Here is a 71,164-nt window from a genome sequence, read left to right as displayed (position 1 = left end):
GTATTTCCTATATTATGTGTTCTTCATAAATGTGATTTTTATCAACTACATAGTATTCTGTCACATGGAGAGGACATAACTTATATCATTACTCTTCTGTTGTTAAATCTTGAAGTCGTTTCTACTTTTTTACCATGACAGATATTCTTGTGCATAACTTTTGACTGTAACTGTTTAGTTCTAAAGAATAAAGGTCACATGTCAAAGCTACTTTTAAACCTAATACGTATTCTAGAGACTTCAGAATGTTTAAGAAATCTAACCAGCTGACCCACAAGCAGTGTGTTTGAGGGACCATTTCCTCACCTTCTTGCCAGCGTTGCCAGTGTAGGAGGAGAAAAATGGCCTCTCCTTGTGGTTTCCATTTACATACCTTTGATTACTAATGAGATGGACATTTTCTTCTACATTTATTACCACTCACACTTCTTCTTTTTTGTGCTGCATGCCCTTCTTCATTTCCCCAGTGGCGGGCTTGTGTTTTTCTTATCTGTGTGAGTTCTTCATAGCCATTACCTTTGACTCTCTTATTTGTGAGAAATACTCTCCCATGTTTGTTCTTTGCCTTGTGTCTACTTTTTAGGTGCTAACTAACTTACAAATATGGAGATATGAATTAAAAATGATCCAATGTAGAGGCCAGTGTTTCTGAAAATAAGCAAGCTTATCATGCAGAGATCTAACTGAAAACATTTTTAGGATTCATTTCACTACCAGGTGTTTCCGCATCTTAATCACTGGCCTTGGAGAGAGGGCTAAAGTAGCTTCGCACTTTTCTGCTTTTCAGGCTGGTCAAAACAGAGGGAAATCCTTCCAGAACAGCCTCAGTGTAAGTTGCTTTCAACTTTTTTTGACATGGGTATTAAAATGCCACCCCAAATACCATTGGTAATAAAGAATCCGACTTAAAAGGGGGAGTAGGTGTAAATGTAACACATGAGTTTTTTTTTTTTTACTCTTGCTAGCCAGTTGCTGAAGAATCAGTGTTGAAGCCGCAAAGCTGTTTTCCCTCCCTAGTCTGTGGGGAAAGAACCAGGCTGTTTGGGGCTAAGTGTTGACACGAGATTTTTTTTTGAACCAAGAGGACCCGCTCATATTCTCTTGCAATAAGAATCATCCCGACATCCTGCTCCGCCGCTCTCAAGGGAGAATTAACTCCCACTTCCTCTGTTTATTACCCTGGTTCCAGCTCTGATGTTCCCCTGCCCCACACAGTGTGTTCCCCTCTCTACTACCTCCCTGTCGTCGGCAGACCGACGTGATGACTGGACCCCCTGCCCCACCTCCCCGAGCATGTTTAGTCACATTTTCCAAAGAGAAGGAGGCTTATATTCTGACCAGGAACTGTAGGGGCCCCACCGGGGCACGGCTTCCTGTAAGTGGATTATTCTCAGGGAGAGCCACACTGTCTCGGCTCCATCTGCATTCATTCGGCAAAGAAGATTTTTGCCCACAACGCAGGGCTTGGTTGTGGAGTGGGTTGGATCTTGAGCTCAGGTGGTCAGCATTCCTGAGGACAGAGGAAGTCACACGGATGTTTAGGACAGACAAGGAAGGATGCTCTTCTGATGTTGCTTAGTGAAGGGGACGGAGATCAACACAATTTCAGGGCAGGGGTCCTCCTGGGGGGAATGGCTGCAGAAGTCCACAAGGGTTTTCTCCTCCTGTGCTAAATGGTTTCTACAGTTCAGCATATTTATCTTCTGTCTCTCGGCTCTCCTAGGAAGTAAGCCACATCTTTTCTTTTCTTTTTTTTTTTTCCTGTTATTTTGTCCTGGTGAAATACTTAGCCTATGAAAATCATCTCTTTGCACATTACATGATGCTTTACTATTGATTTTTAAGAGGATTGAAACCAAAATATGACTCTTTGGCTTTATAAAGAACCTCAGACTCAAACCAGGAGAGTGCCAAAAGTTTCATTATCTCCTTGGCTCTTCAGGAGAGTAACGACAGTGAGGTGAAAGTAACACACACACCAGCTTTGCTAAAACTCTCACAGCTCATAACACAGGGGCTCTCTTGTCAGGAACCAAGTAGGAAATTGCTACTTTTATTTCTCCTTACTAGTTCAAGGACACAGGAAGATATTTCATTGCAATTAGGTATTCTTTTCACACCACACACACACACACACACACACTCCCTTTGCCCCACAAGAATTATCTATTTGTTGGTTACTTGTTAGTTGGGTGCCGAGATTGTGCGATGGAGTGAAAGGGTGCAGGTTTTTAAATTAGTCCTAACTGTGTTCAAACGCTGGCTCTGTCCCTTGCCTGTCAGGGGCTGGTCAGGCCAGGGGCTGCTTTGGCCATTGAGGCTGCGTGGCTGTGGCTGTGGTGTGAATAGGGAGTGTGGAGTATATGAAGATCAGGGGTTGTGAGACCCTGATGGCCAAAGACAGCTATGAAACCAGGGAACATGGAGTGTCTGCATGATAAGCTCAGAGTTGGAGGCCGTGAAGACAGGAAGTGGGTGCATTACTGCAGCTGACTCTGGGTGCATCATCCACAAAGGTGTTGGGTGAGCTTGTGGTCTTGAAAAGAGAAGTTGTGTTCATTGAACCGGAGCACCTGAGTTTCACATCCCCTTCTTGTAAGATGGAGATGTTGCCTACCTTCCCAAATTGAACGGAGGGCTGCCCGACACCATATATATGGGGCTGTTGTTTTCAGCACCCAGCACTGAGTAAGTGCTATAAGTACTCAGAAAAAGGAAAGTGTTCTTGTTGATACTAGTGCATGAAAGTTATCAGTGAAAGAATAAGATAGTCTTTCTAAAGCTTTCAGTTATAGGAAAATATGCTTACCTATCAACCTTACCTGCTGTTTAATAGAGACGATTGTGTGGCCTAAAGCCAGGGAAAGCTCTAGAAACTGCTAGGGAAGACAGATGCCTTCTGTTCAGGAGCTGTGAACCCAAAGTTGTAAAACAACCTTAGGGCATGAACAAGGGCCCCTTTGAAAGCCCTCCCTCCCTCCCGCCTTCCTCGGGACATAGAATCATTCACTGGAGCCTGGCCCCTCCACTTTTTAATCATGACTTTGAGCAACTTTTTCTCCTTCCCTTGCTACTCCATTCTTTCCTTATATGAAATGGGAGCAAAGATGATACTTTCTTTGAAGGATTTTTATCAGGTTTCAATGGGATAAATCATCCAAAGCAGTCAGCACCAAGTAAGTTTGTGGTTATTGCTGCCCTCATTGGCGGGATAACTGTGGGTGTGGCCAGGACAGGGGGTAGCTCTGCAGATCTTACATACCGCAGTCTCTTCAGACTATGGGAATCAGGCCCACCCACTAGTGGGGGCAGAGAAGTGTTATGTGGGTGCTAGTTCATCTCATTGTCTCATTCAGGGATGAGGACAGCAAATCTAAACCTACTGCACCCTTTGAGCCCCTGCAGTGCCAGTACTCTGGGCGGATCTCAGGTGCTCTGTGGGCACTGGTTACATGATTGAATGGTACAAATCAATCAGTTTTCCCATTCTTGCTGAGTTCCAGTTAAAGCTTGAGTTCAGGCTTCCAGAGCACCTGAGGGAGCATCCTGCTGATGCCTCCCACTATCCTCAGGTATTTCAGCCAGTGGTTAAAACCCAGGTATGAATCCTGGGCTATCCATCACTAGACATCAGCTCTGGAGTCTTGGGCAAATTTCCTTTTTAGTACAACAGTATTGGTGATGATAACAGCTCCTACTTCATAGGGTTGTTTCGCGGACTAATGTGAGTTCATCTGCGTTAAGCACCTGGAATAACATCTGGAGCAGCCTTGACCTCCAGGCCTCTAGGCCTGCTCCACTCAATGGTCCTCCATCAGCAGTGGGGCAATCCACGGCCCCCATGCTCTGCTATCCTCCACCTCCATTTCCACAGAATGAGTACCGAACGCCTCCGGGAGACAAGCAGGATAAATGCAGTCTGCTTCTGGTTTCTTTCTTACTAGACAGACGCGGACAGCAGGCAGTTTCCTTGTTCTGAGAATAGGTTTCGGGGCCCAGCGATGCTGGATGACAGAGGCAGAGCTCAGTGTGCCGTCCCGATCCGGGTGACAGCAAGAACAAAGCCGCCATTTATTAAGGGCCTACAGTGTACCAAGGATTTGGGAGATGTTGTCTCCTGTAGAAAATAAACCTTCTGGAAATGGAAGTTTAAGAAATTAGCATTTTAGAAAGAAGCTATAGAAAAAAAAAAGAGTTTTGGTGTCTGCGAGCAGAAGAATATTCTACGGAAAACTGAAGTTTAGAATGAGGACTGGAAGCCCACTATGACGGTGGCTGCCACAACCACGTTGGGGCTGCTGAGGGCCCGCTTCTTTGTGAGGCACATTTAGGTCACCTCCCCTACCACAACCAACTGAAATAGGAAGCAATGTTGTTGTTTTTAAAGGCGGACTTTTGGGTGTTACATGGGATCTTAGCTTGACCAGGGAAATCTTAACTGGATCTTTTAACCTCTTAGAGCCTTAGTACTTTCATCTGTAAAAATTGTTTTTAAAATAAAGATTCATTATAATCTACATGAATTTCCTGGAATAACATCAGCAGAGTCTAGGCTTCCCAATAAGAGCTGAAAGAAAAGGAAGAGGAGGGGACAGGAGATGAAATCACTTATTATATCTATTATGTTTTATTGATGTTATTATTCTGCCAGATAGGGTTAAGGGTTCTTTAGTTAACGGCAAAATTAAGAGCATTCATCATCACAGATTGCCTGTGTGATCTCCTTCTTCCCTGAGCCTACCTAATTAAAAAATACCACCGATGTCTTAATTAGACCATTGGCATTTCTTCTCAGTAATTGCCAGGGGACCTTAACTAACCATGTTAGAGGACACACCGATATTACTCTGAAATGTAACCCACTGTGCTTCTGATAAGAATACTAATTTGTAGAATTAGTTACATGGAGAAAAAGTAATGTTCATGGGACAAATGGGGACTCTGAGACAACCTTTTACAAAACACAGAGTCTCTCTCAGAGCAGTAGGAAGTGAAGCAAACCAGCAGGGCCATCCAACTTAACACATCCAGCTGCATTTGGAGCTATGGTGGGGAAAACTGGCCGGCTCCCTAGTTAACTTCACACTTCCGCTATACATTTCAAAAACAAGGTGTGACTCTGCAGCTGGATTTAAAAAAAAATCCTTCAGAAGGCTGAATGGCAGGTATGCTACAAACTCCCTGCCTTAAAGGAACTTTCTCTTTCTTGGTGTCTGCTTGCCGCAACAAATTCCAAACTGCTCAGTTAAAGTTAAGGGCTCTAAGCTTCTGGAAGGACGTTTCCTGCTTGCTAAGACTCTGGATTTACTGGAACTGCTGGCCTTTGTTGTTAGGACAGTAGGCTCGTCCGCAATCTACGAGACCTAGGGAAATTTACTAAAGAGGAAGGAAAGGAGGAAGCTGGTATCCACTATGTGTCCCCTGTGTACCCATTTCCCCAAAGCCCTGTGAAATAAAGGCTTATTGTCTGTGTTTGACATAGGAAGGAATGTGAGCTCAGGGAGGGTGACCTCTTCCCCAGGCCACGTTGTTTCTCCAACAGCACACCCCATCTGCTCTGAAAGTCTAGGTGGTCTTGGTGGAGGGGATGGGCCCTCTGGGGCATTGCTACTCTCCACCAGGCCCCTGGCCACCATCTCCTGGCTGCAGATCACCCCGGGTTTGTTTTCTTTGGCTCCCTCTTTAATGAGTTCCACAGGACAATGCTAAGTCTAGTTATGCAGCCTTAATTGGTTTAGTTACAACAAGATAATTCCTTTTTTCTTCTCTTGGAGGCCTTTCTGTTTAAAGCCATTTTAGCTGGAAGATGCTAATTATCAACGAGGAGAAAGTGACACCTGAAGAGTTCATCTTCCATCTTGGTCCTTGCTTTCTCCTTTGAACTCCCTCTGCCCTGCCCTCTTTCCCACTTCATCACTTGTCCCCACCATCATAAAAGAGAGCTCTGCCTGGGCCGGGCCACACAGCCTTCTCACTTCTAGGGAGTCTTTTTCTCTGCAGCTGTCTCGCAGGCATGGCCAACCTGCGCGACACCTTCCTCAGCCTGGAAGACGGCTTGGACTCCTCCGACAGCCCTGGGCTGCTGTCCTCCTGGGACTGGAAAAGCAGAGCAGGGCCCTTTGAGCTGCACCAGGCCTCCCCTACGCAGAGCCTCTCCCCGGCCCCATCGCTGGAGTCTTACACTTCTTCTCCCCATCAGGCTGCTGCTGGGCTGCCCTGTGGGCATGGAGGTGCCAGCCACAGGGGCAGCGAAGGCTGCAGCGGCCATGGCACCGGTGGCCTGGTAGAGGTGGACTATAATATGTTATCTTTCCAGCCTGCTTACCTGCAGGGCTCTGGTGGCCCCAAGGCCCAGAAGGGCACCAAAGTCAGGATGTCTGTCCAGCGGAGACGGAAGGCCAGTGAGAGGGAGAAGCTCCGGATGAGGACCTTGGCAGATGCCCTGCACACTCTTCGGAATTACCTGCCACCTGTCTACAGCCAGAGGGGCCAGCCACTCACCAAGATCCAGACGCTGAAGTACACCATCAAGTACATCGGAGAACTCACAGACCTCCTCAACAGCGGGAGGGAGCCGCGGCCACAGAGTGCCTGAGGCTCAGGAACCCCACCAGCCGGCTCCCGGGACCGCCAGCACAGGGTCATGTTCATATAGTAAGCGTGGTGACCTTGCTGTCAGGAAAGTTCTAAGGAATTCCCATTGGACTTGGTGGAACTGCCAGACCAGCAAGGTACTTTGCTTCCAGTTTTCCCACAATTTCTCAGGAGTCTCACCCTTTGCAGAGAGACAGATTTGTGTGCCTTTCTCTATCTGTTTGAGTTACTTTAAAGGGTCAATGATTTTAAATGCAGTTTTTCAATAATGTGAAATTGTTACAATTCACCTTCTCTTACCATGCCGGTGTTGGGAGCTCTCTTTCTCTTGCTGACTAAGTCTGTATTTTGTACAGGATCCAGTGTGACACCTGGATTCTTGTGTAGAAAGTTCTGTGGCAAGGACTTCAGCACTCCTGTTTATTACGTGTGTGTGTGATCGAAATCATGCCTTTACTTGCACAGGGACCCAAAATCCCTTAAATGCAGCAGGAAAGAGGGTCATAGTAAAGTCATAGGCAGACAGGCTATAGTAAGACACAGTGACGAGCCTAAAGGCCAGCACCTCCTCTCTAAAGGAAGGAGAAGAAGGCTGGGAAGCTGGTGCAGGGGATCCGGGGTGGGATGGAGGAGGAGGTGGAGGAGGAGGTGGGGGCTCAGCACCACTGGAGGGGCCTGAAGCAGGGCTGCGAGGGCAGGAGCCCCCTGTGCCAGGCCTGGTATGAGTATGACCTCACTGGACCCTATCCCATACTCCTTTCTTGAGTGAAGAGATTGGTTTAAAAAGGAATCCAGACTGTTTTAATTCTATAGAAAAGTACAAGGGTCAGGATTAGGGCCCAAGTCTACCTCTAACCCCTCCAAAAACATTTATTTCTTCACCCATGGCATCTTCCCTTCCTTCTGACCCCCCCAATCACCCCAAGTGCATCCATATGCAAACATACACCCCCTTCTCTGTGCCTCATCTTAGGGGGTGACTGTAGCACCCTCAGCTTAGCTAATCTGATGGCACATGGCATCAAAAGGGGGCTTTGAATGGAGGAGGTTCTCAAAAACCAGTAGGCTTTAGGGCTAAGTATTCCCCACTCTGATTATTGAGCATTTGTATTTGTTTTTCAATGTTTATGGGTCTTGCATTTTTTTCTATTGGTGATTATTATTCTTTTCAGTGACAAAATGCAGAGGCAGTAGGGATAGTCACAGTGTCGAGATTCTCTACTTATTTCTTTGCATAAAGCATACAAATAAATTACATTTTTGAAGAATACCTTTAATTCTGTAATTGCTTTTTTAAAAACTTGACAATATATAGTAAAAGACCTTCCAAGTTAACACAAGTATAGCTGTCATGTAAGTACCTTCATTTCCTTCATCTTACAGGTGAGGAGACTGAAGCACATTCCCACCCTGCATCGCACCCGTGAATGTGTAAGGGATGCACAGGTCCAAACGATGTTCCCTAGCCCAGGTGTTGCACAGTTGTGTTTAATGAATTCCCTTTTGATTAATATTTAGGTTGTCTTTAGTTTTCTTTTATTACAAAACAACGCTTTAACAAGCATCACACACAACTAGGTTTAAACACTGATATTTTAATTAGCCTGAAAAATTTCCAGAAATGGAATTCTTGGATCAGAGTGTATGCACATTTCAAAGTGAAATAGATTCTGTTAGATGACTTTTTATAAAAGTTTGTAGTTATTTACTCTCACCCTAACATTATGTGGCAGAACCAGCCCCTCGTTCCCACTGGATATTATCTTCTGAACACTTTTAATGGGTAACAAATGGTTATGTTAGTGCATTAATTTTGATTTCCCCATGTACTATTTGAGATGGTGCATCTTTTTAAGTTTTTTGTTACTGTTGTTCATTTTGGTTCCTTTTTTATGTCTTGCCAGTTTATATTTGTTGTCATTTTTCTATTGGTTATTTACCTTCTTGTTAATAATTTGGGAGAGTCCTTAGTCCTTTATCTGTGTTAAAAAATATTTCCTTCCTATCTATCATTTTGTTATAATCTTTGTTTATGGTGTCTTATGTTTATGATTTTGATTATATCTTTTCCTCTTTGAAGCTTTTCATTTTTTCTATGATCAAATCTCTTTTATGACTTATGTATTTCTTCCCTTTGCTTAATCTCTCCCAGCTCCAAGGCTATCTAAATGGTCAGATTTTTGCAAATATTTTTGTAATTATTTATCTATGGCTCTTTAACACACCTGCCTTTATTTGTCTATTTTTGTGCATAGAAGGAACCTAATTTTATTTCTGATTAGTGTTGTTATAACTGAAGCATATCTTGTCATCGGCGGGCAGTGCATTGTGGGCACAGTCGCTAAAATGTCATCTTGTGTATACAAACCTTCATCAACTTCTCATATTTGCTGGTGGTGTTTTAGAGAAGAAACTACAAAATGTCGGTCAATATCAAGATTTTCTCGAAGGGACTCTGCCCTGTGCATGTATATATAGATGTTTGTGTGAGAGTGTAGTGTATGTGTGTACATGTTCGTGTTTGTACCTGCATGTGTGCATGTGGGTGTGATGTTTCACGTGTTGGGGGAGGAGGATAAGAAAGGAGAGTAACGTGGGGAAGGGAGTGTTTAGCATTTGATCAGCTTTTAGATCAATTGTTATTTTCCTTGCCATTTTTCAAAGAGTGAAGAAACCCAAATGTTCTCGACTCTTGATTTTTTTCAAGTTCAAGCATTAAGAATAGTTTAAAAATAGCTTAGGTAATTTTGGTTTCCCTGGGGGATAAATACTGTGAATGGATTAGGAGGTCATGTCCTTACTCTCAAAAGACCCAGGGAAGCCTCAGACTCACCAACTAGCTGGGCTTGCCCTCAGGAGGGGAGGTTCCTAGTGGAGGGGAAGCATCTGGAAAACCAGGAGGTGGAGACAGAGTCCTGGGAGGAGGCCTCTGGCCCAGGGCCTTGCCTGGTAAACTCCGTTGCACTCGGCCCAGCTGCACTCGGCACAGCTGTAGGCCTCCCAAATTGCGGGGTCAGCCCCTGGCTTGTCCAGGTGATGAAGCTGTCCACAGCCTCTGACTGTAGTGATGCCCGGTGAAGTCGCCTCCCTGTGGGCAGGATAGTTGGAACAGGTCCTTGATGCCTCTAGGGCACACATAAAACCAGCTAGCCCGGGCGAAGCTCAAGGATGGGAATAAGTCACTTCCGGTGCTTACATAGGGAATCACAATTGGTGTGTGATCAGTGTGCTGTGCATGGAATTTTTATATTTTTAATTTTACACAATTCTCCTAACAATGGGCCTTATCAGTCCCATTTTGAGGATGAGGAAACCAAGGTTTAGGACAGAGAAACCATGAAAAGCCACATGATCAGCTAGTGGCATGTGCTTGACTAGTTGGCTAGTGAGTTTGGCTCTAACTCCAAAGCTCGGGTCCTTGCACAGAATCCTGCCACCATCTGTCTCTTCCAGCTGGCTCTGAGGACATGGCTTGTGACACTGGTGCCCTGTTCTGGGCAGTAAGAGAGCATTCTGGGCGACTCCTCCTCCCAGGGCTTCTCTACCTTTTCTCTGCATCTCCATCTCTGGGACCCTCACTTCTTTCTCCACCTGAGCCATTTCAGAAGGGGGCATTCATCTTGTCCTTTAAATTAATTTCCCTTTGAACTTCTGCGTCTGCCCTAAAGATTTCCAGGAATTCCTTTCACGTCCTTGCTGGTGCCTAGAGTCTTTCTTCATCCACAGAGAAAACCTGACTTCTGTTCACCTGTGTTCAATAAAGTATTCCACAATTCACACCGGGCAGAGGTTGCTTTGTTCTTACAGTTTTGGCCACATTAGCTGATTGGGAGACATGCCAGAGTAGGGGCAGGGAGATGGTCTGCAGACTCACCTCTCAACGGAATTACACTTACGTTTGCTAAGATAGATTTTTTAAAACAGCAGCGAAATAAGATGCCCATGTCAGTGAGGTCCTGTTACCGTGGTTCAGTAGGTTCTGTGCCTGCACCCAGGGGACGCTTGACTCCTGACAGTTTCCGCAGGCTCCCCCGGCTGCAGAAGGGAGCCTAGGGCCTGGCCCTGACCCCTGTGGTCTGCAACCAGCCTGGCCCACTCCTCCTGTCCTGCTATGTTGCAGATGGAATGTTGAAGCTAAAGCAGTGCCTCTCAGAGCATCTGGAAGGACTTGATCTTGATATTTTGGTTCCAGAAAGGCCCTTGAACTCTGAGGAGGGAGAAAGCAAAAAATGTTGGAGGAGGCTTGGGAAAAGGACAATTATTTGTTCTGTCTCTTGGGTTTGAAAACTATTAGCCCTCCCTCCCTTATCTCCCCCATCAAGTCCTTCATTTGAATGAACTGTGTTGACTTCTGTTTCCCTGATTAAGCTGGGAGATGGGGAAGGTCAGGGACCTGTGGGAGAGAGGAGAGTTTGGAAAGCAGCGCCCCAGGCCATCCCAGCCCCATCAACAACTGTTGTGGATGGATTCATCATGTGAAGTGTCAGGCTCAGGGCCAAGGGCTTTCTATACTTTTTCTCCTTTCATCTTGACTGCTAGCAATAGGAGGCGGCTATTATTAGCCCACTTTGCAAATAAAGAAACAGGCTCAGAGAGGCCAGTCACCTCGCCCAAGGTCACTTAATTGGTTCAGGGCCAGGATTCTAGCCAGGTCTGCCTGACTCATTCCCCTGACAATGCTAAGGTTCTCTTTGCCAGGAAGCAGCAGTGAGCAGCAGAGCAACAGAGAAGTCTCTGCATTCAGGCCTTTGCCGCTAGTCTGTGCTCTCGCTCCATATTTGCACTGAACAAACAACTCATTAGCATTTATGGAGATCAGGGCAGATTTTAAGTTGTGATTGCCTTTCAACTCTTCTCCCACGAGGTATGGAGCATGATTTCTCTCTCTCTCTCTCTCTCTCTCTCTCTCACCCCCCCCCTCTCAAACACACAAAATAGAGGTTTTTTTTAAAATGTGGAAGTTTTATAACAATTTGGGGGCATTTGTATACCTCCAAAAGTATATAAAACCTGGTTTTAGAAGTACTTGTTCTCAGGGACTACAGCTTACATACCTTTTTCTTCAGTTTCTTTCAGGCCCAAAGTGACAAAATTAATATAGCAATAATTATAATAATAGCAACTAATATTTATTTGTGTGCTTACTCTGGGTGAGGTACTGTTCTAAGTAATTTGCATGAAATGACTATTTTAACCTGCAGGAAGTAAGAAATAACTACTTGAACAACCATCTGGAAGACTGAAGTTGTCCCCATTTTATAGGTGTGGAAACTGAGGCACGGAGGGGCTAACACTTGGTTCAAACCCCAGCCTGGTGTGGCGCACTAATACACCAGGTGTGTCTTTATATTGCTTTAGTGATTACAAGGCATTTTACATACATTATCCCGTTTAATTCTTACCTGTACCTCACCATAATGAAGACTTATATCTATTTTACAGATGAGCACATTGACGCTTATGGTGACAGAATATTACTACTATTAATAAATGACAGAGCTGGCACCAGATCCAGAATTTTAAGCTCCTAATCTGGCTCTTTCTGGGTCAGCTGTGTGGTCTCCTAGGAACTCTAGCCATGCCCTAAATCCTGCCCCCAACAGCATCTTCATAAAGACAGAACAACGAAATGTGTTCTAGGGCACATTTCTGCAAGGTGGGTTTTGCACGGAACCTGTCTGAATTTTAAATCTAATCTGTGTGCACACACAAAACAATATCCGCATGCGCTGAAGGGCGGTGAAACCCTGCCTCTTCAAACAGAATTTTATTCCCCTTCATAATTCAGGAATTGGCACCCCTAAGAGACCTCTGTCACTACTTTTACTACCTAATTACTTTTCAGCAGAGTGCGCTGATGACATTTAAGTAATGTAAGTTCCAGGATGTTTGCAAACATCACAAAGCCTGATGAATTCTGAGCATCCAGCTGTGGGCTGAGGACCGGCCACTGGGACAGCGAGCAGACGGTGTGATGCTGGTGGGAACCCAGACCTCCACTGATGGGCAGTGTGGAGAGGGAGTTGATGTCAGCTGGCCCTTCCAATGTGCTGAATGAAGGGGATGCAGGGACGCCACAATACCCACAGCCTAGCCAGGGAGAAAGGCGGGTAAAGAGGTGAAAGGAACCGCTGCTCCTTGCAGGACTCGGGGAAGGGGTCACAGAGGAGGGGCCCTTGAACCTGTCCTCCAGGCACTGGAGGGAGATGAGAGCATCCCATACAAAGGAATCGCCCCTGCAAGAGCCTGGGGGTCTGAGAAAGCTCGGGGGCTCAGGGATCAGAGGTGGCCAGTTTAGCTGAAGCATAGGCTGAGTTTGGAGGAGCAGGGAAAGGACAAGGAACAGGCAAGCGGGGGCAGGCAACTGCAGGCCTGAATGTCCTTCAAGCTCTGGGGACGCTGACTCAACCTGACCTGACGCAGGTGGTCGTTTACCTGGGCTTCAGTCCAAGCCCCAGGACAGAAGGAGACGCATGGATGAAGAGCAGCTGACACTGTGGTCCAGGTGGCTCCAGCACCAGATACCCAAGTCCGTCTTGTTTACTGTTGTGATACTTCTTTATACCCCCATGAGGGGAAATCCAGTCTTTAGCAAATTTAAACATGAGCAACTCTGTGTTCTTTTTAAACCTAGGTTATCTTGTTTAATCCTCACAATAACCTTCTGAGGGCAAAATGCAGCCTCTGTGCTCCAGGAGTTTAAGTGGAGTTGGGGGAGAGAGGCCTTTACCTAAATAAACATAATAAAGGCAAAACGTAAAGGGATAAAACATTTTGAAATGTGTCCAAAAGCAGTGGGGGAAAGCAGGCCACCTGGCTTCATAGGTGAGTTGGCAATGCACTTGAACCCAGGTGGATACGTGGGATCTTGGTAGGACTGAGGGCACAGGACATGGGCGTGCGGCTGAGACCAAGTGTGGGAGGGCTCCACCCACAGAGAACCCCTGTCTGCCACGGATGAGAGTAAGTCTACCAAGCCATGATCTGCTTGGGGAGGAAAGGTGGCCGATCTCTCAAAGGAGAAGGGCCAGGAGCCTGTTTCTCAATGGGCTTTCATTGGGTTCAATTTATACAGGAATATAGGTAAAGCTCATCAATCATTGTCAGGCAGTAAGGATCAAACAATAGATGACATACAAAGAACTAGGAGGGCTTATTTGGAGTCAGGGTCACTTAGCTAAAGGGCTATAAAATTTAGGGAAACAAACTCATTTCATGCTTGGACCCTTATCAGAAAACTGAGGGCATTCTTAGCAAAGCAGGTTTCACAGGATTTTATGCATTCTTTCTTAGGCCTGACTGCCCCAGGGAACCACCCATTTCTGCCCAGAGCTGCACCACCCTCCGTCATTGTTTCAGGCTTAAGTCAGGCAGGGGAAGTAAGGCAGCCAAGAGATTAGGAGACTTCTTGCAGACAGAATGAGGACTCAGACTATGTCAAAGCTGAGGGGTGAGGGTCTATCACCCCCTTTTTCTATAGCTCCCCAAGTCCTTCCCTGAGGGCTGCTTCACGACCATGCCTGTCTTAAGTCGTCCCTCCCTTGAGGGATCTTACCCATCATTGGCTAACCAGTCATCTGCCCATGGCCAAGCAGGGTGAAGTAAAAGGGGGCAGAGGCGGTGCCCCTGCCAGGGAGATAAGCTTTGTGTCCTTAGTGGCTTAGAGTCCCAAGGTCTCTTACTCAGCCTTAGCCATGGAGGGTTACAGTTTCTGAAACCAGGCAGGGCAGTTCCCAACAACCAAGGGTACAGGAGTGAGTTTGGATATGTCTTAATTGTGAAGGGCTCAAATGCTGGCTGGAGTTGGCAAAAGTGGATTTTCAGTTGTAATATAAATAAATAATACAATAACTAATAAATAATAATACAAGAAAAAACTCTGTGTTTCCTGTCCTCACAACTGTAAACCTCCTTTTCCCTAACCCTGTACAGATGAATAGACACACACAGACATACAAAAACACACAGAGACACAGAGAGACACAGAAAAAGACCCCTCCCCCACCAACCCTGAGGGGCTGTGGCCTCGTTTAGACCTGTGATAAGAGCCAGGGAGCATCCCTCACCTCACAGTGAGATGCAGGGCCCAGCCCGCCCTCTCAGCCTTTTACCTCTGTGCACTAGCCCTGCTTTCTGCTTAGCCTGTCCTTGTGGACCTGTGCTCTGAGAGGCTTGCACTTAACAGCAGAATCCCTAGCAGCTGCCCTTCCTCTGGGTCAGGCAGTGCGGCAGGATCCAGGACAGTTGCCCTGTGTCCCCCATCCCGCCCCCATCCGCGGCTTCCTTCCTAAAGCTTCCCTTTGCAGCTCACTCGGACCATTCCACAAACACTCCAAGACAGGCCCAAGTAGGGCAGCCCGTGAAATACAGGACCCCTGTTAAACTTGAATTTCAGATCCTACTTGCAACATTGCAATATTGGACATATTTGCAATATTTGTGACATTGTTTATCTGAAATTCAAGTTTTACAAGGCATCCTGAATTTTTAATTGCTAAATTTGGAACCCCCTCCTTCAAGGGTTTTTGGCTTTTGCTGAGCAGAAAAGAAATAGTTTAGATGAGCAAGAATATATATTTTTCCAAATACAAATATTTTCTGCCACTTTTGGCCAGATGTGCAAATAAAAAGGGTAGCTGGGAAAGGCCTGTGAGTGTGAGCCCAAGACGAAGTGAAATCAGCCAGGGACGATAAACCTGAGCATGTTGGTTTACATTGAAATTATCTCTCTGCTTATTGGACTGGGAACATCTCCATGGCCAGCAGATGCTATGGACTAAAACCCTTTTAATGAGGGACTATTATGAAGCAGGGATCGCGCTAGAGACCGGGGGTGTTGGATATATAAAACAGTTTATTTCTTGCTCACATGGTGAATGTCTCGCTCCCCTGGAACTGGCCCCAAGGCTGTTGGTTTGCACCCTCTGGAGAAATCTCAAACTGGTCCCCATACACTGGGGGTGAGGGGAGACGGGAGAAAGAGGCAGGCCACTCCATATTTGTAGGTGGCAGGTTTAATGAAGAAGAGGACTTATATATGAGGCTTGTCTTGGGTCCTTCAACACAAGTAGTCCCCAGACCCACCTGCCAGAACCTTAAAAGTTTACATAGGGGCCTTCCCTGGGTTCAGTCACATATTCAGTCCACATGGCGTTGACAACACCTTAGTCTCCTGAGGCTATATCCTTGAAACAGCTCCTTGTGTGGGACTATGGTGGGAGGAACCTACATTCCAAGGTCAGGGAGGGGTGAGGAGCCTCCCATTGCCAAGGTCACATCCTCTTGAACACTTTCTCCAACACAGGCCTGCCCCACCAGTGGGACACACTCAGGGAACATGTGCTGATTGGCACTTTGTTACCTTAATCATGCTCAGCTGCTAACTCGGGTTGGGCGCCCAGGGCTCACCCAAGGCTCCGTCTTCGAGCAGTTCCTGGCTGATGCAGGTGATGGGGAGCAGCCTGCCCCGTGATCGATGTGTTCTGGGCTCTGGTTTCCAGTTTGCTGCCAGTGACAGGCCAAACACGGCAAGTGTTGCCCCTTCTGTTTCACCTTGAAGAGACCATCTTAGGATCCAGAATTAGCTACAATGCCTTCTCGTGCCCTAACCTGCTGAACGAGTCTCCTCTCCTCTCTGGGCTTCCATGTTCTTACAAGTAAAATGACAAAGTTGGGCAAGGTGATCTCTAAGGGCTGTGACAGCAGGGGTACTCCCTGATATTTTGTTAAGGGAATCTTACTCCTATGAGGGCTGTGGTCACTGAACTACAGCTTTGGACAGAGGCCTGGGAGGGTCCAGCTACGCCTAGAACAGGGCTCAGTGATGGCTGTGAGCCTGGGAGTCTTTCTTCACTTAGTGTAGGGCGTCCTGCTGGTCACACCTGCTGGAACAGGTGCCCAAGTGTGACGGTGGGGAGAATGCCCAGGGTTCGGAACGCCCCTAGTCAACCGTGGAGCGTATACTGGGGACAGGAGAAAGCAGACCCAGGAATGACTCCCGGAGGGCAATGTGAGTGTCATCTTGGTGGGGACTTGGAGAGCCAGAGCCATTCTGGTTCAATGTGTAAAATTAATAAAAGAACATCAGAAGCTGTCCCAATTGATGTCATTGGATGGCGCCATTTCCAGGGGTAGGAGTAGGAGGAAGCTCTGGTTTGGTGGGTCTAGTTTCTCAGCAGTAACAGGGCTTTGGGGTCACAGAGGTGTACTTGATGCCTGGTCTGGGACTCACCAGCTGTGTGACCTGAGGAAAGCTACTGAGCTCTCTGACCCGGGGTTCTTTATCTGTGAAGCAGGGACTCTCTGTGTCACGGGATTCTCATCTGAAAAGCCCCTGGTAAGTTATGGACACGCACTCAGGAAGCATGTAAGAAAGGCCCTCCTTTCCTTCCACGTGGACCCCAACTCCTGCCTGGAAGATGGAAGAATAAAGAATCCCTAAGTGTGTGTGTGTGTGAGAGAGAGAGGCGGGGGTGGGGTGGGGAGAGAGACCTACTCAGTGTAACAGAAGTTATTCTCAGAATTTCAGCAATTCACTGTTTTGTGCAATATTTTTTAATATTTAAAAACACCCAAGAATACCCAAATTAAATTGTCCAGGGCTGTTAAGTGAAGAAAGAAGGATGTAGATCTGCTTACTTTCTGTGCTCATGGAAAACCTGCTGGAAGTAAATATACCTGGAGGTTTTATTTAACATTTCGGTTGCTGCCATCTTGTGACCATGCAATGGCAGGAAGTAGCCACAGGAGGGAGCCTGTGCCCGTCCAATGGATTCGGGAAGCGCTGCGGGTGAACCACCTGAGCGCTGAGTGCAGGTGAGCCTTGGACAGTCCTAGTCCCTGAAGAGGCACCCGCTGAAAGAAAACCTGCGCTAAGCCCTCCTTTATAACATCAGCTGGCCCCATTTAGGGATGGCAAAGTGCCAAAATGAGGCTGGCATTGAGAAAGACATTCTCGGGGCTGAAGGTCAGGACGCCAGGCCTCCTCCCCAGGGTTTCTTGGCTTGAGGGTGGCTTTTCCGTTGGCTGCTGTGGATGACTAGGTACCAAAGTGAAAGGGCTAAGTCGCACAGCAGAGACCAGTGCCCGGGACAAGCTCAGAAGCTGGAGGCTCCAGGATATTCAGGTAGGGGATTATGCGAAGGTGAGACCGGGCACCTGCCCCTGAGCCCACCTGAGCAAGCGCAGAGAGCACTGGGGAGAGAATGCGGAGGGGCGCAGACTGGATTTCCCCTTTTGGCTGGGGAGAAGGATGTTTTCCGTGGGCCTCCTGGACGCCACTGCCGCGGCGAGGCATGCAGCTTTAGCCCCTCAGAGAGTGGTCGGGGAGGGGGCCCCAATTTTAAAGGAAGCGGGGGCGGAGAGGGAGGAGGCAGCCTGTGCACTGGAACCTCCCACATCACTCCTCTGAGCTGTGCACACTCCTAAGCCCCACCAACAAAAGACCCCACAGTGGACACGTCACACATGAGCCCAGATGGGCAGTCGGTGGGAACAGAACTGATAGGACCACATCAGTAGCCAACTCAGCAAAAATGAAGAAAACCCCCCGTAATACACACACATACACCACAAAATGCTTGGGTTTTTTTTCCTTCTTTTTCTCCTCCCTGCCCCACTATACTGGAGGTCTTGATCCTAGAGAGGAAAAGGGGGCCTTGGGAAAGAACAAGTCACCCCACTCCAAGGTGTCTGCGACTCCAGGTCCCTTCAGCCACAAGACCAGCCAGCAACTGGGGACAGGTGAAAGTGTGAATTGGCTACAGGACTACTGGCTGCTTGAAATTGTATCTCGAACTGCTGTGGACTTGTAATGCACGAAACCACGTGTCAGGGCGTGGTGCCTGCCCTCGGTGCACCTGAGTGCAGGAGAGAGCCCTTTGACAGGATGCAGTTGAGACCAAAGTTTGGGAAGGAATCCTTTTCAGGTTTGTTTTTGAGTTAAGGCTGATCAGCAAGCCTCGTGGCCTTGATTTTCTCCAGCCTGTGAGCACTGCTGGTCAGAGCTCTTCCCACCTTGGCCCAGGGCTGAAGAGGTGGAAGAGGAGGGCTCCTCTGTCTTCTCCAGAGGCCCCTGCTCTTCCTCACCCCTCCCAGACCTAAGCACTTTTAGCCAAAACACCTGTGCAGCACCTCTCTGGGCTTTGTAGGATCCAAAGACATAGTTCTTCGGTTAGTTCCTGAAGAAAACAAATTGAAATCACAGAAGAAAAAGGCTTCCACAAGCCTATAGCAGGAGACAGAAACTTCTGTCAAAACTGGATGGGAGATACTAATATTTTAGGCTCTGGTGGGTCATGCAGTCTTTGTTGCAAATATGCAACTTGTACTTGTAGTTTGAAAGAAGACACAGGTAACACACAAATGAGAGAGTGTGGCTGGGTTCCAATCAGAGCTTTATTTATGGACAGTAACATTTGAGTTTCATATCCTTTTCATGTGCTATGAAATGTCGTTCTTTTGATTTTTTTCAACCATTGTTAGCATGTGGTTTAAGTTTACAGACCCTGCCCTTGACGGTCCCCTTTCGGATGGTGTCGGTCAGTAAACACAGCGTTGCGTGTTCCCTGCAAGTTACTCTTAAAAACCACCCAAGCGGAAGAGCAGAATGCGGAAGATGTGGTGTTATTGTTCCCCTCAGACTCTTGTTCCAAACCTCCCAGGCTCCCTGCACTAGGAACCCGCTGGCTGCTGAGGTCTTCCTGGCCCCAGTCCTCCTCTCCCCTCGGTCTTGGTTGTGAAATTCCTGGGGGACAGTGGCTGTCAGCCTCAGGGATGACTAACTCGGTGTCCTGCAGCATGTGTGTGTGTGGTTCACGGAGGAGGCATCACGTGTTACAGAGGAGAGAGCGCCTGCTGCAGCCACCTCCTTGCTTGGAGAACACGGGAGCCCCAGAGGGAAGCGGCTAACCCAGAACCACAGGCAGCCCAGAGGCCTGGTGAGGACTAGGAAACTGTTGTGGGGAACAGGCATGCTTTTGAGAGCCATCTGTGGCTCAGCACCCTGGTAGGTGTGCCTCTCTCTCCACTTCCCAGCTCACCCGGTGCCTTTGGCTCTGTCTTGGTCTTAGGTCCTGGTCTTGGGCACCTGGATTTGACCGCTTGTTGTGTGGGGCTTCTCAAGTTCTGCCTCGATTAGGTTGTCACCACAGATCCAGACTTTGGTATGAACCCTCTGAATCCAAGCTTTACAACCTTGAGTGAGGGGTTCTCACATCTCTGTCCCCATGAGGAGGGAGACTGGGCCTCCCCTGGGGAAGAGTGAAGGGTTAGATAAGCAGTTGACCAAGGTGCTCTCCCAGGCATGTCTCATGGCTGCATTTCAATGAATGGAAGGTCATTCGATGATGGCCAGTGGTTTTCTGAGGCCCAGAGGGGCCCACACACAGAATGGTGCTGTTCCTTACAGTCACTGTCCCCAGCTGGAATACAGTCACCTTCCCCTTCCCGCATCCTGGGTAGATTCCATAGGCTCTGGTCATTTCCTCTTATTAAAACAAGTCCTGTTCCAGTTGATGTTGCTAATAACCTCACATGGGTTCAGAGTTGTTCTCCTCACCCATTTTCGGCCCTTGCCCTGCCCGGAGGAATTGGAGTTAAGTGGGCATGGTCTCCTTTCCTTCCTCTTCCTCTTTCCCCTCCCCCTGTTTCTCTGGCCTGCAGTCCCCCTGTCTGTGTCTGCAGTCCCGGAGAGTGCTGGGCAGGGAGGTGGAGAGAGGGTGCGCTGTGTGGGTAAATGTTTACCAGCCAGCTCTCTGGTGCTACATGGATGAGAGAGCAGTGTCTTGCTCACATATACTCACGACCGTGGGGAGGAGGACGCCATGCAACATGCAGGGCCAGAAGGGCTGCACAGGGAGTGGAGTGAACCAGCAGGGGCCAGGGAGGCAGGCTCTGTGGTGACAAGCAGGTGAGGTGACTCTTGACTCCCACAGAAGGATGTGATTGGCTTGTGTGAATAGTTCTGGTAGGGAGGTGAAACCCATTAGGGTTGGAACCAGGTGGGGTGTCACTGATCCAGCTGATAGGCAAACTAGCTAAGTAGGGAGACTTTCTTAGTAGGGGGTGGTAGGGGCGCATATCTGCCCAGAGCAGGGGAACTTCTGGCTAAGCCTCCAGGGCCCTGTGAGCCTCTAAAATATTAGTCAAGGCAGTACTTAGAATCTCATCCAGTGTAATTATCCTCATTTTGCAAGGGAGAGACTGAGACATGGTAGCAGGGGGTGGGAGTGGGGAGCGGGGAGCACAATGTGACAGAGCTAGTTTGTTGCTGAGTTGAATACAAAAGGCTTTTTCTTTACATTGCACTGTATCACATCATTATCTGAAACCTACTCCAACCCTGCTGGGGAGCATCTTGCCAATGAGGAGACTGAGGAGCAGAAAGAGCTGAAGTAGCCCAAGTCACACAGCCAGAGAGGGATGGAGGCAAGTTAAAACTCTGGGTGTCCTGTCCAAGACTGTTCACCTGCCAGCCTGGCTGCCTGCGGTGTTAGCCCTGCTCTCGGGAGAGTGGTCACAGCCTGCTGGCTCCCGCCTCCGCATCCCTGTGCAGGATGCATTAGGTGTAGCCTTGGAGATACAGATGGGAACGTCTGCAGCGTTTCCGTAGCTCTGGGAATTCCTTGAAGACAAGACACTGGGCTGAACTCTTCAGGTTTGTTTCTTTGTTTTGTTGTTGCCCTGTGGAGAAATAAGGACTGGGACAACCCCATTAAGTATATGCATATCCAGGGGTGCTATTCAAAATCTTTCACAACTGCTGGAAAGATTGTCAGTTCTGGCTGGGCCAAGTATTAACCCTTCAGTGTCTGGATGGTGGAAAGTCCTGGGGGGTCCTGGAGGAGGGGCTGTGACAACGAGTGTGACAAATGTAGGGATGTCCATCCCAGCGTGGTTTGAGGTGGTGGGGAATTTGGGTATTCTGGACACAATCTTTGGGGAGTGTATGATGTAGAAGAGAGGAACAGCCCAGCTGAGCAACAGGGATGGAGCTAAAAACAGCCCACCTGTGTGGAGTAAGGCAAGAAGATGGAGATGAATGACAAATGACCATTTATATAAAAAAAAAGGCACCCATTTCACAAGGACACATGGGAGCAGAAGGCTCTGGCTCGGCATATCAGAATGGCTGTAGACGGAGGGTGGATGACCATGCCAGGGTGGAGTGGGGGCAAAGGCATAAATAAACAGTGAACACTAGAGATGATACTTTGCCATGACTGAAGAGTGTGAGTAATTTAGGCCTCTGCAACAAGGAAAGAAGGGTGAACCGTGGCTCACAGGTTTTTGCAGCTGCATTCGAAGAGGAGCGGGGGCATTTGGGGGAGTGACCTGCCCCTTCCTGCCAGCAGAGCACGGGGCACCTACCTGTCACCTTGCTCCCCCAGAAACCTCTTCTGCCTCCTTCTCACTACCATATCTTCATGTGGTAGAATTTCCTCCTTGTTATTATGGTTAGAAGTTGTGATTTTTTTCAAAAGAAATTCTAATAGAAAATTTCTTCTGTCCCCAAAGCTGAACAGGCCACTTCCACTGACAACCTACGGGATAACTCAATCATGTGCTCCGCACTAGCTGCACGGGCAGCTTGTACACAGAGACTTCCTCCCGGGCAGCGATGTACCTGGTTGGACGGCCAACTGGCCTGGCTTTCTCTGCACTGAGGGGTTCCTGGGACACTGGGCTCTCAGGGTTGGCACTGAGACACTACCAGGAAAACCTGGAGAGTGGTTACCCTGCTACTATGACGGAGGAAGCAGAAGACAAAAGATCATGGGACCGTGCCTCGTGGTCTCTGCCGTGCAGATACTCTTAATATTTTTAGAGGGAAATAAAGACTAGACCCTAAGTTCCATCACACAAATGAAGGATTATTAAAACAGACACAGAATGCCCCTGGAAGAAAAACCATGAGGTTGACACACCTGGGCTTTGGTGCCTCTGAGTTTGCTTTTCTGCATCCTCCCTCTAGACTGAAGGCCTTAGTGTGTCCACCTATCTACCCACCTGTCCATCCACCCATCTGTCCTTCTGTCTGTCCATTTATCCACCTTTTTGTTTTGAAATCAGTCACGGAGCATCAATCATGAGCCAGTTCCTGAAGATACGGAGATAAATAACACCACAGAGTGCCTGCCTTCAAGGAGCTCACAGGTCAACGCAGAAGACTCAGTCCAAGCAGGTGACACGAGAGCAGGAGAATAACTAACGAGGTTTGTACAAAGTTTAAAGGGACCCAGTAGAAGGAACGACTAAATATGATTTGGGTCAGAAGAGTCAGAGAAATGGATGGTGGTGATTTGGGGGGGTTACGTTGTCATTTGCCAGGTGGAGAAGGGGGCCTGACGGAAGCAGGGCCCAGGCAGGGTCCAGAGGCTGGGGAGCACACAGTGAGCACAGTGCAAAGCTGGACCGAACGTGTCGGGCTGGAATGCACGAGGGGATGGTGTGTGTTGGGGAGAGAGGATTGGGGTAAGATGTGTGGAATGAGGAAGGCAGAGAGGAAGGTGTGAAGAGCCTGAAATGTGGCTGACAAGGTCAGTTTGCCCAGATCCGAGCACCCCGGGAGTCTGTCCCTTGGAGTATTTTTATGACCTCACTTCTCAGACAGAGTCTTTCCTCTGCTGAAGTGTGTTATGAGTGCAGACAAGGGGAACACTGCAGATGCACTTGCCCAGAGCCTTCTGACCTTGGCACATGTCCTCACGGCATGTGGGAAGTCACCTTGGGAACGGCTCAAGGGTCCTCAGGGGACACCTCCAAGGACCTCTTCTCCAAGAGCATTCCTTTGTGCCTGGAGACAGGCCATATTCTGCCACATTTCTTCCTTTAATAATTTATAGACTGTGTCCTTCTGTCTGTAGAATGGTAAGGCTTTTAGAGCTGGCAAAGACTGTGGAGATATCTAGTAAAAACCCAAACAGAGAGCTGGAGGGGAGACTTCACTGAAATGATCAGAGGCCGAGAGGAACTAGGATTGAAGTCTTTGCATTTGAAGACCCCAAATATTTAAGGTACTCAATATAGAAATAACAGGGCCATTAACGTAAGCATGCCAACAGTGTTGTGAAACAGGAGTGACCATTGTATCAATAATCTGGAGTAAACCATTGTAGCTAATTCACTACATTTAGTCTTGACCTGCACCCAAGTGGATGGATGTGATGGTTCAAGTTTTCGGCTGATAGAAGGTAACAGAAATATAGGATGTCAGTTTCTATCAGGAGCAGATGGAGCTGAGCAGCCCGAATTACTGACAGAGCCTTTAGTAATTCGCTTTACAAACATGCCAAACCTACAGAAGATCCTAGAAATCCAGTCTTTGAGGAGATCTTTGTCCGGTTGAAGATAAACAGTTAAAATCCAGAGTGAGAGAAGTGCTATGGTCGAGAGAAGTTCAGGGAGCAGAGGGACTATGAAGAGGAGACACACAACCCAGGAGAGGAGAGGGGGCTTTCTAGGGGGCAGCGGCTATCCACTGAATGGTGTTCTGAGGTAAAGGGAGTTCATTGAGCAAAGAAGGGTTGGGTAGTTGGGAAGGGAATTCCAAGCAGGAGGAGCATCACTGTGAATGCTGAGAAAGCCTGGGGGTTTGGGGGGAGTGACATATGTTTCATGTGCTCACATTGGCTGGAGTGACATTCAGGCTGCTGGCTGACGAATAGTAAATAAGAGGCACCAACTGAGTACATGCTAACGATGATTACTAACAGCGCCTCACTCTCCCCTTTCCTCTAAGAGTCACCCAGCTGGTTATCTGTCAGTTGGATTGTAGTGAGAATGGAAGGGAGGTTAAGGACAGGTTTGGAGGGGGTGGGGAAGGGGGTCCATGGACATGCAGGTAAGAGAGGGAGGAAGAACTGAAAGGTGGGAAAGTGCCCAGAGCAAGAAGAACACGGAGGCTTGGGAGACAGACTGCACGCATCCCACACCTGCTCGGGATGTCTTCACTAACTCTGGGGCCCTCTTGAAACCTTGGAGGAGTGAGTACCGCCAGCAGCTGATGCTTAGCCGCTTCCAGGTTCATGCATGGCGAGTCTAGTGGCTTCCCTAGGGGCGTGGTTATACATGGGTGTCACAGCATGTGGTGTAAAGGCATTTGGAGGGGGCAGCAGGTGGGCACGTGGAAGGAGGGAGGCAGACAGATCAGAGCATGCGCTGTGGGGATGGAGCCTGTGGTCAGGGGGTGACAGCGTGGTGTGTGAGTGTGTGAGGGGGCCATGCATTTACCGCTTTGCCTGCGTGAACATTGGTAAACTTTCAGGGGTAGATTTTTGGGGAACAGACCTGTTTTTTATGGCCCGTACAATGCTTTCCTATGTTGTTGCTGCCTTTGCTTTGCATGATCACCCTGTGAGAGAGGAACTGTTCTTGTAGTTGAAGAGACCAAGACACCAGGATGGAAAGGTTAAGTGACTTTCACCGGGCTCCTCCCAGGGTCCAGCAGATGAGAAGCCCAGTGTGAATCTCAGACCTGTGCCCTTTCTACACACGCCCCCTGTGCCCAAAAAGACTTGTCTTTTCTGTCCCCACCTTTCACAGATGCCAAGTGGGGGCCCTTTGTGACCCCTACAGTGTGTGTCTTCCTTCCAGTTGCCACGTGCCACCCAGACCCCATAAGCAGGACCCGCTTTCCGACTGCTCTGCACTGCAGATGCCTTCTGCAGTGCTCAGAGATTGTGAACATACTTCACTCTCAAGTAAACAACGGTGGACTTCTGGATCACCCTCAGGATTGTGAATGATTAAACAGCTAACTTCCGGGAGAGATGGGAGAGCACTCTTCTCCGGAGCATCAAAGCGTAAACATATTTAGAATAACCTTATGCTACAGATGATAAATTGGGTGTGAAGATTACCTTCTTCAGCCACTTGCAAACAGCAGTGTAGACAAGTGCTTTGGATCCTCTTCCACAAGAGAGGGGACCAGCTTGGGGGAGCCACAGAACCATGGGATTAGGGGCAGAGGACCCTCAAACACCTGTTCCCCAGCCACCTGCACCCCCACCTTGCCTTTCCTGAGGCAATGATAACGTTGGAGTCCGAGGGACCACGTCTTGTTTGTTTGTTCCCTTCTCCTCTCCCTTTCCTGCTTGCTACTACCCTCTCTCGCTGGCCAAACCTCCCTGGAAGGTGCAGGTTTTATCTCTTTAAAACAAAAAATCTGCCAGGCACTGTAAGTATCACTCTCTTTTCTCTGACTCCCACTGTGGCTTTTGATCAAACAAAAACAATGAGAAAACCCAGGTCCCACCCTTCCAAGAGGTCAGAGACACTGACTTTCGCCTTTCCCACACACCCTCTGGCCCCACCCCCTCCCGTGTGTCTGGCTCAGGGCCTGGAACTTAACTGCGTGTGCTCTTGCCAGGTGCTGGTCTGAGGCTAGTGGGCAGCGGGTGCTGGGCTGGGGCAGCTGGCAGCTTTCACGATGTGGGGCGGGAACCCAGGGAACACTGGGTGCCTACAGCTTGGAGCAGCTGGCCCTGAGGAATTACAGCAAGTCTGCACAACTTAGAAATCTGCAGTTGGGCAGTTTGGAGGCGGGAGGGGAGCGCGGGGGTGGGTCGTCTAGCATCCCGTTTCTCCTGCCCTGGCACTTCACTGAGCCTTCTTGCTCACTGCAGAGGGGCTGGCAGGCAATGCCTCTGGACAACACGCGGCCCTCGCTGAGGTCCTGGTTTGTTCCTCAGTCTCCGCCTCAGGCACCGATCTCCCTGAGAAGGTCCCCTCTTCCACTTTCCAGAAAGGGGTATCAACTCGGTCCCCTTGTGCTCCGTGCATGGGTGCATGTCCCCTAACTCTTGTGACTTGGTAAGTCGAGGAACAGAGCGTGGATACCAATCTCGTTCTGGTCTGTGCATGGGTTTGCAGGCAGCGGCGGGGAGCGGGGGTGGGGGTGGGGGGGCTGGTGGTGAACAGGCAGGACGGGGCTATTTCCTTCTTCGTACTTTGTTTTGAAACAAGTTGGGGCCGCAGGACTTCCTAGGAAAAATTCCGACAAATCTGCAGTGTTACTTGGGCCACGACTTTTGAGAGGCAGTCGCCAGAGCCTTTGGGGCCTCGGGGTAAGTGGTATGTCTCCCCAGGGGTCACAGCACTCCCAGCCCCGAAGGATGCGAGGTGGGAAGTGCCCAGTGCCCCTGATCCCTCCTGGACAAGGCGCGTTGCTCCAAGGGTGACTGTGCACTTGGGTCTTAGAGGAGACGGGAGTCCCACCCGGCTGTCCCTCTCTCTGTCCAGCCACCCCTCTGCCTGTCTTGTGGCCAGAACCCCCCAGAGCCAGCAGCGGTCCGCGGCAGGGCACTGCGCCCTGTGCCCTCGGCTGGGATGGGGGCTGGCAGAAGCCAGGTGGCGGGTGGAGCTGGGACCCAAGAGGCGTTGCCAACAGGCCAGCCCCGCCCCGCCCCGCCCCGCCTGCGGCTCCCTGGGGCTCTGCGCTCCTGAGGAACTGGACAGACCGAGGGACGGTGGCAGCCACGCTTTCCTCGCAGCCGCTGCAGCAGCCGCTGGCCGCGCACTGAGGCCTGATCCCTGCAGCGCAGGCGGCACTGCGGAGCTGAGGGAGTCAGAGGCATCAGACTCCTGCAGGTAACTACTTCTGTCTCCACCTCCCCGAGCGCTCGCTCCCGAGACTGGTCTCTTCAACCCTGCAACTTTCCCCACGTTTTGCCGCCCCAGCACCCCAAACACGGGTGGCCCAGGTCACGGGTGCACGTCTCCAGAGATCTAAGTCTGCAGGGGACTTTGCATCCTGCTGGGTGCTCTCTGTTCTTCGTCCCCATAACCCCAGTCACTAGAGCCTTAGAGACCCGCCTGTTGCGTGACTTGCGGGCAGCTGAGGGTGCCTGGGTCCCTCCCTCCGAAAGCCGCAGAGAGGGTGTCGAGGATTAGTTCCTGGGCGTGGGTGGGTGGGGGGGATGGCAAGGCGTGGAGGACGGACTGGAGGCCAGGGAATCCACGAGCTGGGGAAAGGCGGCGGCACTTTGCAAAGGGGCATCTCTGGGGCGTTTCTTTAGCCTGCTCCTCTTCCTGGATAGGAGGCGCTTTCGTGGCGAATGTAAGTGCTTCCCGGCGCCTGCTCCGCCTTATTCTCCGTCATATCCCCACCTCCCCTTTGCCCTGCAGCAGTGAGAAGGTGCCCCGCGATAGTTGCTGGGGAGAGGGCACCCTTGTCACCCTTTTCTTGGTGCAGCGCCCTGGGCTGCTGGCGTGCTCTGGTGGGAGCGGCTGGGGGCTCCCAGACTCCTCGTTTGCATGAGTGGTTGTGGTGGGAGTGGGTGCTCCAGGTCGGGAACTTCCTTTTCCCGCGCCACTCCGGGTGGCAGGCTGCAGGGGCGGGGAGAGCCGTCCAGCGGCTTTCGCATTGCAGGGCTCCTCATGGGTACCCCCCCCCCCCCCCCCCCGCGGTCTCTACTTGTCTCCTTTGGGAAAGAAGCACCTTTTGCGCCCTTGGTTTCTCCCCCACCTCGGCTGGGGAGACTGAGTCGGTATTCTAACTCAGGCAGTCCCTGGTAGGTGTGGAGGACCCCAAAGAATTCCACCCGCTGGGATGATTGGGAAATGGGGTGGGGGGCTGCTTGGATGCCCTGGAGTGAATGCGGGGAGGGGGGGCGGGGCGGGGTGGAGAGCTGCGGTCGTGTTCCTTGTCCTCTAAGAGAGTAGACTTTGTGCTTCCCTGACGTGATTTTTGCATTTCGTCCTACCTAGTGAAGTGTGGGGCACAGGAGGAAAACCAGAGCAAAACCCTTCTGCGTCCCTTTTCACTTATTTGCTTAAGTGGTTTGCATAACCATTCCCTTAGCACTGTGTAAGTTACTCCTAGTTGCCTCACCTTTTTAGACTGCTTGCAGATACCTGCCCCGGTAAACAGGAAGCAAGCATTCTCCTAAGGACCTGCCCCCTTGCTAAAGGCTGATGCCCTAGTGCCTCTGCTCCCCACTTAACTAACACCAGGCCGAAAGGGGAGCGTGGGTTCTGCGGTTGGACTTGGAGAGTTGTGTAGGTATCATTCCTTACCTGGGTTCTGAACTCGCTGAAGACACTGATTCATCCGCATGCCTTTGCAAGCAGCCCACCCAGGGCTCTGCTCTGGGGATACAGAGTTGTAAGATGCGTTTTCTGTTCCCAACCTAGTCCTGTTCTTCTTTTTCTTCTTTTGAAGTTCACCAGACTCCTTCCTTCTCCTGTTCTAATATTAAATTTGCCTTTTCAGAACTAGGATTTGTCAGTATTGGGATGGGGAGAACCTAATATCAAATGCTTAAGAACTCTGGATCCAGAGCATGCTGCGAACGTTCTGAGAAGATTTGTGGAATCTCTTCTCATTCGGTCTTTATGTCTGAGCTGTGATTATCACGAATGCGGAGAAGCTATACTTTTGATGGTCAAGTGTATGAGAGCAAATTGGGAGGTTGGAAACAATCTTTGTTCTGGTCAAAAATATTAAAATATTAAAAATCCAATACAAAGCACCAGCTAAGTATTTTTTCATTATCATTATATTTTTTAAGAAAGGAGGGGAAGAGTGGGACTGCAGACCCCTCCTCTGTCTCCAGGGAATTTCCTCCTTGACTGTCATCCTTCCCAGACTCCGCCTCCCTCTGTTCCACCGGAGATCCTTGGTGGGCCTGTCAGCTTTGAGAGAGCAGGCACCACAGCATTTTCTTCCTCCTTTTTTATTTTTTAGTGCGTAACATTCATTGACTGCATACTATATGGCAGCTACTCTGCTCAGCCCTTTCTCAAGTATTATCTCATTTAATCCTCAGAACAACCCCATGAGGAAGTGAGGCTGTCCTTTTTCATGGTATTTCTGTGGGACCCCGCTGTAGGTGGATCCCTTCTAGGTACACTATGAGCTGGAGGTGAGAATGATAGGACGGGGCTGGGCTGAGGCCTCACTCGAAGGTGAGGCCAGCTCTGCTGGATAGCGGGGGTGAGTGTATTTATTACCCCTGCTTCTCAGATGTCAGGGGGCTGGATCCTTCAGACTGGCACCTGTGGGAAATCCCACACAGAGACGTGGCAGAGGATAGGCTGGAACTGAACACGTGGGATCCAGCCCTGATTCCAACCTCCTTATGGCTCCTCCACTTGACATATGTCACTTTGCTTCTCTGAGTCTCAGTCTGGTGAGCCCCAAGACGTCAGATGTCTGAAATTTATTGTGACTTCTAGACACCAAAAGCTCTCCAGGTGTTAACTCATTTCATCCCCATGACAGCCTTAGAAGGTGGGCTTTGTTAGGGCCCTATTTTCGATGAGAAAGAAGAGACTGAGTAACTTGTGCAAAGTCACAAAAGTAGGACAATGTGAAGGCAGGATTCTGACCCCTGGCCCTCTGGCTGCACAGCCACTGTGAGAGTCCATCTTCCTTGTTTATCCCTACAGCCCCAACACCGGCCCTGCGCTTTGCAGGGTTCAGACTGGGCTGTTAATGGTGACAGTTAGAGGTAGCTTGTAGTTACTGGTTGACTTTTTGTCCTCCTCTCTCATCCTTAAAAGGAACCTTGAAAACAGTACTAGAAAAATGTTCTTTTTGCTTTTGCCAAAATAGTCTTCTTTTCAATGGAATTCTGCCCAGCTGGTTGGGAAGACAGACCATTAACATAGGCTAGGCAAATATTGTGGCTATTTCCAGAAAATGTGTTTATTATCAGTGAGAAACCCAGAAAAAATCACAGAACACTTGCACTTTGAGTCAAATCCATTAAAAAGCCAACCAGTAACCAACTCACAAGAATTTGTTATGTGGGGGCCATGTGCCCAGGAAGCGCTGGCACAAGGGCAGCCAGCCAGCCTCAGAGCCGGAACTTATAGTGGACCCAGAGACTCAAGCTCAGCAAGCACAGAACAGGACAATACAAGATTCTAAATATTATTCGAGTCCTGATTAAAGTTGCAGTGACGTTTTGTATAGCCTGTTGTACTTTGCAGAAACGTTCACAGGGTTATGTTGTTTCAGTTTTCATAGTAACTGATTGTGGTGGGTGGTAGGCAGAGTGGAGGTTAGGAAGCTCATCTTGCAGATGGAGAAATTAGGGCAAAGTGAGCCTTGGACTTGGCTATGCCCAGATGTCTTATGACTCTCATTTCTCTACTTCACAGGAGGATACTGAGATTTGGAGGGTCCTTGGAGGTAGCAGAGTTTGAATGTCATCCTGAAGCTTGCTTTTCGTTACTGGCCTTGGCTAGTCGTGGTGCTCAGTGGGGGCAGGGGAGGAGGAGACATTGTTTTTTGCTGTTTTATTTTTGCATTCAGGGACCTGGTTTGTGAAATGCGGACACCTCCCAATTATTATGAACACCATAACAATGTTTAGAATTTGCAATAAAATATAGAAACTGATTTAGAAGAATTTCCATCCTTTATCCTTTCTCTACATTACCTTTTGCAACTTTGCAACACACACACCCATACCCCTGATAAAAGGAAACTCCTCTTATTAAGCTAGAGTTGCTAGATGAGGTTGTATTTTTCTTGGTGGGCAAGGCGTCTCACTCTCTGGAATCCTGCAGAGCCTTGTACCATGGTTTGCTTGGAGTAGATGCTCTATAAAATTGTCTTTAATTGCATAAGTGTTGCATGATAAAGGCCCAAGATCTGCTTTTAGCCAATAATGTTACAGAGAAGCAGTTAATGTTGACTGCAGTGGCTTTAGTGTGCTTGCTGAAGTCTCCAGTGAATGAAGCCTCCTGCAGCTCATTCTCAACTGAGCATGGAGCAGATGCTTACCAATGTCGACTGCATGACTGACTTGTATACACACACACACACACACATCCTCTTTACATATGCAAATATGTATAAGCATCCTTTCAACAAGTCCTTGAGTACTTACCTAGTGTTCTATACTGTGCTAGTGGCTGGGTAAGATGGGATAAAGGACACAGATGTGGGGACGGGTGGGAGATGGGTAAGGAGCTAGACAGGAAACACAATATGCAAACAGTTTAGCAGTGGCAGGTGCTCTAGAGAACTTCATGGGGAGGATAACCGGGGTGGGGAGAGCCCTACTTTAGATGGGAAGCTGGGAAGACTTTCCTGAGGAAGAGAATTCCAGGCTGAGGCAGGGGTCTGAGGATTCTAAAGGAGGATGAGCAAGGAGCCTTGGAGGGATTCCAAGAGAACTGGGTGGGGGAGTGGCTGGGAGGTGGTTGGAGATGGTGACAGGGGCCAGATCCTGCTGGTCCCTTTAGGCCAAGGTTTAGGTAAACTCTTTAGATAAACTCTTAAGAGTTTATCCTGAGGGCTGTGATAAGGAATTAATGGAGTTTCAGGGGCCAATTTGTGTTTCTAGAAGGTCATCCGTGAGAGCTATGAGGAATAGATGAGAGAGGTGTGCTGGAGAGGTGGGACCTAAAGCCAGGTGGGACTGAGTGACAGACAGATGAATGGGAAGTGAGGAAGTGGAGACCATACATGTATAGGTTGGTTATGAAGGGGAACAGAGAGACATAGTGGGCACGAGCAAGAGTTGGTGTCTATGAATGTCTATGGGACGGCGACCTTGGCTGAGGTCAGGGAGTTGAGTCCAGCTCCTCAATAAGTCAACACATACACATCGCTGTGTGTGATTAAATGGTAGTAGTACTTTTGCAAGACTAGAAATTTGAGTCCTAGACTTGGCTTTGTCTCCAATTGCAGGGTAAATTTGAGCTTATCATTTGTCTTTCTTCATTTTGGTTTCCACCCCCCCCCCCAAGCCTTGTGATTTTATGATTTAAAAAAAATGGATATCTTTCTATGAATACTCTCCTTCAATAGTGTTATTTGTGTTAATTTGGAGCCTTTTTGTAAATTGAATGAGGAGAACTTTGAGTGGATATGTGGCAACATTTGTGGTGAGATTCTAAACATTTGCTTTTTTATGATTGCCAGTCTGCTTTCAGACTGACGTACAGATGCCAGTGAAAAGCTGCGGGGTGTGGCGATGCTAAGCCCCTCCAAGATGCAAGGGAAGAGTCCCGGTGGAGAGCCTTGGGCAAGGCTACAAGCCAAGTTCTGTGTCTGGGTGAGAAACTTCCTCACCTGGCCCTCCTCATCACAGGAGCTGCTTCCTCTGTAGCCGTGGGTGTCTCGTAAAAACTTGCAGGGCAGGTACATCTGTTCTGTCCTCTGGGACAGCAGAATTTGCTGGCCCAAATATCAATAATGAATATCACAGATAGCCTGCTGTGGCCTTGAAAAAGGGATAGGGAACCCGATGATTAATTTATGGTTGTGGGGAATGAGAGTTTAAATAGGACCATAGCCTTGGAAGTTACTCCAAAGATCAGTTAAGACATTTGCTGCCTCTCGAAGACTTCTTCCAGAAATGCTGACATATCCTGGCAAATAGTGTGTTGAGATAAATAAATATCAGAATACTAAAATTTTGGACTTCAACATGCTTACATGTCTTACTTGCATTCTTCTGTGGACGGGTTTGGCTTTCTTAAGCCCTAATTGACATGCCCAGGTGAACCTGAAAACATTTCCTATTATTTACCTAAGGTAAAGAATTTAATTGATCAAAGAGATGGGAGAACTCCGTGGTTAATGTCTGTGGTTTGCCGATGTGGATCGAGAGAAGACACTTGGATTCTGGCAGGGTTATTTCAGCATTTCTGTCTTTGCGGTTGATAAATCATACATTCTGGGCAGTGTTTTTCTTGTGGGTTTGTTAAGATCCCAGTTTTCTACGTGTGGTACCCTCACGAAGCCACTGACATAAGACTGCCCCCTGCCCTCCTCTCCTTGGTGATAAGACATTGCCTGGCCAGGATGTGGCCCCAAAGTATTCCAGGTTGCAACTTCTTGGGGAAATTTTTCTCCTCTGGGCTAAAAGTATGAATTAAGTGTCATTCTGTGGCAATGTCATCTATCTATCTACCATCTATCTATCATCTTTGCCAAAGTCTATAAAAGGTATCAAAATCCCCATATCTTCTCATCACCTCCTTAAATCACAAATCCTGTAGGGTAGGCTCTCTGAGCATGGACGGTCATACGATGCCTTAGTACCTTTACCTTTTAAGCAGTGTCCCTAGGCTTCTTGATCTAATTAGAAATAATCGAATGTCAGCATGGAGCATCTCTTCGGTGATGAGCGCTGAGCTTTTGTGTCCCAGCTGCTCCAGGCTTACTACGGGGAAGCTGCACACACTTTGTCTTCTCACCTGGTATCTTTTATGTGGGCCTTGACGTACAGAGTTCAGGGGCCAGAGTGATGTAATGTGGCCCTAAACTCTAATGGGTTTCTTTTCATTTCTTTTTACCAGCCACTTCTATCACCCACATCCACAGTTAAGAGTACACTAGCAGGCCCCATTTTGCAACCCTTCATTTGTAAGTTAGTGTCAGCAACTTGGAAATTATCTCATTTCAGCCTGATTAGAGGTGGGGGGTAGGTGTCAGACTGCCTAGCAAATGCATTTTGGTCATCAGGAATGGGAAGCTGGGTGGTTTGGAGTTAAGTAGAACTCCAGGATTGCGGAGGAGGTGGAGCTCTCTCTCCCAGGACTGGGGAGCCCTGCTGTACAGGCCCATCTGCACAGGTGCACACTGTGGAGGAGACAGTGCTCGATAGTGTGGGCAGCTTAGCTGATGGGGCAGAGGGAGACAAAGCACACAGAGGTACCATATTGGGGACGGAATGGCAGTTTTACTGAATGCAAAGTGTTCTGGATATGGGTGGTGGACGTGGTCGCTCAGCATGGTAAATGCACTTATTACCACTGAACGGAACCCTCAAAAATGATTAAGATTGTCAATTTTATGTCATGTGTATTTTACCACAATACAAAAATTAAAGAAAAAAAAGAAATTGAGATTCCAATGTTATGAAATAGAGTTCTTAAATGTTTTGGTCTCAGAACCTTCACATACTTAAAAATGACTGGCAATGCCCCAGAAGCTTCTGCTAACGTGGGTTATATCTGTCAGTATTTATGTTAGAAATGAGAGTAGATACGTACATTTTAAAGTATTTATGTATTAATTCATTTAAAATAATAATGTCATCTTTTTCAAAGTGAAGCTATTGTAAGAGTGGCATTGTTTTGTGAATTATTTATTGTCTGGCTTCATATGAGACACTGAGATTCTTAAATTTGCTGCGCCATTTAGTCTATGTTCTCACACATCATATACCCTCTAGAAAGCTCCGTTGGACACTTGGGAGAGGATGACAATGAAACAGGAAAATGATATCTTAGTTTATTATAAAGATAGGTTTTATCTCACCGACCATTTAAAGGGTCTTAGCAACCCCAGACAGCCTCTGATCCCATTTTCAGAACTACTGGTATAGAATAAATCCACAGACAAGGTAATTTTTTGTTATGTTATATGTTTTAGCCTCTTTTCATCTAATATCATCTGAGTTCGAACTTTAGCAATTCTGTGTATTCTATGATTTCAAATAAAAGAACTAGAGGAACCCTTCAAAAAAAAGTCCCATATTTTTTTCTGAGTTTATAGAACAAACAACGGCAATCTTCCATAAACGGTGTTTGTACCGTTCTGTCGTGAATGCCTTCACAGTAGAATGGGGTGGAACTACTTTGAATTTCCCTTGCTCATCTCGCCTGAGTAGAACACTCACAGACATGGACCCTTTGAATGTGAAAACCTGGTAAAGAAAGCCATGTTTTACTCCAGGGTATGCAAAGTTTGTTTTTTTTCCAAAATGCATTCCTATTTCCTGTGGAGTGAGGACTTTTTAAAAAAATCCTTACATGAGGATATGTTTATTGATTTTAGAGAGAGAGGAAGAGAGAGAGAAACATCAATATGAGATAGGAACATCGATCGATTGCCTCCTGACACCCCAGGCAGGGCTCAAACCTGCAGCCTAGGTGTGTCCTGGCCGGGGATTGAACCTATGACCCTTTGGTGTATAGGATGCCGCTCCCACCAACTGATCCACCTGGTCAGGGCCAGTGCAAACGTCCTTTCAGCGTCGCGGGTGGAAAGACTGCACCTGTCTGGAGAAGGTGCCTAACCTGGTCTCCTGGGTCCTGAGCTGTTGGCCATCTGTGCTCTGCTTGCTGGGGGGGACGGGGGGTCATGAGTGCTCATCAGAGGGTCCCATTTGCCTCTTTATAGCTCTGTCCCACCTCGTTCTTCCTTGGGTGGGGAATTTGGATCCTTAGGGAATGGACTGGGAAAAGCAGAGGTGTAAGAATTCATTTTAATAAGTCAAATAGAAATCCTTTTCACTCGCATTGCCTGGGGATTTCATTATTTTATAATTCTTCTCATGCTGATGAAGCGTGGAGCTGCCCGTAGCAGACAGTGCCGGGCAGAACATTAAAAAATCCTAGCGTGGCTTCCCCGAGCAGAATGGGATGTTTGTGACAGCATGAAGACATTACTTTCCACTTTCTAAATAATGGATTAGATGTTCTATAAACCATCATATTTGTTTCACTATGTCTTTTAAAAAGTTTAGTAAAGCTTTTTTTTCACCCCACGACATAGTCACTGTGGCAACTTACTCCAGCAAAGAGCACTTGGCTCATGGAGAATTTTGTTGAAAATATGCTGAGGATTTGTGATTTGGCAACAGCACTCTGTCACTTTTAGCAGCAATAAACGCTCCTCTACAAGCCTTTGGAAATGTCTTCACGTGCCAGGTACTCAGACTGGGTACAGAGAAACACTAGCTTGGTCAGGCAATCCACCCCAGTGTCCTGGAGCCCCCAGGAAAGGCCGTATGATGAGAAGACACCCTCAAGCAGCCTTCTCCAATCTATTTTGGGCAGGAAAATCCTAGTCTTCTACCGTTAAGAGAGCATTCATTTAGTCTTATTTCCGCCAGACATCTCCCTCCTGTCTGCCGTGTGCCAGACAGTGATACCACTGGGTATCAATGATACTGCTGCCCGTTGGGGTTGCACCGGCACAAAGAAGAGGTGCCTATTAGTGCTAGATGTGTGTCCACAAGCAAGCACGTGTGTGCGGTACATCGGAGGAAAGTGTCCTGGAGGCGGTGACATTTTGTCTGTTTTTTTGCAGACAAAACTGGAATTAACTGGAAAAGAAGGGAAGAGAGGGAACAGCTCCCCTGAGGTTTGGAAACGAGGGTGGGGAAGGTAAACAGTTTGATGGGGCTGCGGCAGAGGGCTCTGAAGTGGGGTGGTGGGCACTGAGACCAGACAGTCAGGCAGCCATGCTCTTGCTTGAAATCTGAGGAGTTTGGGCTCTGTCCTCAAGACACGAGGGGGCCACTGAAGTATTGACACGTCCTCATTTGTGGTTTAAAAAAGTCCCTCTGGTCACCTGTGGAGAGGGAAGGGGTGTTAGTGAGACATGGGACAAGATGATGTCACTGTCACTGCTGCCACTGGCTTATCTCCTAGAGTGACTGGAGGTCACCTCTGTCATCCACCTCTGTCATTTGGCCTGTTTCATGATTCCTGAAATTCCTTAATCTTCTAAATTCTCTCTATATTGTATTTTAAGGCCAACAATGGAGAACTCTCTGGGAAAGTTGAATGGAATTTTTGGTCACCCATCTGTTTCCTCTTCCTGAAGTGCCCTCATTTCCTCTGGGTAATGACCCTTCCCTGTTTGAATGTTGTCTTGGTGGAATAGTAAACGCTAAGGATGTCCCTGGTGGTTCCTTCTGCCTGCTTCTTCTGGTCCCAGCCCCAGTACAGCCAGTGGGAGGGCAGATGGCATAGGCTTAGCTCAGCCTGTCAGGTGCTCCGATAGTTAGGTGACTCAGGATGGCAGAGGCCACTGAATGCGTTCATTCCTGTACTGGCTCCCTGACCAGGCCTCTTCCTCTATGAGTAGTTTCTGCTTCCAGGGCCTTCCGAAGTGCCCTGGCTCCTGCCCGACTGCAGGTGTGGCTCTGCAGACTTCTCTTCGACGCTGAGAGCTTCAGGTAGGCTTCTGAGAAAAACTGAATTTGCTTAGTCAGCCACACCAGCTGCTCTTTTGCTTGTATCCAAAGAACCCTAAAGAGATGTGGGAAATGTCCAAGGGCCTTACTTCATGCCCTTAGTAAAAAGTAATCTCATAGCCGTTGCAGTTGGTTTTGAAAAGGGAATAGGGAGCAAGCACGAGGATGGCGTTTGCTGAAAGGGGGTGAAGGATGGATGAAAGGGGCGTGGAGACCGAGGCGCTGGCTTCCCGGCCTTGCTGCTGGTGTGGTCCTGCTGCTGGAGGCTTTGCCACAGGTGGGTCTGCCTGCAGGGGTGGGGAGGGCCAAATAACATCAAATACATGCGGCGAATTCTGCAAACTTAGAATTCCAGTTTTTACTCAAATGACACCCTGGGCTCAGCAGTACTTAATGGCAAAAATAATAAAAATAAATATATAGCACTTATATTAAGTGCTGGGTACTGTTCTAAATGTGATGTGCATATTATCTCATTTTATTGTCATTATAATACTTTGATATATTTATTATCATCTTAAATTATTATATCTATCTATCTAAACAGATGAGGGAACATCGATGAGAGGTTCCAATAATTTACTCAAGTCATACAACTAGAAAGCAGTAGAAAAAAACTCCTGTGCATCTTAGAGGGTAATGTTGGCTGGCGTGAAGAATGAATCTGAGGGTGAGGAATGGGGATGCGTCTAAGGCAGGGAGGACTATTGTAGTAAACCGTGGAACAAGACTGAGCATGTGCATTAACGCAGAGGCAGGAGGGATAGGGAAAGGCAAGGGATTTGAGGGACCCTCAGGACTGGAAGATGAAGGGAAAGTGTGGGCTGGTTTATTTTAAGGTTGGGGCATTCACATGGACACGTCCAGGAGGCAGTTATGGGAGTCTGAACTGCAGGAGCGGGGCCCTGAGGGGAAGTACACATGCCTTGGCCTCCCTAGTGTCTGGGTGAAATTCCCAGGGAGAGGAGCAGCCTGCCAAAGGGGACCCGGGGGATGAATGGGGAGAGGACACAAATTGGAGGCCTGCAGATCGCATCCAGGCTACAGATTTGTTTGATTCGGCTTATCGTTTTCAAACACTACAAACAGTAGTTGCCAACGTGTAAAAACATAGGGAAAGTTCCCATAAAAATGAGAAGGGTGAGCGAGTTTACAAATTGGGAGATCCTACCACCCGAAGCCCACAGGTGAGGGTGTGAGATCCCCTTCTGGCCAGGTGGGTGCTCTCCAGCTTGTCACAATGGCCACGTGTCCTCCTTTTTCATCTTGGGCCCCTGCCTGGCCCCTGCAGGTGTTTTATTTTGTGACCCCAAATTTCAGGGTTGGGAAGCAGAAGCAGAGTTCCACAGGAAACCAGGCATGAGTAATGAGACAAGAGTGGCCAGGGACCTGCAGGCCTGGCAAGTCGGCTGCGTGGGACAGGTGAGTCACGCACATGAGAGCAGTCCTTTGGGTTTGGTCATCTGGAGGTGCCCTTAGCAAAAACACTTAGCGCAGTACTAGGGCAAGAATTGTAGGAGAAGAAGGGAGGATATGTGTAAAAAATGATTTCGAGAAGCTGTGTTGCCAAGAGGAATTTGGGATCTTTGATTGTATTGTTTTTTCATCTGTGACTTGAGCACATCTGTATAAGGATGCCTGTGATATAAAATACTAATTTCTTTATTTGTCCTTGACTTACCTTTTATAACTACAAGGAGTCCAGTCTTAGCTCTGGTTGTTCTTATTAAAGCAGAGCACTCCCAGGGTGTAGAATAGAGTGAGGGGCTTTCTATGCCTGGGAAGATGGCCCAGCCAACTTCAGATCTTACCTGTGTTAAATGTATTTTTGCTATTTTGGCTGGTCCAAGTGCACTGGTGCCTACAAATGTACTTTTGCTGTTTTAATATGTAAGCAGCAGTGCCTTAAAGTGGATAATTCTACATTTTTTACAGAAGCAGGAGAAGCCTAGCAGGTCCCACACGGCAATTTATCATCTGCATTTACTCATGTGTTTCTACACTGCCCATTGCCTTTTATCATTGGCCAAGTGGTATCTGAGGGGCGATCTTATCAACCAGCATCATTTCTATTGCATTTGGGGTTAGTGAGTTTATTGGTTTTCGTGCCACCTGCCCATTTTCCCATTTAGTGTTTGGTATTTGTTTCAGGGTATAGTTTGATCCCATAACGTATTGTGTGTGAACGTGTGTGTGTACGTGTTAGAACACATCTGTCTTCTGTTTGGTGAAAACTCTTTTTATTAATGAAAATCTGTGTCTCCCTTCTCCAGTGGTTGATAAATAAGCTACTGTGCTTCTGTGGCAACCACCATTTCAAAAGCACATTGGCTCTGATTTTTTCTCTCAGTAATGCAGTGGTCAGGAGAGATATTAAAATTTGACATGGAATGGAAGCAGCCAGTAGCTATCCCTAACCCTAATCCTAACAACTGTCAACCAATTAATCAATGAATTCATTAATTCGCCAAATAATTTTTAGGAGCGTACTATGTGTTAGATGAGGTGCTAGGCACTGAGGAGATAGTATTGCATGAGAGAGACAAAAATCCCTGCCTTTGAGGAGCTCACACTTGAGAGGGGAAACGAGATATAAATAAGAGAAAAAAATAAAGTACGTGTCTTTAAGTATGTTTTAGGAATTGATAAATGCTAAGGGGAGGAAATAAAGCCAGGAGGGTGATAGGAGCTAGTTCTTTGGGGGATGTTTCATATAGGTTAACCAAGGAAGGCCTCATCTGGAAGATATCCTTTGAGTAAAGACCTGAAGGAACTGAGAAAGTGAGTTGTGCAGTCACCTGGGGGAAGAGCATCCCGGGGTCATGGGGATCAGCCAGTGCAAAGGCCCAGAGGCAGAAATATGCACGTAGACCAGCATGCCAGCTGGGAATGAAAGTGATTTCCCCTCTCAAATATGGATAATCCTCCCCAAAGGCAGGAATTTTTGTCACTATTATACAACCCCACATCCTGGATATGAATCTAATTGTATGGAAATACAGTTATCAAACTATTAAAACCAATTTATGGTTTAACTATATACATGCTTCTTTAGTAGCTCATTGAATAAGATCTAGCAGTCGGTGTGGGACCACTCTAATTTCAAAGTAATAAAGAACATACATGATATTTTGATGGATCTGGAACAACTCTTTTATGATATGAAACTATCTTGAATTTCTATTGGGGCAAAGTCACAGGTATTGCTAATACTGCCCAGGACCACTGCCTGCATTTTTAACGAGGGGAAATACTAAGTTTCAGTTAGAGGTTAGCATCAAGATTATTTTCCCCAGTTAAGTTCAAGGACCTCCTGAATTCTCTCTACAGACCCTGCTCTGTTAGCTGGAGAGTAGATTAAATGGGGTCCAAAAGAGAAATGGGGTGATGGAGGGACACGCTGCTGCTGTGTTTGCTGTTGTCCCGTCTGCATGGCAGTAGGAGGACTGGAGCTCGCTGCTTCCCCTTTCAGTCACTGCATTTCCTGGTGGATTGCTGTGCCCAGAGGCAGCCTCACATTGGTTTGATTTCTAGCAACAGTGATAACTCCAGGAGGGTGTTTTGTTTGTTTTTTAACGTCTGTCTGATTCCTTGTGGCTAACTCGTTTCCTTGTGGCTAACTCGTGCGGGAGGCCTGGGGTACGGTCCCTCTGTTCAGCAGACTCACATGCAGTCTGCTCTCTTTTCCTGGGGACCTCTCTCATCCAGTTATTCGTGGCTCACGAAGGTGTGGATGGTCGAGGCAGAGTTCCTGACATTCTGAGAAGAAATAATCTCTAGGAATAATCTCTAGAAATAATCTCTGAGAAGAAATAATCTGTATAAATATCTCTAGGTCATAGGCCTCCATCCTGGCCATCCCCCAAGCTTTCTATTCCCCACGTCTCTGCACATTTTCTTTCCACTCTTTGGAGAAGAGCTTCCAACTCTTACCCATGTCCTTTACTTGTTCATATCTGATGGGACCCTCGGACCCTCAGGGCACAAATGTCACCTGTTCATGTGGTTGTCCCTACTTCCCTGTCCTGGAAGGACCCTTTATGGCTCTAAACTTCTGGGCACCTCCCCTCACAGTACCCAGCGTAGTCACCCTGGGAGTGCATGTGGTCATTTACTTACCTATTTATTCTCCTAGGAGTTCTTCTAAGTTCCTATAAACCCTGAGGGCAGGAGCCACGTTGACCTAGGTTCCTCATAGTTCTCGGCACAGTGCCTGCCACGCAGCAGAGGTGAAAGGGCAGCAGAAGCTTATGGATACTGCAAGTGACACAGGATCGTGTCGGCCGAAGATTCCGTCTCACCCAGATCTGTGAGTTCACTCAATGTCTAGACGACTCCCCCCGCCCCACCGCTGCAAATACTGACCAAAGCTGCTTAGCTCCTTTTCTTTTCCCAAGTAGAAATAACTTTTCTTAAGTGTTTTATAGTATTTGTAAAGAGGTTCACATAATGTTGAGAGGTACGGAGTAGAAAGCAAAAATCACCCCAAATCCATCACCCAGACAGAATGCATTTAACATTTTGGTGTGTATTCTTACAGATTTTTTTTCATTTTATCAAAGCAGACATATTTTGTAAGGATCAGATCATGCCATACATTGTATTAACTACTGTCTTTGTGTCCTCAGTATGTTGTGACTTTTGTGCGGTGGAGCACGGTGGTTGAGAGAATGGCTTTAGAGCATTATTGTTTGAATTCAAACCCTGAGGCTGTCAACGACATAGCTGTCGACCCTGGAGAGTTAGTTAATATATCTACCAGTTTCTCTGTGGGTAAAAGGAAGGCAATAAAACCCTACTAGTCTGGGGGTAGTGAGGGGCAGGTGGGCTCCGACATGCAGACTCCGGACAGGCCTGACTCTGGACAGGAGTGCGTACTGTCACTATTTCAGCGTTTTTGACGACTGCAGGCTTCTATTGCACGGCCACCTCCCAGTCCGTGTAATCATTCCCGTGTTGATGGGCATTTAGGTTGCCTGGCTTTTTGCTCTCGTGAATAATTAATGATGCAGTAAACATCCTTGCCACATATCCCTGTGCAATGGTCTGATTTATTTCCTCAGGATACATTCCAAATGTGTACCTGTGGAATTTTCTGATGTACATTGCTACACTGTTCTCCCCAGGCTTTCTTTAACTGGCTTACACCCCTGTTGTCACTGCGTGATGTTTCCCCCTAGACCCTCGCAAACTGCTTGCTTTCAGTTCCTCTTGTTGTGACTGTTGGTGCAGGTGTTTGGCGCATCAGCCATTGAACACGTGGGAACAGATGAGACCAAGCATGGGATCTAAAGCCCTTAGGTAGGCTGACGTGCGGACAGTTTCCCGGCAGAGGTCTGAACCTCTGCTTGTGGCCAGCCCTCCTGCTGGGCGACTCCTGCAAAGCGGAGGGAGCCAGGGCAGGGCATTCCTTCCTGTGGAGGGGCAGTGGTTGCATGGGTCACTAAGGGAGGCCCAGGGCTCTGCAGACACATGGGGATGACCATGAGGGGGGCAGTGGTGGTGTGGTTTAGCTTCCACCCAGGAGGTGCACACTCTTGCATAGGACTTACTTTCTGCTGATTGTCTTGCTGGCACCGTCTCCCTGTGCCCTCCACGGGGAGTTGTCTAGAGACACAGGACCGGAGGGGAGGGAAAGTGGTATGTGGTTCCCCATGCTTCCAGCCATAGGAATTTCTGGCATTCACTCATTCTGGATGGCCAAGAGAAATATAATTTATATTAACCTTTTAGATATAATTTAGAGGTACTACTTTGGAGACCACTTTCTGAGTTTTCCCTCTGGAGACCAGAATTTTTAGAAATGTATTTTTAATCCCTGAATATATTAGACTCTGAGAAGTTTCATTTTTTCCTTAAGACAGAAAAAAATTAAAAAAAAATCGTATAGGGAACTGTTCCATGCATGGGAAATGTGGCCCAGCTCCCACTTGGAAAAGCCAGTGAGTGTGAAGTTCTGCAGGCAGGACCTACGCCCACGGACAGGTTCTCCCGTGGGGAATCAGGCCTGCATTGTACCTAGGCTGCTATAAGACTTGCTTTTGCTAAAACTCCCTCACCCTGAATTGAGGCAGCAAATGTTTACATAGTATCTTTAACTTCCTAAAGTCTGTGCTAAACCTCCCAAGTATGGAGTGTAACCAGTTCAACCACTTTCCCCGTTGAGCTGTAACATCCTTCTCTTTGAAGTAATTACCAGCATTCTGTCCTTTGTTGTCTGTAAAAGGTAATCACCTACAGTGAACCTGTGCATAGTAAACGAGGACCATCCTTGATGTGATGTCCAGAAAAGCAATAAAAGCCTGTCCTGGCAGGGGTCGGGCTCTCTTGGGCTCTCTCTGGCCCTCTGGCCCTCTCTCTCACTTAGAGAGTAGCCATGCCGTCCCTTTCTCTCCACAGGATTTCTGTAGTCCGTGAGTATTTGTCTATTGCTGCCACAACACAGGATCCTGCTGGCCAGGATCCACATCATGTTTGGCTGGGATGGGGGGGTGGGGTGGGGAGAAAATGCAGACAACTAATTGAATAACAATAAAGTAATTTAAAAAATTTTAAAAACCATTGTAAATTCAAGGATTTCTCATATTTTAATGTACTTCTTAAAGTTTGACAATTTGGAAAAAGTTTGTACAGACATATTCTTAGTAATCTGTCTGAATCACCTAGAAGGTGTCGTATTATTCTCATTGCTTTGAATTATTGGTTTTTAATATAAGTGTAATTTTTCTGGCACTCCAAATCCAATTATGGTGGTCTGGTTATGATATTTTAATTTTATTTAAGCAAAATCCTGGACCACAGTTCTCATTAGTTAAGCAAAATAGAGGTAGGGTTGAATTTCACCTTTCATTATTATGACTGTTATTTAATTTTAGATTTCACTGAACATCTGTCTGTGATGGATGAGTAGTGGTGAGATGACAAAACAGACATGTATTTGCATGTTCCCTGGGAGTTCAGTGCATCTCCACAAGGTTGGAGCTTGGTGGGGAGTTGGTGTGGTCAGGCAGAGCACAGCATCTGCAGAGAGCCGGAGCAGCCAGCAGCTTTGCACCTGCGTTAGTGCCCATGCGTTATCCTGGCCTGGACGTGTTAGCAGGTAGAAGACAGACTCTCAGAGGAAGTCACTGACCTTTTCTCTGGGCTCGAATTGCATGGAGTATGCTTTGAGTTTCAATAAAAGGCTTCCTTTTATCTTTTCTCATTTGCCAACTTTTGCTTGTCTGACACAGAAGTGCCACAACTAAATTCTGAAAGATCAAGCATTTGGGGGGATGTCCCCAGCCCCTCTCAGCAGATAAAGTATCAGCACGATCTGTCGTTGGACTCTTTCTGGACTTAAACAGCTTCCAAACATGTGTCTGCAGTCCTTTCACTCTACTTTAGAGCAGTGATTCTCGACTGAAGATGATTTTGTCACAACCCTGGGGGCGGAGAGGAGACATGCTACCGGCATTAAGTGGGGTAGAGGCCAGGGATGCTGCTAACCATCCTGCAGGGCGTAGGACAGCCTCTCCAAGAAGGAATCACCTGGCCTCAAAATGTCAATAGTGCTGAGATGGAGAAACCCTGCCCTAGAAGTTTGCAAGACCTGGATGTCTCCAGGGAAGCTGGCTGGCTGCCAAGAGGGTGCCCAGAGGTGCCATTTACCTGGAAATCTTATCACAGGTCAGGCTTAGGCTTGCTATCAGCCCTGTTTCCAGCATCCCACAGCTGATCAGACTCTAGGAGGTTGACTTGCATAGAAACCCACAGGAAACTGAATCATAAACCTTGTCCTGCCTTATGAGGTTCCCCAGGCAATAGTGGACAGAGTGAGCTGAATGCATGTGTTGGCTGCATAGCTCATATGTTCCCTGCTGGCAAAGTACCCATCACGGGAAGGAAGTCATCAGGAGGTGCCTCCAGGGGCCTAGAATCAGAGCAAGGGGAGATTTGGGGGTTATCTCATGATACCCAGGATTCTGAGGTCTGAACACTTAAACTTCCACTCCAGATGAATCCCATCAGGACTGGAGAGGCTGCGTCTTTAAGATAAGACCCTCTTTGAAAGTACTGGGCTGGGTCTTGGTAATCAACTTTGATCTTTTGCACTTTGCCTCCATTGCTGACTACCTTCCTTTGATGATCTATATTGATTCTCTTAATTAATTTACTATAGTCTGGCCAGTTTGGGGGAGAGGAATTGGTTCAATAAAAATGTGTCAAGCACCATCATGTAACAGGGATAATTAATATGAAGACTGGTATTAGGACACTGTCCCTAACTAGAGGTTTTCCCAGTCTAGTGGGTGGCACTGAGGTGACAACATTTCAGGAGAATGTGAGCAGGGCAGTGACTGGTCCACTCAGGATTCTGTGCGAGTACAGAGGACACATATCTGCTGTCATGTCACTTGCAGTGTCTGCTTTGATCTCTCAGGTCTCAGGCACTGATTATATTGTTTAAGTTTTGGAGGGAATCTTATTCTTGTGATTCTAAGTCCTGGGAGGAGGGCACAGGGGTCGTTCCTCCCCTGTGTACTGTCTGCTTGTTCATTTGCTATTCCCTGTTCTGTTCCAAGACTGGATGTCTGGTCTCTGGATGATGAAAGGGTCCAACATGCCACCTTCACTTCACCTTTTCCCCCGCAGTAATGGAGGTGGTCGTTTTGTCCATTTTGAGTGATATAGTCAGCCAGCCCATCAGCAAATACAGCCACGCTGGAGGGAAGTGTAAAGCTGATGCAGAGAGTGTCCCCTTTGATTGTGAAGAGAGGAATTCTGCAGAGACTAGCAGCACTTGCGTGAACCTGATGAGCTTTGCCAGGATCCTGATGAATCACTCAGCAAAGTCAGAAACCTGCTTATGCGCTCAGTCACGAACGCTACTCTCTTCTTTGATCGGTTGCACGCTGATAGGCATGGCAAGAACACAGAGAAATCGGATCGTTAAGCAGGACCAGGAGAATGTATTTGATGTGCACATTTTTATTCCCCAAAGCCTGCTGGTCCGGGACATGTTCTGCCCACTGCGCTCAATCCTTCCTTAGCCTTCCCCAGCACGTGAACACGGATCTTGATTTTCTACACTCATTGAGACCAGGCAGACCTACCTACCGTGGGATCCTGGCTCTGGCACTCATTAGGTGTGGGACTTTGGGCAAATAGCTTCTCTGAGCCTTCATGTCCCACCTGTGAAGTTGGGAACGACAGCATTTACCGCTTACAGTGGTTGAAGACAGAGGTGCGTGTGTGAAACCCTGAGAAGGTTCGTGGGGACTCAGAAAATGCTAGTTACCATTTTCTGTGGGGAAGGTCGTGCTTACAATGTGAATGCCCTAAGAGGGGTGTGAATTGACATACGTTCACACCTAGAGGTTATGACTAGTATTACATTCCCCCTTCCCCCTCCAAACTCTAGCTTTTTTGGACAGGAATCACGGTGATGGAAACTGAGGCAAGGCACAGAATTCTGAGTTTTGGGGGGAGGGAGAGAGAAAGGGACAGACTGGGATGAAATTCACTCATCAGATGTTGATGGAGGGCTCACTAGGTACCCATTTCTGTAAAAAAATACTTGGCTAACATCACAGTCTGTCTGTCCCTGGGCCAGCCCTGTCCTTCTGTGATGAGCCGGTGGCCAGCAGCACTTGGGGTCTCTTAGATGTGCTCAACAGTCTGAACACTTTGTTGATTTTTTGTTTCGGCTAATTTTACCTTGCCTTAAAATGTGCTACATTTGGAAAGAAGTCTGGTAGGGAAAGGAAGGCTGTCTGTCTTAAGAGGCGTAGCGGCATTTCCTGGTTTCGTTTGAATGCAGATATCTGAGGCTGCTGGGAGGCCGAGGAGCAGGGGCAGGAGGAGGAGAAGGAGGAGGTTTACTGTAGCTCCTGAAATGATTTTATTTATCCCTGTTGAGATTTCCCCACCTCTTCTTCCAAGAATCCTGTCTCAGGAGTTCAGTTTGGGTGGAGCTGCGTTTTTCTCCCGGATCACTCTCCCTCGTCCCCTCTATTAGAGGTGGAAAATCTTTGAAGGATTGCCCTGCCCACCATTTGCTGGGACCAGCTTGGAAACTGCTCTGCTGTGGCTCCTCTCCATTGCCTCCTAGTTGTTGTCAGGACACCTTTACTTGTGTGATGTCTGGCCTGGGGCCTGTGGGCTCCTGGGGGTGGAGAGGGGTGGCTCCGCATCCTGTTTGCAATCCCAGTGCTGGGCATAATGCCCTGCAGATCTCAAACTGTAATGAATGTTTGCTTAGTGACTGAAATAGCCAGAGGCACTTCTTTGACTCTTTCTGAGGCTCAGAATCAATCTTTTCTTCTCCCTCCCCAAACCCACACCTTTGGACCAGGTATTGATTGGAGAACATGAAAATCAGTGGCTGGATGCTTAGATACTAATATAATGCTAAGAGAATGTGTCAACATGAGGCAAGACTTACCTTGTTGGGAGCGGGATTTTTTTTTTGCATTCTTTATTCAGAGAGAGAATTGAAATTTGTCCTTTTATTTGTTTTGATGTAAACTTAATTCTCCCTACATGCACAGACATACACATGCAGACACGTGTGCACACGCACACCTGTGCAATAACCAGCGGACTCTGATCAGCTCATGTAATCATTCTAATCTGTGAAATATAACAGTGAACAAATAAAGCAAAATTGAATTTGGCCAGCTTTTGAAACCTATTGATTTTAAATTAGAGCAGCAGTGTTAATTCTATTAGGGCAGTGACACTGAGAACTTGGTCTTGGAAATGAATTAAAATGTATTCATTAGAGATTTCTAAGTATATCCTTAGAAATACTGATGGATTAGCTAGGAAAATAACATTCCTAGAAGAAACTGGGGTGGGTGGGAATGAGTGAGGGCAGTTGTCATTCTAGTGCCTTGTTTTATAGTTGGATGTTTTGTTGGCCTTGGTGGCCACTGCAGTCAAGATCTGACAGTCCTTCAGCCTGAGAGTGGTTGTGAATCTCGAGTCTCCATGATGATGGCTCTCGACCCACGTGTCCAGTGGGATGATGGTTCCATGGGGGGAAGGAAAGACTGCCCCTTCCCTGAGAGTTAGGTGGGGTCTGAGATACGGGGTAATCAGCCAAGTGCTCTTGTGCAGAATCCGAGATGGAGTGTCTTGTCCTGGGTGTGTTTCCTCCATGGAGTTACAGCTTGATTGATGGTTTGCTCTGCAGGTGGGAGTGATTCCCCAGCGGCTTCTTTGTGCCACCAGAGAACAGGATTCTTCTCTTCTTTTTGGCCGCTAAATGCCTCTGTGCACCACACGTTCCAGTGGGGGAAGAAGGGCAGAGCTTCATGGATGAAGATGGACATTCTGCTGGCCAGGATGAGGGCGGACTGCGAGACATCAACGCCACAAGGGTAAGAGTTCCTCTCTGATAGTTTCTCTGGCACCATTACTTGTTGAAGGAAGGGGAGAAGGAACCTTATAGTGTAGTGACAGAAAAGAAGGTGAGACCCCGGGGAGACTATTTTGATTGTGAAGTCACTGGGCAGCCGGGACAGATGACCAAGGAGGAAGAGAAAGTGTCAACCTGGAAGGATTAGGTTGAAGTTGTGTGGAGGGATGCGGCAGGCCAGCCCAGGGAGATTCTGGGTCCACATTGCCCGCCCCTGCTTTTGACATTGATAGTTCAGACTTAAGGAAGTAACACTACTATTTTTGTGACAAGATTCTGTTCGTGCCCATCTGAGTTGGTCTGACTTACAGTGGGTGCTGTAGAGCTGGGGTGGGTAAGAATCTGGCTCGGGCCACATGGTCGGGGGGAGCTTATCGGCAGTACCTGGCCCAGAGACACATTGTCACTGAGACATGTGATGTTGAAAACATGGTGCATCCATTCAAGTTAAACTTGAGATATCCCACATAAAGAGCAGGACTTCCAGGCTCTCCTGGAACCCCGAAGATGCATCTACACTGGCCCTCAGTTCCCACAAAGAACTCTGGCCATGGGTAACCTCTGCCTCTCAAACAACCGCAGGCCCTTCACCACAGTCCCCAGCCAACCCACTTCATTTGTTTAGCTGACTAATTTGGCTACTGGAGGCATTTCGTTTCACCGTGCCTACTTTGATCATTCTGTTAGCTCTTTGATAAAAACATTGTAGCCTTTGTTAATTCTTTCTGAGAAAAGGGAAGACGTTTCACTAGACTATGGGCATCAGTTAGCACCAGGGGCTGGGGCTGTGGAGATGACAATATGGAACCACTTCCGTGGGAGAGCTTAGAGTCTAATGACAATGACGATCAGATCTGCGGGGGGACGGAGGACTGGAAAGCACATTATAGTATCTTGTGGTGGGTACTAAAATAAAAGTGGACCTGAAGGACCATGGGAGAAGGTGAGTAGAGTTTGGAAGTTGGGTAGGGGGACTATTACTTTGGTCCAACTGCATTCAGATTCTCCAAAACTCCCTCCCCTGGACACCGGAGCATCACCACTAGCCATTTGTGTGGGTTCCTCCATGTGAAGGGACTTATTTGGAGACTTGATGGCATACCTACTGCAGAGGTAAGGCTCCCCTCTTGTGGCAAAGTCCACATTTTTCCTGTTTCTGGTTGAAAATCTTTCATCTGTGACTCTTTGCTTTTCACAAATAGGATCGATTTCTGCTACTTGGCTCATTAAATCATTCAGCCGCCTGAGCAGTCCTCTGCTTGGAGATGAGCTGTGTGCATTACAGGGAGCCCTGGCGTTGCCAGAGGGGGGCAGTCTTGCTAATAGACCTCCAGGGGCAGGAAGGGGAAGGTAGAGGTACTGTTACCTCCACCTCCTATTTTTTGGAATGAGGTTTGATATGTATCTTGTGTTTTGTTTTTGAAAGACTTTTGCATTTGTTATTTATCATCAAAGTATGTCTGTCATCTTTTATAGATCAAGAATTGACCCTCTAGAGGTCAGGTAGCTGGGAAATAGCAACTCCGACACAAGTTTTCAGATCCCCAGCCTTTCACTTTGTTTTTTAGTTCAGCACAGATAAGGGGACCCAGTGCATTCATTTTGTTTGGTTCAACATGTAAAAGTCGGGCTTTGGTTATGCATCTTCTGAAATAGGGTGACCTGAGGCCCAGTGATACACACATGTATACAATATGTATCGCCCTTGAGTAGACATGGTTTCGAGAGTATTTTTCACGTGAGTTTGAGCGCAAGTAGCAGAGAGAGAGGTAAGAGCTGAATGGCTTTGAAAAGGCTTAACACATGTCAATTGGGGTGAGGTGGATCAATGTAATTTTTCTTTTAAGATCCCCATGAATATCTTGGACCTCTGACATCTTTGTCTTCCTTTTGCATCTTACAAACACCAAGAGGCACCGGGCAAATATTTGCAAATACAGTGTATAGTGTTCTCGGAACAAGTAATTTGGATTGATAGTAGCAGGGAGATTGATGCCATGAGTCTAATCTCTTCTTGAGTAAGAGAATCAAAATAGTAGTTGATTTTTCTACCTTGTGTCCAAACGCCTTCTGTGTCCCCAGATGTGCCTGATTTGAGGTACTGTGTGTCCTTGGTATGCTAGTAACAAAAATCCCTCACCACAGAGTATGGCGTTCTTTAATAAAGATGACAATAAAATATGTACATTTAAAGATCTTCTAGTCCCTCCTTCCTCCCACTTTTTGAAAGAAAATAATTAAATGCTCATATTTGAGGCACAGTGGGAGTCTGCCCCATAAAAGCTGGACAACGTTGCCTAAACTCTGATCCTCAGGTTCCCCTATTTGCAACATTGGGGTATAAGACCTTAGGATGGGGAGGATTATAGGACAGGATTCACTCATTCAGTGATAACTGCCGGTGTCCAGGAGCTGCATGAATTGCTGGGAATGAAACCATGAGCAGTCGTGTATATTACAACACTTGCCATAGCACGTGGCCCAAAAAGGTGCCTAGAAAATTTTCCTGAAACCACTTTTCTTTGGGAATTTTAACATGTATGAACACAGAGACACTAATACATTAAACTTTTCTGTACCCAACACTCAGCTGCAACAGTTCCTAGTTCATCGTTTATGATTAGTGCCCCCACTCCCTGCTGCTCTCCACAGATTGCTTGGACATAAATGTCAAACACAGCATAATTTTATCCATAATATTTTAGTATATACTTCTAAAAGATAATTTTTTTGAAGAGCATAATTGTGATTTATTAGCACATTGAAGAAGTAACAATAATTCTTTTATGATATCAAATGTTAGTTGGTGTGGAACTGTCACTAATTTTCGCATTTTATTTTAAGCATTTGGCCAGTTGGAGTCAGGATCCACATGAAGCCCACACACTGAACCTACTTGATATGTCCCTTATTTAAGCCATATCGCCTGTCTCGTATGGTTTCCCAGGGTCTGGATTTTGCTGATTGCATCCTCTAGAGTCATTGAACAGGCTTCTGTGAAATCTCTATTTGATTTCAATGGGAAGATCTAGAGGCTGGATCAAGTTCAGGCATTTCTTTTGGTGGGGTTGGGGCAGGTTGGAATACTGCAGAATTGTGTATGTATTTCCATCAGCAGGCATATTAGGTCTTATGGTCTCTTTTCTGCTGTATCAGGCTTGATCAGTGGGTTCCTGTACTCTGTTACTCTGATTTACCTGTAATGAAATTCTCCATCAGCTTTTTATCCTTGTTTTAGAGGCTGTGGGGAGCAAATAAGAAAAGGAATGTTTGCATTCACAAGGCAATGTAGGCCTGTAAAGGAACCTCTCTGCGGTGTGTGAAGGTGCGAGTTCCTTCTTCCCTGCCCTCGTTACCTGCTGTGGGACACACACAGCCAAGGAAACCAACCCTGTGCTCTGGCTGCTGTGACTTGGAGAAGCTCAGCTTGTCCACTGAGCAGAAGCTTTGGATCTGATCCAGAGATGCATTCTTTTTCTCTGTTAGGAAAGCCCCACAAAAAGAAACCTTTGGCTTTAGGATGTGTGCTAATTTTATGATTAGACTTTGTGGAGTGAAGGGCTTTTCACTGGCCTGGAGTGAATGCCAAGCAAGGAGGAGAGGCAGGAGGACTGATATTATGGGCGATAACTGTGTTCTTTAGAGAAGTGACTGTAGGACAATTGGGAAATGGATCATGTGCCCAAGGACTGTGAGACCCGCTCAGGCAGATAGTGTGGTGCAGGCAGACTCTGGCTCTCTGTCATGGTGGCTTTTTGGGACAGCCGAGGAGATGAAAAGTAATCCACCAGGAGATAGCTTCCATTAAAGTCTTAATGCAAGCTTAGCTAAAACCAGCTCCTTGGCACATTTCACTCCCGTGCTTGCCATGAGCAGAAGCTTGCTTTCAGGGAGCAGAAGTTCCATGAATATTTGACGGAGCCATGAGCTCCGATTTAGGTTCTTCAGAGAAGACATCTAAGTGAAAATAGAAAGCAGAGTCAGAAAGAAGTCATGTCTCTTTGAAGAGGTCAGCAGATCTGTTAAATGGTGCATCAGGCCCCGCTATGGCCTCTGGTTTCATGGGAGCACATTCAGTGTTGGCGTCCTGGGAGAAAATGCCCATGACTTCTCTGTGACGGTATACTTCCTGCTGCGGTGGGTGGCAGGAGGCTCGGGCCTCTGCTGTGTCCTTTTCAGAGGGGGAGTCACTCGTGTCTGTGACAGCCTTGGCTTTCTGTAAACATAAGGGGCAAGAAATTCCTTTTCCACATTGTTTCCTCCTCTGGTAGAGTCACCTACTGCCCACTTATACAGAGTAGAAAACACACCCTCTTTTAGCCTTCCAGCTCCCTTGCGCCCTCTTGCCAGTCAATCACCAAGTACTGTCAATTCTATAAACTTTGTAAATGTTCCTTTAATTTGTCACTTCCTCTTTCTCCACACCATTGCTGTCTGAGTTTGAGTCCTCTCACCTCCTCTCACCTGTGCTATTGCATCCTGTCTCCTTGGCCCCCGCCTGTGACCCCAGCAATCTTCCTCCCTGCTGACCCTGGGGTCTTTCTAAGTCACAGTCACAAATAACCATGTCCACCCACTGGTTAAGATTGTTCAGTGGTCTTGCTTACAGACTCTTCAGACAGTTGTACAGCAGTTCCTTGAATACTATTGTTTTGTTCAACGTTATTTTCTTACAGCTTTGTTGAGATGCCAGAGGAACGTAACTCTTGTTTATATCAATATAGCCTATGGTAACATTTGTTTTGTCATATGTTAATGTTGTAAAACCTATAGAAGTTAAATGAGGACTTATCTATTCATGATGTGGCTTTTGCACACACTTTGGTGCCTGCTGTTGGGAATTCCCTTTTCCCTAGTTGGTCAGCTCACACAACAATCTCCTACCTTTGGTTTATCTGCATCATCTGTTCTGAGGAAGCATCGCAAATTGAATGGTGGTCAAACTCTATTACTTTCTCTCTGAGAAGTGGGTCTGGTACAGTCCATCCTGGTTAGTGTCAGGACTGAAAAGAGGCTGTGTGTGCTGGGCCAGCATAGACTTGGGTGGTATCGATTGGGAGGGTGTGAGAGGAGGGAGGAGGTGGGAGAGGAGGTATGTGTGTCGGGAAACGGATAGTGCAATTAACTTAAAAAGGTTTCCCCAGTTTCTTCCGCTGCGGGTGTACCTGAAACACCATCCCCTGCAGTGTAAAGATATCTTTAAGATATAGGGTGCTTAAGGACAGGGAGTTAATTGTATCCCCTCGATTGTCCACATTCAAACACAGGGAACAGGGCTTTCTTACAGGAGTGAAACATAGGAACATAAGGGGAAACGTACATCTTTTGTGAGAGCTGAGGTGAGCCCCCAGTGGTGTGTGTGTTGGGGGTGGGGTGAAGAGCAGAGGGGAGAGCTCTTTTTTTGAGGGTGCATGACAGAGCCCTGGGAACCAGGAGAGATTAGCTTTGAGCTAGGCAGCACTAGCCTATCACATCTGTGCCGAGCATCCCCAAACACCGACTCCTCTTGGTTGAGACTGGAGATGCCTGTATTGTGTAAGTGATCCAAAATGCCTTGCTTTTCATTGGGGGGCGGGGTGGGGAGTAAATTTTGGATGCTTAATACATAAAGAAATGAGAATTGGTGTTCATAAAATTATATGGCCATGTTTTCTTTTTCCTAAAATATGGATTGTGAACCCCAGTCTTTGAAAAAAGATGTTTCGTGTTGTTCTTTTAGTCAAAATGTGTAAATGAAGTATCCCTTTTTATTTCATTCCTTGCCTTTACTTTTAATGAAGCCCATCACCCTGGAAAGGGCAGATGAAAAACAGGCTTGGCCAGGCACTCTGGACCAGCTAACGCCGCCTTCTGCTCCTTGCAGGTGCAGCGCGAACCTCCTCATCTTCCTTCCCAGCCAGCTCTCTGCCTCCTGTGTCCACCATGGTGTTTGGTGAGTTCTTCCATCGCTCTGGACAAGACGAGGAACTTGTCAACTTGAACGTGGGGGGCTTTAAGCAGTCTGTTGACCAAAGCACCCTCCTGCGGTTCCCACATACCAGACTCGGGAAGCTGCTCACCTGCCACTCGGAAGAGGCCATTCTGGAGCTGTGTGATGACTACAGTGTGGCCGACAAAGAGTACTATTTTGACCGGAACCCCTCCCTGTTCAGATACGTTTTGAATTTTTACTACACCGGGAAGCTGCATGTCATGGAGGAGCTGTGCGTGTTCTCATTCTGCCAGGAGATCGAGTACTGGGGGATCAATGAGCTCTTCCTCGACTCCTGCTGCAGCAATCGCTACCAGGAACGCAAAGATGAGAACCACGAGAAGGACTGGGACCAGAAAAGCAACGATGTGAGTACCGACTCCTCCTTCGAAGAGTCCTCCCTGTTTGAGAAGGAGCTGGAGAAGTTTGACAAGCTGCGGTTTGGTCAGCTCCGGAAGAAGATCTGGATTCGAATGGAAAACCCGGCCTACTGCCTCTCTGCCAAGCTCATTGCCATCTCTTCCTTGAGTGTGGTGCTGGCCTCCATTGTGGCCATGTGTGTCCACAGCATGTCGGAGTTCCAGAACAAGGACGGGGAGGTGGATGACCCTGTGCTGGAGGGGGTGGAGATCGTATGCATTGCTTGGTTCACTGGTGAGCTTGCCATCCGCCTGGTGGCCGCTCCCTGTCAAAAGAAATTCTGGAAAAACCCTCTGAACATAATCGATTTCGTCTCCATTATTCCCTTCTATGCCACGTTGGCTGTAGACACCAAGGAGGATGAGAGTGAGGACATTGAGAACATGGGCAAGGTGGTTCAGATCCTCCGGCTGATGAGGATTTTCCGGATTCTCAAGCTTGCCCGGCACTCAGTTGGACTGCGGTCCCTAGGTGCCACACTCAGACATAGCTACCATGAAGTTGGGCTGCTGCTTCTCTTCCTGTCTGTGGGCATTTCCATCTTTTCTGTGCTCATCTACTCGGTGGAGAAAGATGACCACATGTCCAGCCTCACCAGCATCCCCATCTGCTGGTGGTGGGCCACCATCAGCATGACGACTGTGGGCTATGGAGACACCCACCCAGTCACCTTGGCTGGGAAGCTTATCGCCAGCACATGCATCATCTGTGGCATCTTGGTGGTGGCCCTTCCCATCACCATTATCTTCAACAAGTTCTCCAAGTACTACCAGAAGCAGAAGGACATCGATGCGGACCAGTGTAGTGAGGAGCCCGCAGAGAAGTGTCATGAGCTACCTTACTTTAACATTAGGGATATCTATGCACAGCGGATGCACGCCTTCATTACCAGCCTCTCTTCCGTGGGAATTGTGGTGCGCGATCCTGATTCCACAGACGCCTCAAGCATCGAAGACATCGAGGACGTTTATGACATGGCCTCCTTGGAGAATTGCACAGCCAAGTGAGCAGGGATGTTCATGCCTGCATCTTGTGTCCCTCCCCAACGATAGGTTGACACAGCTTTATAAACCTCCAGGGGTTCGTTAAAATCATTTAATTCTCAGGGTGTACCTTTCAGCCATAGTTGGACATTCATTGCTCCGAAATGATAGAATCCTCTTTATTTTTCTCAGTGAAGTGAATTAAATGCCTTGTTCTGAAATTTATTTTTACAAGAAGGAGTTGTGATATGATTTTGGAAAAAAAAAAAGAGAAATGGTATTGGGTGGGATTTGTTGCTGCGGTTTCTGTATCATTCCGTGTTTGTCATTTACTCACGTTGAGCTGTCAATTGCTGACAAGTAGAATCAAAGGCCCAGCTGACTGAAGGCTACATGCATGTAAGATCCACAACATGAGACAGTGCATGTAAATCCATGTTCATGTTCTAGACATGGAAATTAGGAGCCTAATAAACTGCCTAATTCAGTATGGAGAACGTCTTGGTTGTATGATTTTTTATTGAGTGAGTACATTTCAATGTGTTCAAAACCGGCTTGGAAGGAAAATGCTCTTTTTGGAGCATCCAGAGTCCTTTCTGTGTATTTTTGAGCTTTGGATATACAGTGGGCTAGTTCTTTGGTTCGGGGGCTTGGTGGTGGTTAGAAGATAGTGTCCATCATAGAACACACTGTCCAGTGTAAACTGATTAAACACATACATGCTTAGGATGTAGTCAAATTGACATCTATGAATGAAACATGGGCCCCTACAGATATGGTTCCAGTATGTATTTTGCATTTTATAATTTCTACCACTAAGATAAAATTTGGTCACCCGAAAATTGTGCAGGGCAGAGTAAACCTACACGCTCGCAGGCAGAGGTACACATTGCCTTCATGGAAGAAAGGAGAAGTGTACGAACACAAATGTGATTCATTATGGCCAGAGCAGTGGAATTTAAGTCATTGAAAAAAGCTACTCCAGCACCTATAAGATGAGCCCACATTTTAAAAATAGCCTTAGAGACAGTAATGTCTGCATCTTATGTGGAAACCCCCCATGACAAAAGAAGACAAATGGACTCATTTCCAGAGCAATGACAGCAATTCCATCCCATGCGGAGAGAACTGAGCTAAGGCCTTCATTTCGGAGACGTAGGGTGACTCTAACTCGTGCTGTCAGGCGGGATTCTTTCCTTGAGAGCATTTGAATGGAAGAGCCACGTGGACTTTTATCCACCTTTCTGTGTTTGCCGGGGCATCTCATTGAAAGGCCATTGTCTGTAGGTTATCCGATGAAGGTAACTCTGACTCATCACTCCTCTTAGTATTTCTGCGACTTCTGAGATGGATGTAACCGAACAGGGATTATGGTCACTTTTAAATCTGGAGGCTTATTACATGCATGGGTGTCATCCTTTTGCCCATTTTAAAAAAACCTTCCTTTTTCCCCAAATGCCTTTAGTGTTGGCAGAAATACGGTTTTGAAGCATAGCAGTAGAATGTGGGGTCTGTTGTTATTAAAGATTTCCCAGTTAGTAGTGCAGGAAGTGAAGACTGCTTATGTATTGTAGTAACAGTAATAGTAATGGTAACAGTGAGGGTAATAAGAAAGGAACAGTGAAGGAGTAATAACAGCAATAGGAATAATAATAAACTACTGTGTAAGTGCTTTACCTATGTAATCTCATTTATTCCTTACAGTATTCCTAGCATCAAGGGTTTATTACCGTCTCCACTTTAAGAGGAGGAAACAGGTTCCCAGGAAAAGGGGCTTGCTGATGTTCACACAGTGAGTAGAGGGGTTGGGCTGGGAACTTGGTGCCACATTCCAGAACCATGCCTCCCGCTCTGCTGTGTTCAGGGGTGGATTCAGGAGTGAACCTGAGGACAGGGATCATCTGAAGAGACAAAAAGCAACAAACTCTTTCAGACTTTGATTTTCCAGGATGTGAGTGGAAAAGGGAAAATGCTGGCTTAGGTACCTTTCCTCTCCTGACGCACAAGGCAGACTCTTTTGTTTACAGAGCAGCGCTCTCTAGGATGCCCTTGAAGCTGGAGCAGCCTCTGAGGTCCTTCCTTGACCCAGAGTGCAGATGCAGTGGGAGAGCTGTGGTTCTGTAAGAACTCATAAGTCTCTCAGCTGGTGGGTTCTGAAGGTGAGCTGCCAAGCCTAGAACCCTGTCCCTGTGAGCTCTTGTGGTCGGAGCCATATGGGAGTTGTATTTCTGCCTGTATCACTCACATATTAATTCCTGGAGGTGGCTTGCGAGAGCACTCAGCAGTGTGTGGAGTAGTGGCTTCCTTCGGGACTTGGCCAACTGGAAGTGTCTCCCCAGAACCTTCTTACCTCAGTCCCTAGCATGCTCTTCCATCAGAATCTCTGCCGTGCCATTAGGCATCTAGTGACAGAAAGCTGCAGTGTCTTCTTGTGTTACGCCTGTCTTAGCTTTTCTGAAATGCGTGTAGCTCACCCATTTTCCTTCCCACTTGATGGGAGGGTGGCTCCTTCCTACAAGCATTAGGTTCCCAGGGCTGTTGTGACAAGTTATCATGAATGTGTTGGCTTAAAACAACAGAAACATCTCCTCACAGTTCTGGCGAACAGAAGTTTTTAACTGAGTCTCAGGCTAATAATAAGATGGTGCAGGGCCAGTTCCTTTTAGAGGCCAGTGGAGTGAGGGAGGGGAAGTCCGGTGGGTGGCTATTTCAGCTTCTGGCAGCTGCCCGCAATGCTTAGCTTGTGGGTGCATCATTCCAATGTGCCTTCTCTTCTGCATCACGCTTCTCTCTTCCTCATTCTTATAAAAATAGGTGATTGAATTTAGGAGCCACTCAGATAATCCAGGGTGATATCCTCATATCAGGATCCCCATTTTAATTACCTCTGCAAAGTCCCTTTAGTCATATGAGATAATATTTATAGGTTCCCAGGATTAGGAACTTGACATCTTCAGGGGCTGATACTCAGCCTACTATATCAAAGTTTCACAGCTATGAAGAAACCTTCCTTTTAATGGTGTGCTAATATAAATGCATCTTACTGTGAGACTGTACTACATTAATAAAGTCAAACACAATTTGGCTGTCAGGACATTTACCGGTGTCAGCAGAAAGGTAACTGATGAAATACCATTGTGTGAAAAGTCACCAATGCTAACTTTAAATTAAGACATATAAATTTAGAATAGAAGAATGATGTTTAAGGGTGAAGCAACTTTTAAGTGTATTATAAACTTTTGGGGGGAAACAAAATGCCCCTGAGATGCCATAGATTTGAGGATGGATGAAAGCAGTGACCCTAGAATCAGAAAACCTTTTCTTTGCATTCCAGATCTGTTGTTTCTGTCTGAATAAACTTGGGGAAGCCACTTCACCTCTCTAAGCCCCAGTGTCTTGATGTTTGAAAAGGAGGAAACAACAAGGTCATGGTTATGAGGTTGTAAAAATGCTTCAAGTATGTTCTGCCAACACTTGATAGACGGAAGCTAAAATGAGGCCCTCTTTTCTTCATAAGGAAGGCAAGTAGGAGAAGTAACTACATGTGTGTCTATAATGAACTTCATTGCATTATTTAGAAAGAGAATCAATGAACAGAACATTTGGTTCCTGCAGCACTCTGTAGCTTTATTTGAGCTCAGTCTTTCATCCAAGTGAATCCTGCCAGCCTCCAACATGAGTATACATTTCATGGAAAAGTTCCATGGTGCGGAAGGCCAGATGTATGAAGCACACACCGAGCTCTTTCTCCAGTAGCAATTATCTAATGAAATTGCGCCGAGTCTGCAGCAGGCAGACCGGATTTATTCCCACTGGAGTAGGGAGCACGTGCCATGGTATTTATAAACTGCAAAGGATGTTTGTCAGCATGCACAGTACATGCATTCATCCCTGAGTGCCGGCAAGAAATAGCCTCATTGTTTCTGAAGAGCTAATGATGGATTCAAAAATTCTGTTAGCAAATCTGTGGCTTCAAGGGGTCCTCTCCCTGGATGATGATGACTTCAGCCTGAGCAGTTCTCATTGTGGACTGAATAGAGGAGTGTAAGCCCTTGGGTCAGACACTGGGCCAACTCCAGCAGATCCCAGAAGCAAGGGAAGAGTCCTGGGGTACAGTCCCTGGTGTCACAGAGAAGATGACTTGTGGAAAGTTGCACACTCCCAGGTCTCATCTTCATCTCTCCTATTGCCTAGCGAGAGAAAACTTTCAGAACCATCTCAGACACAGCTCACCCCCCCTGCTGGGGGTCTGCATAGGTCCTTCCTGGCTCTCAGGGAACTTGGTTGGCTTTGTTGGGGATGGGAGTGACAGAAGGCCATGTTTGCTATGCCCTTTGCCTCTTGGCCAGCCTGAAGGCCCAGCCAGCCCATGAAAGTGAGCTGGAAGCCTGGAGCAATAGACCCTCCTCACTGGCCCCTTCCAGCTTCTGCTGGATCTGGGCGTGATCTGGCTCCTGACTCTCAGCTTTGACTTTTGTTCACCATCTGTCCTTGGGTCTTGGCAAATGATTTCTCTGATCCTCACTCCAGTTTGCCCTCATAACTTCAGTCTGTGTGTCTCCTCATTTCAGACCATTTTCAAAGGGAGCTTCCCACAGTCAGGTGGTGTTCAGCCCATTGTGCAGACAGCCCTTCAGGGAGACCTGGACATTTCAGGCTGTTGGAGTCTGTGGCTTCAGCTGGCCGATCAGACCTCACTCAAGATTTCATAGCAAGAGTTATTAAGTAACACTGGAAGCTTGGAGTCGAACCTAAGCTATTGCGTGACTTATCATCGGATTTTAGAATGACCACTTTCCCTTGCCTATTTCTGACACTTCCGGTATAATTGCCCCCTTTTCTACCCAGCCAACACCAGTAGCTCTTGGTGGTTGTCTCCAAGGGCCTTTGTAGAGTTTGACAGTTGTTTGTGGATGCTTCCCAATTGATAGGAAAGGACCCTAGAGCTTTATTTTGGGTGATTCCTTGCAAAGACTCAACTTATTTATTATGATTTTGCTGATGTCCAATTTTACTTGTTTGATACAAACTTACTAAAGGCTCTGTCTTAATTAATCTCTATATTGTATGTAGACATATAGTCTGATATACTGGTGAAAAGGACAGAGCTCCTGCTCATGTGAAGCCCGTGGTGGAAGGGACATCTGGGGCTATGGGGCCGAAGAGCACAGGCCTAGGAGTGCGGAGCATGGTTCAGGGTCCAGGTTCACCACTTACTTCTCTGTGGTCACAGTCAGCTCCCTTAACTCTCTGAAACCTCCATTTTTTCAACTATTAAAAAAGGGCTAATATGGCCCATTTCACAAGGTTGAGATAATATACATTTATGAACACATAGTAGGTGCTCAATAAACATTACCTTCCTCCTCTTTTTCTTAACCAATATTGTACTCTTGGCTAAGCTTTCATTACATAAGATGAACTGAAGGCTTGACACCTCTTTAGTGAGTCTGCGTAGTGTGGACAGTAAACCAGATGATTCAGACTCACCATCTCCTTGGCGTCCTTTGCCTGATAAACGCACGTGGGTTCAGCTGCATGATTTTGACTGCCAGTGCTGCTCTCAGGTCAGGAGCAGCCTCCTTTCCCCTTGACTGATTGCCGGCACAGAACTTTTCTTCTTCCCCTGATGATCATATGCATCGTGAGGCAAGAGACTCCTGTCTGTAACTTGGGAGCATCCTTGAGCAGCTGCAGACTTGCTGACACTTGTAATTCCAGTATTGCCTCGTCAAACAATGAGGGATTCTAAAAACAACATGGGCCCGAAATAACTGCCTCATGAGCGTGGTATTGGAGTGTGGACAGTCATCATCATAGTCCATAAAAGTTTTGGCCAGGGTTTCTATCCCTCCATGAGCACCAGACTTCTACAGTGGGGCCGTATAGGTTTGCCTGGGACAAGAATCCTGCATTCCTGATGGTTACACATTTCAGTCCATCTCAGGAATTCGTCTGCAATTAGCAGATCTCATAAACCTGGGGTTTTAAATGTAGTTTTGATGCCGTTGTAATGTGCTGCTGTATTTGGAGTGGCAGTAGTACAATAATAGCATTACACGTGTGCTTGGCATTGGTTTTCAGCTTTATGTAAATGCACTCATTTAATCCTTAGAACAACCTATGCAGTGAGCAACTGCTATTATTCTCACTTTACTATCAACAAAACTAAAACACAGAGGATTGTAACATTTTCCGAAATCCATAGCTGGTAATTAGGGAGTGTCTGGTTTGACCTCAGAATTCATGCTTTCAACTACTATAAATATACTGATAAATATACTGGTTTAATGGTTATTTAGAAATTTAATGGAAAAGATTTTGATTATCTCAAGAGGTTGAGTTTTTAACATTTACTGATAGTATGACTTCCAAATCTGAATGCTGAGAATTAGCGGCTCGATATTTCTTGCCACTGCCATTATTGTTGAGTTCCTGCTATGTGACAGGGACTTTCTTGAGTATTGGGGAGAAGACTGGAGGACTGATAGGCGTGATCCTGTTGAGAGCGGTGAAGGGTCTGACATTTTACTCTACTTGCATGGTGACAAGTTAGTTTGCCATAGATTCATGGATGGTGGCAGAAGACATGCAATTCCTGGGTCAGAGACAAAGGAAAGTGCGTTAGTCATAGCAATGGCGGTGTCTACAGTATCAGCATGTACGCTTGTTTCCCGAGCTCATTTCCAGAGAGTGATGCAAAGTGCCCTTGAAGAGGACATCTGAGCTGAGAGAACTCAAGTCTTTCATAATGGGAGGTAAGCCTGTCTGTCCTTTTCCCTAGGGGGAGGCATTGCCTTAACCGTACTGGACTGTAAGCAAACCTGCCCTTTGTTCTGGAGGACACTCTCTGGCACACTGTATCTTCTGAAGCTGTTTACTCTATAAACATCCTTGAAAAAGTAGATCAGAAAGAAGGCAATTCTTCGGTCTCTTGTATCTCTTCTTATCTTGTGAACATGACTTGTCTCCCCTGAGGTCCCTGTACTCCCAAGAATCTAGAAGTTCAATGTGTGGATAGGAATAACAGACATGAGACAATATCATACTAATATATGGGGATTGCATAATTTGGACTGCAAATATAAAGGGCCTCTTGGGGGAAAGTCATTGTCTGGGGTGACCTGGGTGGGTAAAGAAGTTTTCTTGGATGAGGAGAGATTGTATTAAGTCAGAAGAAATTAGAGAGTGACTAAAAAGAAAGTACTTTATGTTGTGTCACAGCTGAGGCTGGGAGCTCAATCATACGGAACACTGGACTGGGCATCAGACCTGGGTTTCAGTCTTGGCTCAGTCGTTTATTGTTTGTGTGCCCTAGACAACATCTTTGAACCTTCTGGCTGTTGTTCATTGACTTTTTAATTTCCTTTTCTACAGGGTGTGAATACTTACCAGCTGCAGATTTAGAGATCAGAATTTTGGTAAATATCATAGTGAAGAATGCTAAGACCTTTGCGTTTCTACATCCTTGATGGAGAGTTGAGAAAAATGAGTTGGATTTTCTTCGTGTTGAGGAAAATTGGTGATGTAGCCACAACTTACCCAGGTGCTTTGAATCATTTTTTATTCCTTCTATCTTTACCATCAACACATGACATCCCTTCTCCAGGAAGTTTTCTTTGATCACCCCAGCTCACGCTGACTTTTCTCTCCCTGGCCATGTCATCATTGCTCTCAATCCATCAGTTCTACCCACTGTCCAAGGGTGAAGTTCTGACTCCATAACGTGGCTCACGTAGCCTCTCTGGCCTGGCTCAGGTCTGCCACTCCTGCCTCCTCTCCCCTCCCTGCCCCTTACACCCAACTAACTAGCCATACCAAAACGGTGTTGTTTGCACACACACACACACACACCCCTGATTTTTCACGCCTTTGCTTAGACTGCTCTCTCTCTCTGGAAAGCTTTCTTATCTACCTCTCATTAGCTAATTTCTATTCAATATTTATAAGTCTGCTCAAGAATTACCTCTTCCTCCCTTAAAAAAACAACTAAACTTAATTATCTGAAATTAATGTCTCTTTCTTATCCATCCATCCATCCATCCATGTATCATCTATTATTTATCTATATTTTGCTGTATTTACTTCCATTGTAACAGTGTGTATAACTGTCTCTCTTTCCATTAGATTGTGGGATTTTAAAGAGTGACTCATAGTTCCTCAGTGGCCATTTTTCCAATGAGTAAATAAAAACAGTTGAATGATTTTGTGAACAAATGAATGAATGCTTGCTTTGGAAGCAACAAACACACCTCTGAAGTCCACACCCTCATGGTGAGTGCACAATAAATCATGATCATGTAGCTTCTACAGCAAGTGGATTTAAGTAGGAACATAGTGTCTTCACATTGCAGCTCCATCTGCCTTCTGGTCTGATCACAGGAATGGAAGTGGCACTCTGCTCTCTGTTATTGCCATCCAGCCTTTTTGGGCCCCAAAGGAGGAAAGTAATCCATACGTGCAAGCCTGGAGCCAATTTTGAGAAAACAAGTCTTACCAGGGAAGGCTATTGACAAGTTCATTTTCCCATGGCTTCTCTGTGGCACTCTGGGGCCCAGCTTCCATGAATCTGGAGACAGGGAGTGTGACCAGCACCCCTTCCTGGGGCATGCGGTATGCATGGAGGCCCCACGGGCTTCATCACTTGTGTCTGTGAATCCTCGAGAGACGTGCAATTCAGTGAATTGCTGGGTCTGAGCTGGGAATGACCCTGGATTGGGATGGTCAGCAGAGCAGGGAAAAGCCATTTTCCCCCATGATGAAGCTCTAGGAAAGAGACTTAGACCCTGGGGACTTCCCTGGAGCAGTCAGGGAAACAGGTTGCATATTTCAGCCCTTTGTACTGTTTGTGTTCTGGGGGGTGTCTGCATGTGCCCACATGCTCATTTCTGTATGTATGTGTATGTTACAGGAAAGAAGCAGAATGGGGCGTTTGCTCACCCTGAATTCAGATCTTGTATTAGCTAAGTGACCTGTGCAACTACTTCCATCTTCAGTTTTCCCATCAGTAAAGTGGGGATGAGGAAATCCACCCAATTTAATTATCACTGGGTTACATGAAGCAAAATATGAAGAGCACTTGACCCAGAACTTAGCAAATAGCAGGTGCTCAGTAAGTAGCACCTATTCTTACTATAGCAACAGGCTGCGTTTAGTGACTTGTTTGTTTATTACTGACACCTCACCTCATCACACCCCCAAACTGGGGTGGCTTACAGGGGGTTCAAAGGGGTTATTTCACCAAACATGTTCCAAGCCCAGCTACCAGTTTTAATCAGGACTCTGTGAAAAAGAGATAAGAGAAACAGGAAGATAAGAATAACTAGATGAGGAAAAAGTGGCAAATGTAAAGTAAATTGGAAAACATGCATAGCTATATGCTTTATATATATGTATATGCACAAACATATATATACATACACACATATATATGTCTGTGCATATAACATACACAAATATATACAAATATGTGTGCTCTATATTTGTGTGTGTGTGTGTATATATACACATACATAAATACATATATTTATATATGGCATTATAGAGTAGTTTACAAAGATAAGCCTATCCCTCATGACAGAATTAAAATGATGGCAACATATGCATTCCTGCTCTAACTTCTTCCCCAAAGGATTTAACTTATAGATTTAACACACAAAAAAAGCCAGAAAATTAGTAAAAAAGAACAAAAATGAGTTAGCAGGAGAGAAGTTGAACAGAGTCGAGTGCTCAGAGCGTGATCTCTGTGCAGCGAGCAGCCCCTAGAACCTGCCCAGTCCCACGTGCAGGAGAACTAACAGGGGCGAACTTTGGGCCTCCAGCATGGCTTTCCCCAGTCTTCTGTCCTCCCCCGCTTTGCTTCTAATCAGCTTGTCTCGTGTCTCTGCTGACTCTGCACCGTGATTCCTCTTTGCAGCTTTGCTCCTGCCCTTGGCTTATGCACCAAACCCTGTCCTCCCAGCTCGACCTTAGCAAAGCATCTCTCAGGTCTTTGGCTTGGGAATCATCTAGTACTCTGTTCCTGGTTGCCCCATCTCGGGCTCGTGGGATCCAAATCGCCATATGAACAAGTGCTGTGTGGAGAAATGGACGTACTATACCAACTGTCGGCCCTAATTCCACGCTGATTGATTTCCTTATCTGGTTGTTTCATTTGCTTAAGTGTCTGCTTTGTCCTCTTGGCTGCCTTTGGTGTGGAGTCTGAATGTGGGGCCTTCCACTTCTCCTGACTGTGTTTCTGGTCTTGGATTTATTTATGAACAGGTGGTGATTTCCGTAAGTCACTGGCTGGCTTGTCAATTTGCTGATGGGATGCTGTGCAAACATACCCAGGGAAATCGTTCTCAGATTTCTGCTAAATAAAATATTAAGACACAAGAGGCCTTGCTTCTTGGCTACAAAACAACAGTGACATCAATAACACAAGCAACAATCACAATAATATTGGGTTGGCCCAAAAGTTCATTTGGTTTTTTCCATACGATGGCTCTAGTAGCACTTAGTTGTCTTTAACTTCATTTGAAACAATTTTGTTAGATTGTATTGTGACAGCTGTTATATCAGCATGCATTAAACAAACTTATCACAACTGGTGAATTTTTGTATAGCCATTTTAATATTGAAGATGGAAGAAAATATGCAACATTTTCAGCATATTATGCTTTACAAGAAAGGTAAAAACACAACTGAAACACACACACAAAAAGAAAAGATTTGTGCAGTGTATGGAGAAGGTGCTGTGACAGATCGAATGTGTCAAAAGTGGTTTGTGAAGTTTCATGCTTGAGATTTCTGACTGGATGATGCTCCACGGTTGGACAGACCAGTTGAAGTTGATGGCGATCAAACTGAGACATTAATTAAGAACAATCAACGTTATACCACGCTGGAGATAGCCAACGTACTCAAAATATCTAAATCAGTAAAGTTATTGGTGAAATGAAAAATGTGTCTGTTATTTTATGGAAAAGATTAAATGGACTTTTGGGCCAACGCAGTATCACCTTTGATTTTTGAGCACTGTGCGCCAGGCACTGGGCTAGCCTAGCTATGCTAAATCTCCCCACGTCCCGTGAGCAAATGGTAATTTTTATCACCATTCTACAGACAGCAAACTCAGGTAAGTGGGAGGTTAGGAGAATTTTCCCCAAATCAAATAAGTGTTAAACTTTAAACAGGATTCAAAACTGTTTTTCTGACTCAGAAGGCCAGCTTTCCCCATGGCACTGTACCTGCTGGTTCAGTAAAGCAGCATTGTGGCAGCCCAGGGACAGCGGCTGGGAAAAATCAGTCAGTCTCATTTTGGGGGTCTCTGTGTGACAAATGCGTCATCCTCTTTACACTCTCTACGTCCAGATGGCTACTGAGATAAGTGCTCATTCAAAATGAAAGCTTTTGCTGCAATAGTAGTCATAATTCATAGCGATCTATTTATATCTGCACCCATTCTACCTTCTTTCCAATCTAGGGAAGTCAGGCTTTCTCAAAGTCAGCCTCTCCACCTCTGTCTGTTCATTTGTCTATTTGTTCATCATTCGTTCATTCATTCATTCATTCATTCAGTATTTATTGCTCATCCACTGGGTGGCAGACACTGCACCAGGCATTGGGGAATAACAGTCCCTCTTCCCTTGAGTGCCAGTCTTTCCTTCTTCCTTGGGGACTTCTGTCCATATATCACCCCCTTTCCCATCATTAATCCTCCTTCTTTGTCGTGCAGGTTCATTCCAATTCAGCCTATAACAATGCCCAAATCTTTTCTATCCTCTTTTACCCGCTTCTTCTTATCACCTTAGTTCTCTTCTTATGAGCCAGCTTTCTACATGATTGCCTATTATTCCAGAACCTTCCCTTCCTTTCCATACATTTACTTCCAATCCCTGCCCTTACCAAACTCACTCCACTGGACACCTCAGGTCACACCGGTTGGACCCCTCAGCCACAGTAGACAGCCTGTTCCCTCTTCATTTCCAGAAACTATTTTTGGTGTCTTTGTCCCTAGTCCCTGGACTTTTGTAAACTTCTGAATGTTCCTTCTCTGTCTTCTGTCTTCTGCAGGATTCGTTCACTCTGCCTGGTACTTCCAGGTGGGTTCTGTCCAAGCTTCCCTTTGGCCCATTGCTCTTCTTTCCCTGCACCTCCCTCCTGTGCGATGTCATCCACTCAAGAGGTAAGTCAGGCATTTATATTTCATTGCTTACTTGTTCCCTGAGCTTCGGGGGGATGAGGAGCTCTCCTGTGGAGCACCACCACTGGGATCTCCTGAGGCAGGTCCCAGGTGAACTCATCATCTTCCTATGATGATGGTCCATCTGCCCTGTCTGCTTCAGAGCATGGCAGCACCCTCCACCCAGTCACCCCAGCCAGAGGCCTGGAAGTCACCTCCCAACGCTGCCAAGTCAGATCTTCCCCTCCCTCCTTCCCTTCCTTTCTCCTCCTTCCCTCCCCCTTTGCCCCTTCCCCTTCCTCTATCCCTCCTCTCCTTCCCTCCCCCTTCCTGCCCTCCCCCTCTGTCCTGTCTGTCCCTCCTTTTTCCCCTCCTCCCTTCCTTCCTTTCCTCCTTTTATATTCTCCTTTCTTTCTCCTTCCTTTTTCCTTCCTTCCTTTATTATTTCCATATTCCCCATGTCTTATGCTTGTTAGTGAGAAAACAAAAGTAAGCAAAAAACAAAGTTCCAGCCGAAGTAGAACACTTGTGATAAACGTTGGTGTGAGAATGTTCTTCCCTATAGGAAGTGAGATTGCAATTGCTCTTGAAGAAAGAATATGTACTAACTAGTTAAAGGGTGGAGGAGAGGCGTGTTCTCAGGAGAGGGAGCAGCATGTCCAAGGGCCCTGGTGCATTGAAAACAAGTCTGGAGTGGCTGCCCCAGGGAATAGGGGGCATGAAGGAGGCTGGGAAGTGGGCAGGGTAGACGTGCAGGACCTGGTGGGTCAGTGAGGGGTTCTGGTCTCTATCCTGAGTACCTGGAAAGTTGTGTTGAATGGAGAAGAAAGGAGGAAGTCAAGGTGTGGAGATGGTGACGAAGAGGTTTGAGATGATGGCGACTTGTTAGAATAACTGCCAAGACATGAGAGTTATAGGTCACTTTATAAAAAGCCCATCAATTTGGCCTAAAACCACTCAGTCTGCCTTTCTCACAGTTAAATTATGTGAGCCCCGTTTCTTTCTCGGATCAAGACTTTGTGAAATGATTTAACCTGAATCCTCTTGAGGAAGCTCTTTGCAGCCACACATGGTCATTATCCAGCTGTTCCTCCATCTGCGCAGAAGCCCGGTCATCAGCCTGCGTGGTCAGGGTGTGGGTGCACTGTCAGCAGCGCCTCCGCTCTCTGTCCAGAGTGAGTCAGCCGTGCCAAAGAGGCCCCCAGACCTACCAACACCATGGGAGTGGTACAGCCTCCCCTGTGGCCTTGGTGAACCTCTGCTGGGACATCCGTCCCATTGACTCTGGGACTTTGATATGAGCAGCCCAGGTGGGGGTCAGGTGGCCCATTTTAACTATATGCAGCACTAGAATTTTTAAATTAATTAGTTGTCATCACTATTAATTAGTCATCACTAAACTTCAGACCTGAACTGTGGAACGGAATGGACTCTGAGGGTGAGATGCTTCTTGTAGGTTCCCTGTGGCCCCTCCTTCTCCCCAGCTATATGGCTATGGGAGACTCTTGGTATCTGTTTGGTGAGTGCAGGTGCCCTGTACTTGCCAAAATCCTAGGAAGCCTCATCTTGCATCAGAGCAGCAAGTCTGTGACCAAAGGACATGGGGAATTTTCCTGAACACTTGCCTTCTGCCCTCTTAACAGCACTTTCTCTTTCTGCAGGTGCACCCCCCTCCAAAGAGCCACTGCGATTTTCCTGCTCTTTGGAGAGAAGGATCTGTGGATCAAACTCTAGTATTCACTTCTCTGAATCTACCCTGAATTCCTAATTATATGTCCTTCGAGACATAAGACATGTCTTTCACCCTGGCTGGTGTGGCTCAGTAGATTGACCACCGACCTGCAAACCAAAAAGTCTCTCATTCAATTCCCAATCAGGGCACATGCCTGAGTTGCAGGCGAGGTCCTCAGTAGGAGGGCGTGCAAGAGGCAACCACACATTGATGTTTCTCTCCCTCTCTTTTTCTCTCCCTTCCCCTCTCTAAAAATAAATACATAAAATCTTTTTAAAAATGACATCCCCTTTACCAGCTTCCTGGCCCCCATTTCCAGTCATCTTTTAAACTCTTGTTTAATTTCAGGGCTGACTGGTCACTAGAAATGTTGTTTCCACTAAAGCAAGTAATGTAAAGCCTGCAACAATGAATAATTATTGAATTCTTCCATTCAGAAAAATCTGCCTAGGAAATGACTCTCAGGTTAGGAGAAGGCAGCTTCAGGGAAGCTGATGTATAGGAAGCTCTGAGTCTGTCTGTGGGAGTGAGGCTGTGGAATGGAGGACTTGACAGGATGTGTGAGCTTTCTCACTTGGCGTTTTAAACCCAACTTCGGTCCCCTTCTTCTGTGTGACAGTGATAGATTTTCAGGTCTAGTTATTGTCCAGTGTGGAACCCTGAGATCACTCCCTTTTCTATTAGTGCTGGAAAACATATGGGAATTTTTCCTTATGTTTAGTCTACCTGATGAGTCTATCAGGTAGACTGATAAAAGGTAGAAAACTTTACCTTCCTTATTTCATTATTCTCCCTGGCCTCATGCTGGTACTAACTGCTTTATTTAGACACTTATAGGCTACTCGTCAGTCACCCATCATATTCCTGCTTCGATTCCTTCTTTTTGCTATTCCTGCCCCAGCGAGAACCTCTCCTGGGATTGGATATTTGACAGATGAATGAGCTTTTATTGAGCAATATCATCCCTGTAGTTTTTGCTTCTCTATTCATATTTTCCT

At 46.9% G+C, this 71,164-nt stretch overlaps 2 protein-coding genes across 8 annotated transcripts; both read left to right on the top strand.

Annotated features, from left to right (window-relative positions):
* Positions 1–5,966: 5,966 nt before the first annotated feature.
* MSGN1 (mesogenin 1) lies at positions 5,967–6,596 on the top strand. Its single transcript, XM_024552917.2, has one exon. It carries the CDS (start codon positions 6,014–6,016, stop codon positions 6,593–6,595), a length of 582 nt encoding a protein of 193 aa, XP_024408685.1. The 5' UTR covers positions 5,967–6,013; the 3' UTR covers position 6,596.
* A 19,421-nt stretch (positions 6,597–26,017) lies between these two features.
* On the top strand, positions 26,018–56,762 carry KCNS3 (potassium voltage-gated channel modifier subfamily S member 3). Of its 7 annotated transcripts, none has more exons than XM_071221579.1 (7): positions 26,018–26,406; positions 26,572–26,660; positions 27,087–27,183; positions 38,811–38,912; positions 41,626–41,799; positions 48,670–48,856; positions 54,758–56,762. In XM_071221579.1, exon 7 carries the CDS (start codon positions 54,817–54,819, stop codon positions 56,290–56,292), a length of 1,476 nt encoding a protein of 491 aa, XP_071077680.1. In that variant the 5' UTR covers positions 26,018–26,406; positions 26,572–26,660; positions 27,087–27,183; positions 38,811–38,912; positions 41,626–41,799; positions 48,670–48,856; positions 54,758–54,816; the 3' UTR covers positions 56,293–56,762. The 7 variants fall into 7 exon arrangements, with proteins under 7 accessions (XP_071077680.1, XP_045045545.2, XP_045045549.2 ...); XM_045189610.2 differs by having other exon boundaries at positions 26,560–26,660; XM_045189614.2 differs by having other exon boundaries at positions 26,560–26,660; positions 26,984–27,183.
* Positions 56,763–71,164: the final 14,402 nt, after the last annotated feature.

The sequence above is a fragment of the Desmodus rotundus genome, chromosome 5 (assembly GCF_022682495.2).
Source record: "Desmodus rotundus isolate HL8 chromosome 5, HLdesRot8A.1, whole genome shotgun sequence".
Taxonomy (NCBI): Eukaryota; Metazoa; Chordata; class Mammalia; order Chiroptera; family Phyllostomidae; genus Desmodus; species Desmodus rotundus.
The sequence above is the reverse complement of the archived record's forward strand: the minus strand, read 5'-3'. Positions and strand labels throughout refer to the sequence as shown.

Bases quoted from the DNA above. Each gene is read 5' to 3' on its own strand.
- KCNS3 (XM_071221579.1), top strand. From the start codon at position 54,817: ATGGTGTTTGGTGAGTTCTTCCATCGCTCTGGACAAGACGAGGAACTT.
- MSGN1 (XM_024552917.2), top strand. From the start codon at position 6,014: ATGGCCAACCTGCGCGACACCTTCCTCAGCCTGGAAGACGGCTTGGAC.